General features: G+C 40.8%; 2 protein-coding genes across 3 annotated transcripts; one reads left to right on the forward strand and one right to left on the reverse strand.

Annotated features, from left to right (window-relative positions):
- The first annotated feature begins 10,936 nt into the window (after positions 1-10,936).
- On the forward strand, positions 10,937-45,058 carry hsf2 (heat shock transcription factor 2). 2 transcript variants are annotated; one of them, XM_044376543.1, is made up of 12 exons: positions 10,937-11,231; positions 11,688-11,796; positions 13,800-13,927; positions 14,484-14,608; positions 22,292-22,367; positions 22,931-22,992; positions 28,482-28,560; positions 29,299-29,432; positions 35,002-35,283; positions 38,873-38,975; positions 40,717-40,783; positions 42,284-45,058. In XM_044376543.1, exons 1-12 carry the CDS (start codon positions 11,139-11,141, stop codon positions 42,610-42,612), a joined length of 1,587 nt encoding a protein of 528 aa, XP_044232478.1. In that variant the 5' UTR covers positions 10,937-11,138; the 3' UTR covers positions 42,613-45,058. The 2 variants fall into 2 exon arrangements, with proteins under 2 accessions (XP_044232478.1, XP_044232477.1); XM_044376542.1 differs by having other exon boundaries at positions 10,940-11,231; positions 28,479-28,560.
- A 1,468-nt stretch (positions 45,059-46,526) lies between these two features.
- serinc1 (serine incorporator 1) lies at positions 46,527-60,146 on the reverse strand. The gene is made up of 10 exons (XM_044376886.1): positions 59,998-60,146; positions 57,559-57,720; positions 55,428-55,621; positions 53,151-53,230; positions 52,003-52,140; positions 51,433-51,602; positions 50,790-50,880; positions 50,169-50,310; positions 49,800-50,024; positions 46,527-47,584 (listed from the first exon to the last, which is right to left on the reverse strand). Exons 1-10 carry the CDS (start codon positions 60,034-60,036, stop codon positions 47,446-47,448), a joined length of 1,380 nt encoding a protein of 459 aa, XP_044232821.1. The 5' UTR covers positions 60,037-60,146; the 3' UTR covers positions 46,527-47,445.
- Positions 60,147-68,629: the final 8,483 nt, after the last annotated feature.

Raw genomic sequence — 68,629 nt, forward strand, 5'->3', positions numbered from 1 at the left:
CACATGATGCCTCGGTAGAAAGGAAGTCTCATGTTTCTAAAAACATATTTCCTCGTTTCCTCTCTCCTCGCTTTGTTTCCTTGTGTCTCTCCATGCATGCACAGTGGGAGGGACTAAGATGCAATGAGAGGACGCAAGTGAGGGAAACATGGATGCAATTTAAGAGACTTGGGATGTACCCACAGACTACATACACTAGGAGAGGGGAGACAATGAGACACCGGTGCAACACATTAGGGTGGGGCAGACAATAACAGCAGCAGGAAACACACAAGGGCAGGAAGTAAATTGGAAATGAGAGGGGGAGTTAGTGATTACAAAATAAGACAGGAAATGCATGAAATAATAAAGAAAACATGAAAACATGACCTAGGAAGCAGAGCAGGACATGACATAATTAAAAAAGGGGGGGGCGCAATTATTTCTGGGTTGGCAGTTATACCCACCCTTAGACAGTATAACAAGTCACTGTGTTGAGTATATCAAATCAGCACACTTAGAGCAGATTAGCTCATCCACAGTTCAACTCAAATAAATACAGTACAGTTTGGCATACAGAGAAGTATTGATAAACATGGGTATTCAGCTCCAATATACTGTATAGTAAGTTAATTTTATATTGTTCCAAATCAATATATCAAAAACTCCCTGTACACTAGGAATCAAATCTATCTATCCAACAGATATGACCCATTACTTCCCGTGAGCTGTAACACCTACACTTCCCATCAGTAGACAAAGACAACACAAACAACAGATGGATATCCAATACACACAAAACCTAAATTAAATTAAAAAAACGATGGGTCAATATAAATGTACAAATAAAACACCCCAGATCCAGAACTGCCATTCATAGCAAATCCTAAACCACAAAAATAACAGAGATAACACACAATATATGATAATTAAAGATATACACTCATAAACATACACATACATGTACATGACCCAAAAAACTAATTAGAAAGGGTTACATTAGAGTAAATTAGATCAATGCAAGTGTGACCTGCCCAACTGGCGGGTAAGGCACTGCTAACCACACCTTAACCTGGGTCCACCCAAGACCACCTACTCTATACAGGTCAACACACAGATAAGTGTAAAGAAAATTAAACAAAGATGTGGCTTCGAGTACAATTGTATCAAAAAATTTAAAAAGATAAATTTAAAAAACAGCAATGTTGTAATACAACCAAAGACCACTTTATTAATATAAAACAGGATAATAACTGCCATGCAGGTATTTAAGATTTTAAAATACCACACACCGACCGTCACATGTCATGCTGTTTCTGAGCCAATGAGAAAAAAATTGAAATTATTCCTGACTCTGAAAAGGAAAAAAAGATATGATTAACAAACCAGGCTGACTGGAACAGGAGAGCCTTTTACCACTTCTATTTCACCATGTGTTCACAGCACCGCAATCAACTAATTGACTCAGTTGAAGAAGAGCGGGGCAGAGAAGTTACACATCTTCCTGAAGAAATCTGTTTCTTCCTTCTGCAGGAGGTGAGAGTGCTGGTTGCAGCAGCGGTCTCTCTTGGATTTGGGGATGGTGTTTGGGTGAACACAGGCGAAGTCTCGTCTCGTCCGGCGAGGGGAAAGACTTCAGTGAGGGAAAAACACATGCGTGAGGTACCTACATTAGTGAGACTGACTCACAGAAGGACAAAGTTCCTCCTAGCTCAGTTCACAATGAAGGTGTGTTCTTCAGGGTGCGTTCACTTTTTAAAGGGGCGGTGATGTCATGGCTGTGTCATCATGACACTCCTCTGTGCAGGAGCGTCTCCGCCGATGAGGGACTGTTTGTTGAGACTATTTCCTGTTTAGCGCCCAGGTGCCAAATTGCAAAGCATCAGTGGAAATGGAATCTGTGAGCTGTTTTTGGTGCTGTTCCTTTATCTCAGGGGGAACAGAGGAAAAACACCTCATGGCCAGGCCTCAGGGTTTACACGTAGGCCTTCTTTGTGTGACTGCATGGTTTGAGGCCCAACATCCCCCCTTTGGTCTGAAGAGTGGGGTGCTGGCCACAATCTTCGGAGCAACCTAAGGGCCGAACAGTGCCAGTGGGTTAGAAGTAACCTGGTGGTTACACAGTCCATGTGCTCCTGAGACAGGTGGGAAGCTGGAACAGTCTGTATTTCCTGAAAACAAGAAAGAGTTGAAACAGTCCATACAGTTCACCTTTCACATTTCAGAGGCTTGTCTGGGCAGCTACTGAGGAAAAGTCTGAGGCAAAGTCTGAGGCAAAGTTCGAGGCAAAGTCTGGCTAGTTACAGAGGCAGAGTATGGGCAATGTTCTAACAAACCTATGTACATTCAGTATTAACCAACACAATCCTTTTGCTGCTCTTTGGTTATCACCACTAAACACAACACAAAGGTCATGAAAGAAAAGAAAAGGAAAAAGGAAAGGTGGTTAAGTCAATAGGCTCACTCCTGACAGAAGTTGGAGTTAGCCAGTGGAATGGCGCAGACTGGTGTGCTGAACGGGAAGGAGGGAGTCCAGTCTGGCCTGTGTGTTTTGAATGTACCTGTAAGAGATGTGTGAATCCTAGCCGTTACTGGATTTGAAGTGCAATGCCAAAACTATATGTCAGATGTGTTTGTGAAGGTTGCATAGCAGTAGTAGTAGCAGATCTAACTTACCTACTCACCTATGTTACACCTGACGTCAAAGCTGACATAATCTAAGGCATGCAAGGGTTATGGGGAAACAAAAGGCAAACTGACGTGAACATGGTACCGGAGGGAGTGGTAGTAAGTGTTAGTGCATGCTGAAGTTGTGAGTAAAGTCCACTACGCTTAACTGGAGGGGACACTACCACGGTGGCTCCACCGCCCTTCAATGTGGAAGCCGCTCCATGCCTCCAGGGAGTGGAAATAGCTGGAAAGGCCCAGTCAGGGGGAAGGTCTGGTCATCACCCCAGGGGTTTTGTGTCCCACCCCACTGGCAAGGTGGTTGCCGCCTGGGAGGTCCTGTTCTGCCAACCATCTTGACGTGAGGCATCTTGTTGCCTTTCAGCACTAGGTTGGCATCTCCTGAGGTGTGGATCCACAGGACTCCAGAGTCGTCTTCCTGCCCTCTAGCAGGGCGCATGAGGTGATGTAACTCACCTGTTCGACTTGGAGTCATCGATGTCTGAATCTTGAGTCAAGTGAAAACTTGACTTTTGTGATAGCTGGGTATGTAGAGAGCCTCTGCATTGGCACACCAGTTAAAGCATGAGGACCAGTTTCGAGAGCAGTACAACAGTTTATTATCTTATCCACAGGTTCACAAGTAATAGTTGACTGGCAGATGTTGATGAAAATGATGATGATGATGATTTGAAGGTTAAAGAGTGCATCTGATGCACAGTCAACAGGAGAAGGAAGCTAATATGCACAGCTCACCATGCTGCAGCAGACAATGGGAAAAGACTGAGCAAGGCCTGAGCCAGGCCTCTAATCAGTTCAGGTGTGGCTTGTTAGATGGTGTCCCGCCCACCTAGGTCTGGGCAGGAAGGAGGATTTTCTACAATCTGAGTTGAAGCATTCAACGTTGCTTGTGAGGGACTTGAGCTGTCGAGTGTGCAAGCGTTGGCGTCGATGTGACAGCGGACTGTCTGAAACATCTGAGGCTCCAGAGTCACTCAGGTCGCCATGGCGATAAGGATGACTTCTTCCTCTTCGTGGTAGGGATGGAGTTCTGCTGAGACAGGGGTGCGAGCTCTGCAAATTCCTCCACACAGAATCAAGATCCTTAAAAAATGTGTTGGGGGAGAGAGAAGTAGAATGGAAAATAAGATATTGATTCGAGGAAGTATGTTCAGAGACATTTTATAACAGAGACACAACCATGGAGACCAGCATCCGAAACAGACTGACTGTTAAGATCTTTCTTCACTTTAGTAAAAACTGACTTGAAATTATCTTTAACTAGGTGTGATATTGTAGGTCTGATTTGGATACCTAAGTAAGTAAAGCCATGATTTTGTAAGGAGACTGTGTTGGGACGGGCAGTAGTGCGTTTGGTTATTAGCAATAATTCATAATTATCATAGATAATTATGAATTATGAAAATAAGATATTGTTAACCTTAATCAATAATTCAGGCACCAACTGTTGGATCTGTGAGGAACACAGTTGATTATTTGCAATAATTATCAATTATCAAGGATAATTAACTAATTATGACAATAGAATTATTAATATGACTTAACAAATACGGGGCACCACCCGGAAACCGGGACCAATAACCAAACAAGGTAGTCTCATAAATATATCTGAGAGATATCAACATTCAAGGATGAACAAAGAAGGGTGAATTCGAGCTCTGACTCCTTCAATCAGCCACTTTTCACAATATTAGACACAATAATGACAGAAGAACTTCTCTTTAAAGATATAGCAGTGTTTATTAAACTTAGCAAAATTAACAAAGTTAACAAAAGCTTCATTCAATAAACGTCTATTCTAAAATCTAATCCTACCAAACAACACAAACAGCTATGTATAGGGTTGGACACATGCAGGGGAATGCATGTGTGTGTGTGTGTGTGTGTGTGTGTGTGTGTGCACGTGCGTGTGTGTGACAAGATGGCGACGGGGCCTGACGTGATGACGTCGTCGGTCTGCGACGCGGATGGGACTATGGGAGAAAGTCACGTCACGCGAGAACCGGATGGCAGAAATGTGGCGGTATCTTGGTTAGACAGAAGCAAGACGGCGCCCCCTGGTGGACGGCATCTCGCACTCACCCACTTCTGTGAAAAACACACGTGTCTGATGGTGGATAAAGAAAGACGTTATCTGACCATCAGATGCGCAAAAGATCTCGGTGCGTGTATGTGTGTGTGCGTGCGCGTGTATGTGTTAGTCAGAAGAGAGAGGGAAGAAGGAAAGAAAGCGATTGTGAGAGGAAGAGAAGTGGTTCCTTTGTCCACAGACAGTGTGTGTACGGACGGCAGTCTGTAACGCACGTTGTCTGGTTTCTGACCAACAAAGCAACTTACTTTCTCTCTCATGATGGCACAAACACAGCAGTAGTCCCGAACGGGACAAACACAAAACAGTCTAGCATGGTGAACACAACTAAACAGGCAGCAAACTTAAAATACTCCTAAGAGTAAGCAGAGAAAAATGGACTCGGCGGTCCGTCAACAGCACAACAAACAATAGCAAAAGCTAAGAGCTAAATGCTAAGCAACAGCAACTGATGCTGATAAGAACACACAATTAACACTGCCTCTGCCCAGACTCATGCCTCTTACTTGGTCGCTTCAGAAAGCAAGCAGGGTTTGTGTGTAGTCCGTCCTTATGTCCGGCTTTGTCCTGGGCTTGGATGCAGACGGTGGCCGTTCTCGCACGGTCGGCGAAGAGCACGGCAGTTGGCTCTCGGCGGCGTCGCGGAGAGAACAGCAGAGTCGACTCGGTGAAGAAGCGTTTCTTCCTTCGAGGGAATTTGAGGACGCTGGTTGCAGCAGCGGTCTCTCTCGGATCCGGGAATGTGTTCGGGTGAACACGGGCGAAGTCTCGTCTCGTCCGGTGAGGGGAGTCTTCGATGAGGGGAAAACACGTGCGTGGGGTACCCCCTTTAGTCAGCTGACTCCAAGAGGAACAGTAGTTACTCCTAGCTCAGTGACATGGGAAAGGCGTGTGCTTCAGGGCACATTCAGTTTTTAAAGGGGCGGTGATGTCATGGCTGTGTCATCAGGACGCTCCGCTGTGCAGGAGCATCTCCGCCAATGAGACTGTATGTTGACTGCTCCCTGCTGAGGTGTGAAAATCGCAAAGCATCCTTGGAAATGGAGTTTGCAATGGACTCCCGTTGTCTAAGCAGCATTTTTGGTGCTATTCCTTTGTCTCGGGTGAAACAAAGGAACAAACACCTCGTGGTCAGGCCTCACAGGTTACATGTTGGCCTTCTCTGTGTGACCTCATGGTTTGAGGCCCAACAACTGGAAGGTGAATTAGATCAAGCTTAATACTTGTCTCATATAGTGGCATAATTATTGATTTTGACAAGTTTATTTTATAACCAGAGAAGGTGCCAAATGTGTGGAAGAGATTCAGTACATGGGGTACAGAGTTAGCTATGTCTGGGAGGTACAATAAAATGTTATCTGCATAAAGAGAAATATAATGAGATGTTCCTTTAATCATGATGGGAGATATGGCATGGTTTTCCCTGCTGCCTGGGCTAATGGTTCCAATGAAAGCACAAACAGACTAGGGGAAAGTGGGCAGCACTGCCTGGTCCCTCTTGTTAAAACAAAGTCGGAAGAGCCAGGGTGACCAGTTTGGACATCTGTGGTAGGAGAGGAATAAAGCGTGTGCACCATTTTCATAAAGGAAACTCTAAAGCCAAAGTGTTGCAAAACAGCCCATAAATAAATTACAGATACTTTCTGTATCTAAAGATAAAACTGCCCAAGGATGATCATCAGAGGAAGCTTCAGTTATATGTAATAAAAGGTGTATACTGTCTGAGGCCAAACGGCTCTTACCAAAACTGGTCTGATCTGGGTGAATTAGGGAAGTGATGCAGGAATCCAACCTTCTTGAAAGTACTTTGGTAAACTTTCCTTTTTTGATAATGCTTATAGTTAGGTCTGGCCCAGGCTTGCCTTGGACCAGCCCCCAATTATGCTGTTATAGGCTTAGACTGCCAGGGGATTTCCCATGATGCACCAAGCACCTCTCTCCTCCACCCCCTCTCCATCTGTACACATTCATGTACCATTAATGCTTGTCACTAACTTGGCTTCTACCCTGGAGTTTTTGTGCTTTCTTGTCTCACAGGTTTCTATGGATTGTGATCATGGACCACCTGGTTATGCATCACAGGCTCCCATGGATCGTGGTTGCGGACTGCCTGCTTCCATGGTCATGCTTGATGCCCATGTCTGTTATTATTATTATTATTATTGTTAGTCATATTTCTATTGTTATTGCTGTTATTATTGTTATTATTGTTGTTGTTGTGCATCTCTGTGTCTCTCTCTCCCCTCTGCCCCTCTCTCTTTCTCTCTCAACCCAACCAGTCAAGGTAGATGGCTGCCCATGTAGAGTCCAGTTTTGCTCAAGCTTTCTTCCCATTAAAGGGGAGTTTTTCCTTGCCGCTGTCGCCAAGTGCTTGCTCAAGGGGGAATATTGCGTCTCTGTAAATTAAGGAGTACCATCTAGACCTGCTCTTTTTGAAAAGTGCCTTGAGATAACTTCTGTTGTGATTTGGGGTTATATAAATAAAACCGACTTGACTTAACAGGGGAAAATCATCAGAGCAGCTGTCTGTGTGAGGACATGACAGTCTGCTGTCTCCAGCACCCGTTGAATGGTCGGTGAGGGCTGGCAAACTGGAGAGAGAGAGGCCATGGCCAATTCACATATCAGAAAGCAGACAGAAAGCACGGTATAGATAAGCTTCCATTTTATTAAATTTATGAATCCACCTCGAATCCGAGACAGTGTCACAGAAACCCCCATGTTTGTTTGTGCTCCAAGTCTGTTTGTATTGTGTTTAGTGTAAGCGTAAGCTGAACAGGCAGCTGTATTGTCATATGGGTGGATAAGTTTCCACTGGGCTGCTGTGGTCCATAATTGGTTTGACAGTCATCCACAATTTCAAGTTCTCCCCCTTCCACTTTACTCAACATTGATGTGGAGGCATGCCAGGGCTGGACACGACACTCATGACAGTACTTGCCCTGATGTTTGGCCAGAGAGGACATTGCTGGTGATGTTGATGAGGTGTTGTGGCCAGATCCACATTGAAGATGGGATGGACTTAGACTGTAATTGCAAGATACTGTATTTTGTTTACAGTACAGTAACTATGTTCATGTCATTTTCAGTTAAAGTAATTGTGTCTGATACTGAGTATTGAGAAACAAATTTGTTTCCCCATTGCATTTGTGTTCATAGTCTATATTTATAGCATGCTTTGAAGATGTCAAAGACTCAATAATAGTGTTTTATACTTAGCACATCAGTGTGCAGTTGGCATGTGGAAAGAGTTATTTATTTGGAGTTTAGGGGAGAACGGGGTAAATAGAGCCAGTGGATGATTTACGTAACCATAAACAAAAGTAATCATGTGACCACAAATTAAGAAAGTATAGTTCACATTACTCAATCCATCTTAGACTCAAGCACATGGAGATAGTGGTCAGAAAAACAGAGCAAAAAAAAGACTTTTGTCATGCAAAGTGAATTCATCATGTTACTAAAGTTATCAGTCTTGTATCTTAACTTAAAAAGATAAGTTTTGTACATTATTACATGTTAATTTAAGTCAGTGTAAGCTACAAAACAAGGTCATAAACTTAGCATAACTGTGGATCTGAGCCACTGTGTGAAACAGTTTTGTCAAAATGGAGGTTGTGGAGTAAAACATGCCAGTGATGTTGGGGCAGGTTGAGTCAATGAGTCAATTTACCCCCAAAAATGATTTTCTCATATTCTAGAGACTAGAGACACTGTTCATGTTTGATCGCTGTTACAAGTGCCACAATGTTGATGAATCAATACCTAATTGTTGACTAATGTTAAGTGTAAGCTACACACAAACATGCTATACATACAGACAGGTGACAAATTAAAGGAAAAGCCAACATAAAGTGTCTTAGTAAGGTGTTGGACCACCACGTGCTGCCAGAACAGCTTCAATACACCTTGGCATTGATTCTACAAGTCTCTGGAACTCTTCTGGAGGGATGAACACCATTCTTCCAAAAGATATTTCCTCATTTGGTGTTTTGATGATGGTGGTGGAGAGCGCTGTCTAACATGTCAGTCCAAAACTTCCCATAGGTGTTCAATTGTATTGAGATCTGATGACTGTGAATGTCATAGCATATGATTCACATCATTTTCATACTCATCAAACCATTCAGTGACCCCTCCTGCCCTATGGATGGGGACGTTGTCATCCTAGAAGAGACCACTCCCATCAGGATAGAAATGTTTCATCATAGGATAAAGGTGATCACTCAAAACAACTTTGTATTGATTTGCAGTGACCCTTCCCTCTAAGGGGACAAGTGGACCCAAACCATGACAGCAAAATGCCCCCCACAGCATAACAGAGCCACCAGATCCCCTCACTGTAGGGGTCAAACATTCAGACCTGTACCAGTTTTTCCTTTAATTTGTCACTCATCTGTATACATTTTTTACACACACATTCTTTCTGTACCTAATACAAAAAGATTTGAGTTTATTCTTTACTGAAAAAATGTTTAGGTAACATGTTGAACAGGACACAAACATATGGTTTTACTTAAAAGTACAAGTTTTGCCTTTGTTAAATTGATGGCATTTATAAAGTTCAAAATTATTCTTAATCTTATAATTAATTTGTTTGATTTTGTGTAATTTAGTGTGTAATCAGTATTTAATGGTAACACTATTTACCCATAGAGCACTCAATTTTCCCCATCCCCTTGCTCATTTTACCCCTACCTTGGGGCAAATTGTGCCATAGGACTAACTTTTTTTGATGGCTCATTGTTCTAAAACCATAATAATTAGATAACTTGTTTTCATTTCCATGGGTACACAACAACTTGAGGTATATATAGTAACTATTACTTGAAACAAATACACTTTCATTTTGCAGTAAAATCATCAAATGCAAAAAGTGGCTCATGTTACCCCGTTCTCCCCTATGTGTAAATCTGTGACGCAAAAATACCATTTGCTGAAGAGTTTAGATAGTTTTGAATTAAGTGTTTGCTTTTGCAAGAGATGTAAGATATTTTGTATTTTGTGTATACGTTTTTAGTTTTTGTGTGTAGAGTTTAGACAGAGAGGGTCCTAGTTTCAGAAATTGTGTTTTAGCGATAGTAAAAAATTATCCTTATTGATAGCAGGTCCCTACCTTTTCCGGTAGAAGCTAATGTCGTGTTTTCTGCTTTGTGGTTGTGGTTTCTGTTTTGCCATTGTGTTTTGTGAGTTGTGTTTTGTTATTTGCCGTTTTGTTTTGTGAGTTGTTGGTGTGTGATTCCTATTTGTCGTTGTGATTTCCTATACCCCATTGTGTTTTTTGATTTGCCGTTGTGATTTGCACTTCACAGCCACTGTGAGTTATTGTTTGAAAACGTATGGAAGAAAGAGAGCAATAAATAAAGACTTGAAGCACAAAAGCTTTTCAGCATTCACACTAATTAATTCATGTGGATTCCTGCACATATTGGTATGAAATGAGCTGGCCAGAGAATACGCAAAAGGAGCAACAAGACACTACTATGTCATTCAAAGAAAAGTAGGACAAATGAGAGGAAGCAATAGAAAGGAGGAGGACAGTATATCAAGGATGAGGTTTGGTCACACACAGTACATTAAACATATTGAATAAGCATGCTTCGGGTAGATGTGCATTGTGGACTACAGGAAACGGTGGAGCATGTATTTTTATACTGTCCTAGATATCAAAACTAGATATTAGAGAAATGCTACAGAGGAGGTCAGATGATGTAGGGTACATGGCTATTTTCAGATCTTTAGAAAACACAGAAAATTTATAGGAGAATTTAAGGTAATAATATAGTAACCGTTCTGATCCACACTCCAATTCAGAAGGTGGCGGTAATGCATCCAAAAGTTGTTTGTCAACCGCCAATAAACAACAAAAGAAGAAATAAAATTCAACACAGTGTGACTTCAACTTCACATTCCCTATACGCAACATTCGTTCATAACGCTGTACAAGTCATTGAAAGTAGTTTTTGATGGTAAATTCTCACGTTGTCTATGGAAAACAATAGACCTGAGTCAGCCTTTTGGAACTATTCGAAACTACATGAGTCACATTACTCACTGTCGCAACTCTCTCCTCTGTACGACTCTGGTTGGAGACAAAGCAGTGAAATGGTCCTTTTTCTGTTTTCTAAGACTCATTTTGTCATTTTGGATGTTCATCTGGGACACGTACACAACTCTCTTTTTGTTTGCATGGAACTCCACGTGAGGACTCTTACGTAAACTCATTTTTGACCAATCCGATTCCCTATAATAGAAACGGAAGTTGTAAGTCATTGGCATTTTCCTCAAAGCGACAGACTTCTCTAGCTCCTCACTCAGGAGACAAAACAGAGCTATTATTGCGCATCTTCGGACAAAGTACATTTGTCGTTGAATATTCGAGATGAAACACAACTCGAACGTCCCAGCTTTCCTCACCAAGCTGTGGACACTGGTCGAGGATGCAGACACCAATGAATGTATTTGCTGGAGCCAGGTAACGTTAACGCTAAAACTATGCACACTTAGCATGGCAGTTAGAAAAGCTAACGCAAAGAACACAGCTAATTGGGTGATGAGATTAGCCTTGCGTTAATGTAGCAAGTGTAGAATCTCGCCACACCACGAAATTAAAAATGAGCAGTTATGGTTCATCAGCCATGCCTGCCAACGTTACGCCACCGACTCGTTTCAGCGTATAGGTTATAGCGATTAGCAAACAGCTAAAGCTAAACATCATTATTTCCCTTCATTTTGTACCGGTTGGCAAGCTAAACACTGACAAATCCAGCCCCTGCGTCATCTCAATATCATTTCAGTTTTGAGCACTGAGTCATTATAAAGCTGTGTGCACAGTTTTAGGGCTAGGAGTTCAATGACACACCAAAATAGATCCAGTAACGTTAGCCCTCTGAGGAGCTGTTCTGTATGTCATGGTGTTGATTGTTTCCAGGAGGGCAACAGCTTCCTGGTGTTGGATGAGCAGCGTTTTGCCAAGGAGATCCTCCCCAAGTTCTTCAAGCACAACAACATGGCCAGCTTCATCAGGCAGCTCAATATGTGTAAGACTGTATTCATTGCTTTGTGTTAGTAACTATCAGAGCACACACTTTCTGCTTTTAGCCAGTGCTTTGTAGTTGTTTTGGACTGACCCAGCATGTCTGCTGAATAGGGCTGTTTGATTCTGTCTTTGTTAGTCTGATCAGCAGTGACACAAACACAGTAAACCTATACTATCAGGATTAGTTTAAATACAAACAGGTATATAGCCTGGCAGGTGATTGTACTAGTACTGACACATCTCTACACCAAGCCAAAAAGCAGAGACAGAGATCAGTGTTCATTCAGTGGGCAGATCAAGGGGCAAATGCTATGGTATCCACAACACACTGTGTAAACATTTTATCAGCTGGTGGACAGAGTTGCTTTGTATTAAGAAGCTGGAGACAGTGGAGTGGTCCAGTGCAGAATATCTGGTTTGGGGTTAAGGTTAAGGTCATTGATTTATAAATTAATTATTTTAGTCATCTTGTTGTGACTGAATAATGACAACCATTTGAACGACTGGGCAATACTGTACTTTCCAACAGTGACATATATCACAGTATGGAAAATACATGCAAAATCACATGTAAATATACCAATGATCAAATCAATTAACTATGGCACAGTGTTGTGCATCACATAAGACCGAACTTGCATGTGATTCCAGTAAGGAATGTGCACTATGGATATGATGGTATATGTGATTTTATATCTCAACATATATCATGATATAGTTAAAGCAGCTTTAATCAATATTTTTCATAATAACGATGTATTAAATGACAGTGTGTAATGTGAGAGGTGTGGCTCTTAGCAATGAATCTACAGAGAATTATCAGTGACTCTGCACCTCCCCTTGGCTTTACGGAGCTTTATAGTGATTTTCAGCTCATTGTCTAGTTGTCTGGCTGCAAGTTAACTGTTTTGGTTCACTCTCAGTGCTCTCATAGCGTTGTTTTGGGCCCCAGCAGGCAGTTATTTTCAGAGAAAAGTCTCCAAAAAAGCCATTGTACACTACCTGCTCAGCAGCAAACAGACACAGTAGACTAGCTGGTGAACGTAGTTGAGCATTTAGCAGCTAAAGAGCCAGATATTTCCATCAGGAGTTGGTAGAGAGCAAAAACAGAGCTAAAAGACAGTGAGTTACGTTCACCAGGTGGACAGAAACATGACTCTAAATGAATGATAGTGTTACTCTGAATGTAATGATAAGTCAGTGTTGTGTTCAGTACTCAAGTGGCCAAAAAAAATCAGTTATTGCAGGTTTAAGTTCAAAAAATAATCGAGAAGCAGTTCATTGGATAAAATAAACAGGTAGGAATGTCTGGTTTTGGCTAATCCAGTGAATGAAATACCTGACAAATGAAAGTTCTTAATCAAACTGATGCAAAAATAATTTTTGAAAAATCCAATATTGCCATTTAACAGACCTGTTCAATGATACGCAACAATACCAAAAATGGCCTAACACAACCAGAAACATTAAAGTTTTAGCTATCATGGCATAAACAGTATGTCGTAATCTCTGACAACTGACTAATTAGTTAGTGTCTTATGGTACATATCATCATGTTTCCTAACTTTTCTTAATTCCACTGAAAATGGATAAACAGTCTTATTAAATTATTGCCCATCCCTAACCAATGTTGTCTACTCTGGTCATGACTGCAAAAATGACTGATTGCATTAATTTCAGTTAAGGTCTTAACACTACAGATGGGCAGTGCTTTGGACTGTACCATGTAAATAAATCTGATACGAAAGACCTGCAATTATTGTTGACACTGTGTCAGAGGTTTTGATTAATTTTTGAGACTAATTTATGGTGATACTGTGATACCAAGTAAAAGACCATAATAGAATACCAGTGTACATCATACATCACCAGCAACTCAGATCCTGACTGTTTGAAGCTGTGTCCAGAATGCATTATGATATCCTCTGAGCTTCTGATTTTCTCAGATGACACTTAGAAACATGTTTGTTGCTGTATTTAATGTGTCTGTGTGTCTATGTGCAGATGGATTCCGTAAAGTGATGCATATTGACACAGGCATTGTGAAACAGGAGAGAGACGGTCCAGTGGAGTTTCAGCACCCCTACTTCAAACATGGACAAGATGACCTGCTGGAGAACATCAAGAGGAAGGTTGAATCATCTCTCACTTAACCTGACACAAAGGCTGGGGTTAGCTATTTGGAGTGATTCTATTGCACATGGAAATTTCGTGCTGATTTAATATTTTTGATCCATTGTCTTAAGTTTTGTGATTATATAATCAGGGGTTAAAGTTCTCAAGCACCAGGCCTAATTTCAGGCATAGAGCAATTTTAAATTCATATAATACTTAATTCAGTACATAGTACACATTTCCTCCTGGACAATTTTTCAGGCTCACAAATATTTTCTTGGTTTAATCCCCTCATAATTCATAATTTAAAACGTAACCAAGACTCTCAGTGATTCCAACAGTGCTCGACAAGCATAGGTTGCTGCCTTTAGTAAAGAATGGATGACTCAAAAAACATTCCAAATGACCCCTCCATCTTGTCTCCTTTTCTGATTTGCTGGCTAATGTCACGTCTTGTGTAAAACACATTTTATTTAGATCATAGTTGTTCTGTCCTTTATGTTTCCTGCTGCTCCAGTGTCCAGTGTTGAGATAATGTAAAAACAAGATTTGATTGTAATTTCTGTCTCTCAGGTCTCTAACACTCGGCCAGAGGACAATAAGATCCGACAGGAAGACCTGACCAAGATCTTGGCAAGTGTTCAGAGTGTTCACAGCAAGCAGGAGAACATTGACGTTAGGCTGGCAACACTGAAGAGGTCAGTGTACAGCTCATCGCGGAAAGTGGACAGAACAACAACCTCAGAGATGTTCAATGTCGATAATTCAGTCACGGTTGGTTGAGGGTCTGTATTTACCAAGCTTCTCAGGATCACTCCCAGGATATGCATTGAAAGTTAACCTAGGACTAAAAACATTCCTACCCCAAAGTAGGACTTGATACACATTTATGAAGCGTCCTACACTGACTTTCATACTGACCTGTGAGTCGGTTTGATCAGGAGGAAGGTCAATAATACTGACCTGTGAGTTGGTTTGAGCGTGATGAAGGTCAATACTACTGACCTGTTAGTTGGTTTGAGCGGGAGGAAAGTCAGTAATACTGACCTGTGAGTCGGTTTGAGTGGATGGAAGGTCACTACTGACCTGTGAGAAAGTTTCAGTGGGAGGAAGGTCAATAATACTAACCTGTGAGTCGGTTTGAGTGGGAGGAAGGTCAATAATACTGATCTGAGTCGGTTTGATTAGGAGGGAGGTCAAATATACTGACCCATGAATTTTTGATTGGACAGAAGGACATTAATTTTGACCAGCAATCCATATTTGTGTAAGTGGCAGGTCATTTTCCCTCAAACAATGCAGTATTGCAGCTTTACAGTAATACTGTGGCTAGTCACAGCAGGTGTTAAGTCCTTCCTTGACAACGCTTTGGATCATACTGCAAGGACCATTAGACAGTTATGGTCTTGATTTGAATAAACACAATTAATCATAAACATAACCACCACTTGTATTTGTTGGTTTATTTAACAGGGACAGTGCACATTAAGAAACATTGCTGTATATGCGCCAGAGTTAGCCAAAAGGCTATTTTTCATCTGTAGTCTCTGGACAGATGTAACAAAGTCACCCTAAAAACAATATGAGATTGAAATTACAAAGTTATTGAGATGACTTATAAGCATGCAGAACAAATAATACAATGAAAAAAAGAATATATTAATGTTAATAAAAAACATCATTCAGGATAATGAATTAAATGAATTAAGGACAATGATAAAAAAAACAGTTAAATAACACTCAGAGACACTGAATTGATTGTTTTTACTGTTTTATGCTTGGAAATCTTGAGGAGGGTCAATCCTATACTCTAAAGTATCCTAAAGGCCGGAGACAATAGTACCATACAATATTAATCTTGTAGTCTGTCAGAATGTGGCTTTTTCCTGATACCCCACTTAACTCTGTGCCACTATGCTTGATATTTATGTGAAAGAAATACAACTTTATATCTGTCTAAATTATCAGATAAAGTAACCTTAGTCTTTTTTCCATTCTCATCTGCTCCACAAAGTATAATCTTTCATTCATAAAGTATATATTTTATCCCCATTCTGTGTAGAGTAGCTTATAAGTGAGGGTACAGGTTTGTAGTTATAAATCTTGATTTTTGGTTTGCTAAAGGGGACCTATTATGCTTTTACTTATTTTCAGTAATATATATATATATATATATATATATATATGTTACAATGTGTTTATGTTAAAAGGGCCGACGTGTTAAATAATGAGTTGAACGTATGTTGAAGTAATTCCTGTGGGCAAAAAGCACCAGCTTCAGACTGCTCTGAACGCTCAATTTACAACGTTTTTTTCTACTTTCAGCCCAAGCCATCATTGGCTCATGATTTACATGGTTATCTGCTCCATGCACAGTGTGTGAGTTCACTGCTCCACTCCGCCAACATTATGGTATTTTTCCATTGTTTTGGGGGTAGTCACGCCGAGCCATGACTCCATTACACATCACTCTAAAGTACAATAATACGGTCATCTGCAGCTCTTCATCAAACATCATCATCACACAATAAAAGTCTCCTGTTATATAGTCGTTTAAAAGCTTTAACTTTGAAGCAGTAAAGCAGGAAATGTTGGGTTTGCATCGGCAGTAACTTAACATGACTCTGACACATGCTGCCCCTGGGCAGCTTCCGGAAAGCTGGCCAATCAGAACAGAGTGGGCTCATCAGGAGGGGGGCCTCAAAGAGACAGGAATTCAAACAGACTGTTAAGAGACAGAGGCTGAACTGAGGGACTGCATAAAGGGCCAGTATAAGATAAATAAAGAGTGATTTGAACTATTAATCATGCAAAGCTACTCTAGTGGAGTCCAAAAATAAAAATTTAGAGATGGAAATGAGCATAATAGTCCTTTTTAAGCACTGTAGGTGTGGCAGCCCTTTAAAGTTATAATATGTAACTATTCTGCATTAAAACGTCTGAAAGGACTAGATCTATTTTATATATTTTGTTTAGTTGTGTACTTACATTATCCCAAATGTTTCCAAAAATTTTCAAACCTAGAGAAATACATAATCTTAATCAAGGTAAAAGTCTGTTTCATTTGGTCGCCTGTCAATGGTGTCATACCCCCTCTACCAAAGAGTGTACTCCCACACGACGGTGATCATCTTGTGTGTGTGCATTGCCATTATGGCAAACAGCCACAACGGCGTCTACCAGAGAGCATACACATTCAAGATAATACACCAGCGTTGTGGTTGTCTGCCAGAAACTCTGTCACAAATTGACTTCTATTCAGTTTTAAGTTTAAGTTTTAAGCCACACTTTTATGATAAACTTTTTAGATCTTGGTGGTTAAGTATATTTTTTAACCAGATGAAGGATTTTGTCATTGGACATCTGGATCTTATGTTATCAGAGAAACAAGCTGAGCAAACATTAGTGGCAGCTCAGCTCACACAGCCCCTCCTGGATGTCCTCTGCCCACTGAACAGCCTCGGAGAAACACAAATTTTTTTAAAAAAAAATTTTTTAAATGTGAAACTGCTTCATTCAGTGTTTTTACCGGTTGTAATCCCCATGTTTTGGAGAGGAGAACTCTGCAGATAATTCGGCTCCCGGTAAAAAACCTCCTGAATGTCTGGATCTTAAGTTGTCAAAGAAACAAGCTGAGCAATTAAAGCTGCAAGCAGCGTTGAACGGGCCCTCGCGCCTCAATGCACGTTGGGCCGCGGCACAGTCGAAGGGCTTCTGTCACAGGCATGTAGATGTCTTCAGACCCGGGCTGTTTTCAGAAAGTGCAAGAAGGAGATAAACATCACTTCCTTTGTCCACTGTTTTGCCTGCTGCTGGGGCTGCTTCGCTGAAATTTCGTAGGGGGCGCTATTCAGCCAGTTTGCATCACTGATAGAATATTGTCATGTAGACGTGTTCAGGCCAGGAGTCTTATCAAATATGTAAAGTTTGGTGCAGATTGGAGCATGTACAATAAGGTTATAGCAACTTCCTCTGTCACAGCGAAGCATGAAATCTCAATGGTGCGAGGATGAGAATGTTCTCCAGGGTGACATGTCTGTCTTGCTCACACCTGTGGCATCAAAATTATGCAAGTTTTGGGTCCATTCACTTGAATTTCAATTGGTAAATTGAAACTTTGGATGAGTTTGTGTGTAAAACAAATGAATTTCCTAATTTTCATCAAGTTTATTTTTAGAAAACAAAAGACTTTTAACCCACATGACCTAGTCAAAGTTTGATTGAAATGTGTAGTCTCAGGTGTGTAGAGACATAACTGTAATACTGTAATAAGTAACTGTAGCTGGACACAGAAAAATACTCCTATATTTCAATGGAGAGTGTGAGCAAACTGCTAGGTGCTTGGGCCCTAATAAAGGAAAAACTGCAGTACAGAGCTACAAATTTTAGTTTTGATTTTATTTTTCTGGCAGCACTTTATCACTAAACTGTCACTCTCACTCAATGAGCTCCATTCAATGCCCACACCCACCCCCACCCCCTCCTAATTTCTCTCTCTCCCTCTCAGTTGAAGAGGAGAATGTCACTCTTCTTGTGAAATATCCTCATAAATCCCATGACTTTGGCCAAATCCTACATTAAAAAGCACATTTTTTTGTAGGAAATTTCGTCGCAAATCCATTGATACAGGTTTCAAAGTGGTCAGACTTATAGTTTAGACATCAGCACCATTTGTTTGACACAAAGTCCATGCCAAGAGATTGCCTCCCCATTGGTTTACATTGTAAGGTGTGATGTGGCACTACAACTTTCAGGGCTTACAATATCTAAACCGTTTGAGTTATTACAAAGTTTTTAATAACTTTTGTTCAGCACAGTATAATAAGACATGTACTAAAGTTTGAAGTCGATACCATTAATGCCCTAGGAGGAGATAGTGTTTGATCGGGGTCCAAAATTGCCACAAAGTCATACTTTCATGGGCATATGGCGGACTTCCTGTTGGATTTAGGTCAGGGGTGTCAGCATATGATTTGTAGGTCTTGATGAGACGAATAATTTTGGTTCTGGTTTTGGTTCCATCTCTCTACGACTTTCCTGCGGGCCGTGGCAGCCATATTAGATACATAGGTGGCGCTATAGAGCACATTTTGGCACTTTGGGGGTTAATTTTTACATTTTATCAAATTTTCACCAGACCTGTTGTGCGTGCCAAATTTTGTGAGTTTTTGAGCATGTTTAGGGAGTCAAATTAAGGGTTGAAGTGGTGTAATAATAAAGAAAGAAGAAAAAAGAAACAAACACATGAAATACAATAGAGTCTTTGCCCCTTTGGGTCTCAGGCCCCAATAAAGGTATAGCAACTTCCTCTGTCATGGCGAAGCATCAAATCTCAACAGTGTGAGTATGAGAATTTTCTGCAGGGTGAGACATGTCTGCCTTGCTCACACCTGTGTCATCAAAATCATGCAAGTTTTGCACCCATTCACTTGAATTTCAATTAGTAAACTGAAAACTCTTGATGAGTTTGTGTGTGAAACAAATTAATTTCCTAATTTTCATCAAGTCTATTTTTAGAAAAGGAAAGACTTTTAACTAGGGATGCACGATATTGGATTTTTTGCCAACATCCTGTATGCCGACATTTCCAACTCATTGTGGCCGGTTGCCGATGCCAATACCGATATATGCACATATTTTTTTCCAGCTGGCTGAGGAGACTATTATGCGTGCAAGCATAGATTATACTATGATCAAGAAAGGCAATATATGAAGGAAGAACTTAGGAAGACTGGAGTTCAGTAGCTCAGCATTAAAACTTTAATGAACCTGCCAAGTTGGTGGAGCAGTAGAGTTTTCTTTGAGTTAGGATTTAATCTCTGGTCCACACTCCGGAGCAGAAGGTGGCGGTAATGCACCTAATACGCTGGTTGCCATCAGCCGGCATAAACCAAAAAGAAGTTTTTTTCCCCAAACAGAGTGGTACATCCTGGCAGCCGAAGTGTTTCCTATCTGTGCAGCTGAACACAGCAGCTCCTCACGCCGACGGTCCTGGTGTTTCCTCCGCAGGCTCCACTTCACTCAGCTGCCCGACAGACCCGCTGCTTCTTCCCACTTTAACCTGAATAACTAACCAGGGCTCAGTGCTCTGGTTGGATCCACCTCGAGAGCCGAGGCTAACTTAAGCTGGGAGGCTAGCGGAGCGTTAGCTGCAGCATGACCGGAGGGAAGCACAGCCAGCTGGCCTGCGGAGGAAGTACCAGGACTGTCAGGGTGACACAGTCCATTGAGGGGAGCACACTCAGGCGGTGGAGGGGAAGGTGACATATTGGCCTCTCATAATCGGCAGCATTTGCCGATGCCGATATTTCATTTTAGAGCTTTTATCGGCTGATACCAATGACTTGCCGATAATATCGTGCATCCCTACTTTTAACCCACATGACCTGGTCAAAGTTTGATTGAAATTTGTACTGTCAGGTGTGTAGAGACAATAAGTAACTGCAGCTGGACACAGAAAAATATTCATACATTTGAACAGAGAGTGTAAGCGAACCGCTAGGTGCTCGGGCCCTAATAAAGGAAAAACTGCAGTACAGAGCTACAAATTTTAGTTTTGATTTTATTTTTCTGTAGCACTTTATCACTGTCACTCTCACTCCATTTTTTCCCCTTCCCTTCATAGGTCATCCCCACTACTGAATTATACATATAAGACCTATAATTATTGTAAAATAAATGATAATAATAGCAAACTTCATACAAAGTTTGTTTATAATGTACTGTGTGTATATAGACCTTTCTGCTGTGTCCTACAAAAATGAGCTCCATACAACCCCCACACCCACCCCCCCCCCCATTCTCTCTCTCTCCCTCTCAGTTGGAGAGGAGAATGTCACTCTTCTTGTGAAATCTCCTCATAAATCCCATGACTTTGGCCAAATCTTCCGAAAAAATCATACTTTTTTGTAGGACATTTCGTCACAAATCCATTGATAGAGGTTTGAAAGTGGTCAGACTTATAGTTCAGATGTCAGAAGCCTCAGTTTGACACAAAGTCCATGCCCATAGATTGCCGCCTCATTGGTTTACACTGTAAGGTGTGATGTGGCAATGCTGCTTTCAGGGCTTATAAAATCTAAACCATTCGAGTTATTACAAAGTTTTTAACAACTTTTGTTCAGCACAGTGTCATAAGTCATGTACAAAAGTTTGAAGCAGATACCATTAACGCCCTCAGAGGAGAAAGCGTTTGTTCAGGGTCCAAAATTGGGACAAAGCCATACTTTGAAATTGAGATTGCGGACTTCCTGTTGGATTTAGGTCTGGGGTGTGAGTGTATGATTTGTAGGTCTTGATGAGACGAATAACCCAGTTTTGGTTCGATCTCTCTACGACATTCCTATGGGCTGTGGGGGCCATATTAGTGACACAGGTGGTGCTAGAGAGCACATTTTGGCACATTGGGGGATAATTTTTACAAGACCTGATGTGCGTGCCAAATTTGGTGAGTTTTTGAGCATGTTTAGGGGTCAAATTTAGGGTTTAATGGGCATAATAAGAAAGAATAAGAAAGAAACAAAACACAAAATATAATAGGGCCTTTGCCCTTTGGGCTCGGGTCCTAAATATTAGGTCTGTTTGTTTTGAAGAGGAGGAGACCTGCGGATAATTCAGCTCCTGGTAAAAACCTCATGAACGATGAACACTGAAGTAAACCAGGAGAAGCTGACTGCAATGATGGCAATGGTGGTTGTTTAACAATGAACACAACAACTCCCATGATGCCACGCTACTTCACCACATCATCAAACTCTGTCTTTTGTTACTGTTTTGAGAGACCCCTTTGTGGCAGAATTTACATATTGTGTGTTTAAGAGTGATTATTCGTTCTTCCTTCTCGATCAACTCCAGCCATGAATCCACCCCATGAATGCCAGATTGCCCAAATACTACTAAAGACACCTTTGGGTCACTTTCTTGGACTTGTGAGTCACTGGAAGGGCAGACAACAGCACCGTCTACTGTGCCTGGTCAGTGCCCATGCACTGGACAGGTCAAAAAATATTCCCAAGCCCTACTGCTCCACTATGTGAAATAGCTCAAATAAAAAATAATGAGATACTGACCGATCTTTCAATAAGTTCATTGTCATCAAGTGTTCCCAAAACATCTCTCCTTTTATTTCTGCCTGAATGCCATCTCCTGGAAGCTCCTAACAGGTTAGGACACCTCTGGACCTCTCCTAAATATTGACAGATATAGGAGCAATTTCCTAAATTAAGACAACTGATAAAATGCTTTTACTCTTAGTCCTAAAAGTAGCATCACTTTGAATTTTTAGCCAGTTAGGAGTGATTTCCTGCTCTGGGAAGCTTGATAAATCAGTCCCCAGTACTGCATTCCTTCAAATGTAAATTAACTTAACTCATTATGTTTAGGGAGAATGAAGCACTGTGGAGGGAGATCTCTGATCTGAGACAGAAACATGCCCACCAACAGCAACTCATCAAGAAGGTAAGGTTGGGACCATGTTGAATCCATTTAGACTATACCACTAATAATCAGAATGAGTAAAATACATTAATCAGAAAGGCTGGCTCATCTGGAATAAAATTATATTGTAGTTAAAACCTTCACTATCCATTTAGCTGATGGAATCTTTACATTTTCAGAGAATCTGCACTCTTCTTGTGCATGCTTTCCAACTTTCATCATTTACAAGCTCTTTCTACCTACTGCCATTATGTATGGTGGTATTATTTGTAAGGGATTAAAAGTAACTCCAACACATCAGTTTGTTCTGATAAAACCAGTATTTGAGTGTAAGCAGCAGTAAACCAATAGCAGTACCTAGTACTCAACGCAACTCCAGCTTCATCAAAAGTGTGGTTGGGGTGTGTGCATATTAGAAATATAACCAGGACTATTCATCTGAATTAGTGCCCATGTGAACATTTTTGTGGGATTCTTCCATTAAACCGATGACTTTTGGATGGAAAAACCACAGCCAGTTTTCTTCAGATCTTAAATCCAGTTGCATTTTCTGTTAAATCTTTGACACTTTTGTTTCTTTTCAGTTGATACATTTCATCGTCACATTGGTACAGAACAATCGCATCCTGAATTTAAAACGCAAAAGGTGAGTTGACACTGTTACATCCTTCAGCTGGGATTAGTGTGAGAGTACAAGTCCATTAAATGAATGACCCTCCAAACTCACTGGTCACCCATCATAATCGAGAAAGGCCAGGATCCTCCTAGTGGCACTGGCAGGTAGTGGCACCTGAGTGGCAGCCTTTGGTATCTCACTGGCAGGCACTGGCACCTGAATGGCAGCCCGTGGCACCTCACTGGCAGGTAATGGCACCTTAGTGGCAGCCTGTGACTTGCTGTCATCGAGGCCTTTGCCAAATATCCTGGTTACAACAATGAAAAACAAATCCACTATTTTATTATTGTCAGAGTGAAATTGTTTTAGGCAGGCTGCTGTAACTCAAGATGAGACATCTAAGCGAGGTGGCATATAGGGATAATAAAACACAAAAAAGAAGAACAAGAAGTTCCCCACATGTGTAATTGCAAAATATCATTTCATTAATTTACTGTGTTAAATAAAAGTAGTACTCCTCTTATGCAAGGAATCCCTAAACATATACAATAATAAGATGAAAGAAGTTTTTCTTATACAGTAATAATTAATTATTGTTGTTGTTATTTCTATTATTGTTATTATTACAATTATTATCTTTATACATTATATAACTGCTATAAATATAAATATATTATTTTTGTTATATTATAGTTATCTTACTACTACTACTACTAATAATAATAATAATAATAATAAGAAGAAGAAGAAGAAGAAGAAGAAGGCTAATAATAATTAATGAAAACAAGACTGCCAAGGTTTATGTGTGTCGTAATATACATTTCCTCTCCTCGATTAGGCTCTGTGATAAGATATACTTTATTGTCCCTTTGGGGAAATTGGCCTTTGACTCATAGTATCACAAAAAATATAATCAATATCAACAAAAAATGCATCCTGATCATAAACAAATAGAAGAGCACATACCTACATATATGCCCCTCACCCCAGAATACTACACGTCCTGTGCTTTTGCTTTGACTTTACTGTTAAGAATGTTGATGGATGTAGGCACCATTAAGTTTTTAAAACAAATGGGTTTACACTTGGGTACTCTATATCGTCTGCCAGAGGGTAGAAGTCTGTGACATATTTCTTAGTGGGCAGTTGCTGACATTTGATTTTAAAAAAAAGTTTGAAAATGTTAATGGGCTAATTAAATAACACAATTAATACAAGGGTTCAGTGGCTACAACAGTGAACTCACCACAACGCTTTACAAATTGACAAGATTGCAAAAAATCATAGGATAATCATATGAGTGATGATAATTAATAATTTGGACATGTCCACTTTTGTCAAAGTCAATCAGCTGGATTAACATAGTCAAAGGCCAGCATGTACAAAATATGAGGTACTGTCATTTATATGGGTGCAACTGCATAGTTTTAATATAGAAACGTGACATAATTTTCAACAACTGTAAGACAACAGAAATCCAGAAGTCATAGAAAGCCCTCTGCCGACAGAATTTAAATACCACTCTTTAATTGTGAATATAAAGAAAGTTTACAGAGAGTGACTTACTAAACTGCACTGTATGTTTCTCTTGAAATTAAGTGACAAAATGGAATTATGACATTGTATTTTTGAGGGGTTTTGGACGCTCGCAAACTCATGAAAATCAGTACACGTCAGAATTGGCGAAAATTGCAAAGTTTTGTGGTGATTGGGCTTGGGCGTGGCCAGTGGGCTCCATAGCACCCTCAAAGACAGGGCCATTTTGGAACAAATGTTCTTTGATCATGATATTCGGTGGGTTCATTGCTCTCATCATCCTTGACATAATACTTTCTTTTTTTTTTCAAAAAAAAGGGGGGGGGAGTGAGAGAGAGAGATATGCACGTGATTCAAGATGGCGCGGCTTCTGGGGGAAGTCACGGAAGACGTGTGTTAGTATGTTAGTAAAAGAGAGAGGGAAAGAGAAGGGGAAAGACCGACTCTCCATCCCGCGACCGTGAGAGGAGAGCGGTGGTTATTTTATCTACCGAGAACCCACATACGGACGGTGGTCTGTACGCGTGTTGTCTCTTCTCGGTGGAGCAGCGAAGAAACGCAGGATGGTCCACTCAGTCGGTAGACAGCAAGGTGTAGAAGTTATACGTTTCTCCGTGAAGAAACTCTTTTCCTCCTTCTGCAGGTAACCGTGATAGTGTTGTGTTGCAACAACAGTCTCTTGTGGATCCGGTAAAAGTGTTCAGGCGAATGCGGGTCAAAGTCTCGTCTCGTCCAGCGAGGGCTCCAAAGAAAAACGAGAATAAGCACACGTGTACAGTTCCTCTTCAACGGTAATCTGGCTTGATCGAAAAAACGAACCTTCCCTGTGCACAGATACACTAACAGTGAACGAGATTTGTTGCCAAACCGTGTTTAAAAAGGGAGTGATGTCACGGCTCCTTTGACATGACTCCCTGTGTTGTTGATACGTCTCTGCCAATCAGAGACGAGAGCCTGACACTTCCTGCTGGGTCGCACCTAGGTGCGAAATTGCAAGGCATCAGTGGAAATGGAGTCTGTGAGCGGATTCCTTTGTTTCCAGGGAATAAAGGCACAGAGGCGGCCTCGTGGCCAGGCCTCGGAGTTTGCATGTAGGCTTTTCTCTGTGTGACATTATGGTGGAGGCCAAACAAAAGTTTGGTGCAGACAGGAACATTTGCAAGAAAGTTAGAGCAACTTCCTCCGTCATGGCAAAGCATCAAATCTCAACGGTGTGAGGATGAGAATTTTCTGCAGGGTGAGACATGTCTGTCTTTCTCACACCTGTGTCATCAAAATTATGCAAGTTTTGGGCCCATTCACTTGAATTTTAATTAGTAAATTGAAAACTCTTGATGAGTTTGTGTGTAAAACAAATTAAATTCCTAATTTTCATTAAGTCTACTTTTAGAAAAGGAAAGACTTTTAACCCACATGACCTGGTCAAAGTTGATTGAAATGTGTACTGTCAGGTGTTTAGAGACAATACGTAACTGCAGCTGGACACAGGAAAATACTCATACATTTGAATGGGCAGTGTGAGCAAACCCACACCTCTTTGAACATTTACTTCTTCCACGTAGTTTTAGATATAAACTTCATTTGAACTGTAAATGAGTCACAAGACAATAGCTAAATCTTTTGATAACTTTTGATCACAAACTAGTCTAGATGACACACACTGATTTTGAAGTTGTTACGATGAATGAGTTCACCAAACTCCTTCCTGACTGACTTCCTGTTGGGTTTACGCCATGCGTCCTTGTGCGCCCTGGCATGATACATGTGTGTACTGATTTTCGTACATGTAGGTGTAACGTGGTGCGGGGCTGCTTTGTTGAAATATTGTAGAGGGCGCTGTCGAGCCATTCTCCCACACCTATGCCCGCCTCCTTTACAATATCACTGACTTTAAGACCTTTCATGTGTGTGCAAAGTTTTGTGAGTTTTCAAGCATGGCTAGCCCCTTAAAAACAGCTTCTTACTGTGTGGCGAACAATGAAGTATCCATTTCATAACGTCCACTTGTGGCTGTTTGTCATCTTGTTTGTTAGTTGACAGAACTTTGTTGCTGCTGGTTAACCAGTCTGATTATTAGCAACAATGACAAACAAGCTAACTCTCCTGGTTGTTTCATTAAAATTATGTTGTTAATTTAAATGAAATGTTGGGCAGCTGTGGCTCAAAAACTAGAGCGGGTCATCCACTAATCAGAAGATCTGCGGTTTGATTCCCGGCTCCTCCAGTCTGCATGTGGAAGTGTCCTTTGGCAAGATACTGAACCCTAAATTGCCTTTGATGGCTGTGCCATCAGTGTATGAATATGTGTGAATGGGTAGTTCCCTCTGATGGGCAGTTTGGGACCTTGCATGGTAATCCCTGTACCCATTCAGTGTATGAATGTGCGTGTGAATGGGTGAATGTGACACGTAGTGTAAAAGCACTGTGAGTGGTTGGAAGACTAGAAAGGCGCTATACAAGTACAGTCCAGTTACCATTTACTATTTAATTTTCTATTGTTGTTGAGAGGAGTTCACGTCAGAGCAGTGTGTCAGGCCACAGCACGTCACTGTAGTCCCACTGAGGGTCCAGCCTGGACAGCTGAGGCAGCAAGGTCCAAGGCTACGCCAGCAGTGCTTAGCTCTCCAGCCGCTCCCCAGCAGTATCCTGCCACACCGCCCAATCCAAATCCATTCTCCTGTTAGCTTAACAACAGTCCTTCAGGGCTGCTACAACAAATCAACTGTTGCATTGGCTAACAGAAGCTGCTATCTACTGCTCCATAAAAGAAGTGAAACGTAACCGCTAAATCTGAAAATAGGAAATTTGGACTATCGCTTTACCACATACAGTTGTAGAGATTTGAAGATGAAATTTGGAAACTGTCAATGGACCAACGTGATGTCAATATTGTATTCTGGTTGTTGATTGGTTAGGGAGGACGTCCTCCCCTGGAGCTTCATTTTACATATTTTGGCCAATCATAGACAAGCATGAAAAAAATTAAGTACATTAAATTGATATAAGAGATCGTGGAGGACAGCAGGAACACGTCCTCCTCTGCCCCCCACCACTACTTAGACACACTGCCCTTTCTCCTCCTGCCTGCCCTGCAGGTGTTGCTGTTGAAGCATTTTGATCAGAATTTCAACAATGGATTTTTTTTCGATGGAGACAGAAAAAATATTTATAAATGATACTTGTATCAACCAATTACTTCTACAACTTTTTAAATATTTTGATCTCTCTCTTGCCTCTCAAAAATAGAGGAGAAGCAATCTGTCACTGTACAGTCTGAACAACTAATAATTTAATCAAGAATATAATCCTAGTCTGATTAGAGCTGTGACAAAAGATTACCATCATTGATTAATCTGACACTTAATCATTTGGTCTGTAAAATGTCAGAAAACTGTCCAATATACTTACTACTAAATTTATATTTACAAATTTATACGGCTAAGTGTGTGGAGTTAGGGTAACACTAACCCCTGTGTGCGTGTGTGTGTGGCTGCTGTGCCATGTCGTGCTCTGCGCTCTGTATATTTTCCTGCCTTTTTTTTTTCTTTTGCCAATCACATGCCAAATTAAACGCAGTCAGTTTTTAATTCAGGTCTGCATATTGAAGTTTAGAGAGATTATCACCTTTTCCCAACCAGTGCCAGTACTAGAAATACTGCAGGTGTTTAAGAATGTATCTTTATTTCATGATAGGCCACATGTAAATAATAAGCTGCAGTTGATTATTTTCTATATCAATTAGTCATTTGTATGCTTTTGATTACTTGATTAAACATGTAGTCATTATAACTACCAAAATGAATGACAAATTCCCATCACCTTATCAGAGCTTAAAGGGATGCCTGAAAAGTACTTATTTTTGTTTGACCACTACTAATTTGAATTGACAGTAATATGAAAGGGATCAAGCACATCTTCATTTTTAAATCTGTAAATATTGTGTAGTGTATTTGCACTAATGTACTGTAAACTATGATCAGCAGGCCAATTCTTATGAACAGCAATGGAAAGAAGCCCAAATACATTCATCAGATCTATGATGACAAAGTGTGCGTGGAACAGGTCAGTAACAAGCACTACCTAGTAACATAAACATGGGAAGTATTACCTATAGTATACACCAGTGAATTACTGTCATCAGGTTAGGGGTGTAACGGCACGCATATCCATCACAAACCGTCAATTGCTTTCAAAATAGTTTAATAATCCACTTAGTCCAATGTGCGGAACAATATTTCTAGAGCACAAATTCTACCTGGAACGTTTTGGCAGTGCACCACTTAGATGTAGCAGGCTTGTGAATGTATGTTAGCTGGCTTAGCCAAGGTAGCTATTATTAAAATATGCTCCAACCCTGCTGGATTTGGAGCTAGTTTGAACCACTTTATATACAGATAGAGTTAGACCATAAATCGGCATAAAATAGCTGTCAGCAGGTGCAGAAAAAGAGAGGTTGTTTTCCTCTCCACTGCAGCACAACTACACTTTTTCAGTAATAGTTATGGCCAATGAGCCATTGTTGGATGTTTACATTTTTCAAAATGAAGGACCAAAATATTATTTTCTATCTTTCTTTTTTTTTTGCTGTACCGAAATTGTACCGAACCATGACCCCAAAACCGAGATACATACCAAACCGTGACTTTTGTGTGCCGTTACACCCCTACATCAGGTACTTCCTTATTTTATGTGTTAAAGTAAATATCATTGAATATACTGTATGGTGTGTTATATAGGAGAAATAGTGAGAATGGACTTCTCTGCAACCTATACTCTTGTCTGTGTGTGTGTCCTGTTAAGTCGTCTGTCAACAGTCTGAATGGTGTGAAGGGTTCCGACATATCAGATGATGTTATCATCTGTGACCTGACGGAGAATGAAGCAGAGCTGACGGCTGAGGTCACAGAGGGGTCACCCAGAGCCTATGAACAGAGGTAAGACTACTGACCTGACACTATTTACACTATCCTACTGCATTTAAAGTGCTAGTATATGTTATACATGAGAGTAAACTTTGAATAGCTGCAAGACAAATGGAAAGTGTCTGCTCTGAAATTATGCTTACCATAGTGTCTATGTTAGCGAGACAACAACCTCCTGCTCCATGTCTTCACTGCAGTGATAAACTGTACTCTCACATCGTCCATAGCAGTCTGGCACAGCTCAGATAGTCCAACCCACAAGAAACTTTCAACACACTTTCAACAAGTTGCTGAAAATGATTGGCATCCCCCTTCCATCCATTGAACTGTGTACGTAAAACAAACTGTAAAAAGCCCCAGGAAATTGATCTCAGATTCACACACTCAAAACACTGCATGCTCCTCCTGCTATGGAAGGCGTTGTAACACAATAGACACAATATTTTAAAACCAGCTTTCCGTCACTGCAACAGTAACCCCGAACACTGGCAGACAGCCAGATTCTCTGTACATTCAATATATAAATAAATAAATATAAATTACACCAAAATAATTGAGATCATATTATTGTAGTGATTGTTGAGATGCATGTTGTGTGGAGAGTGATCAATACTAAAATGATCATTCATCATGGCACTTTGAGAGGCAAGAGGTTAGATAGATAGATACATAGATAGATATTACTTTATTGAACCCCGAAGGGAAATTCAAATTGTCAAGAGCTCATCAAAATATAAAAACAAAAGAAACCCCCCAAAAAAACAAAAAAAAAACTATCCAGTCAATTCAGGAAGAATTGAACAGTCTTATTGCTGTGGGGACGAAGGATCTCCTGAATCGCTCCATTCTGCAGCACAATAAGAGGAGCCGACTGCTGCAGCTACTCCTCTGTCGCTCCAGGAGGCTATGGAGAGGGTGTCTGCTATTGTCCATTATAGCTTTCAGTTTGTTCAGTGTGCCTCTCTCCACCACACATCTTAGCGGGTCCAATCTCCTGCCCAGCACTGAGCCCGCTTTTTTGACCAGCTTGCCTAATCGCTTGGTGTTTTTGTCTGTAAGGCTGCCTCCCCAGCACACTGCAGCAAAAAAGAGTGCACTGGCCACCACCGTGTGGTAGAACATGGTCATCATTTCCACACACATCAAAGGACCTCAGTGTCCGCAGGAAGAACAAGCAGCTCTGCCCCTTCCTGTAGAGGGCGTCAGTGTTAGGGGACCAGTCCAGCTTGTCATCCACAAGGACCCCTAGATATTTGTAGGTGTGCACCACTTCAATGTCCACCCCACAGATTTTCACTGGCTCTAGAGGGGGCTTAGACCTGCGGAAATCCATAATCATTTCCTTTGTTTTTGAGGTGTTCAGTTGAAGGTGTTTTTTTCGACTCCAGTCACTGAAGGCTGTTATTAGATCCCTGTATTCGGATTCCTGTCCATTCCTGATACACGCCACAATAGCAGTGTCATCCGAGTATTTCTGGATGTGGCAGGACTGAGAATTGTATTTGAAGTCCGAGGTATATAATGTGAACAGGAATGGAGCCAGTACAGTCCCCTGTGGAGCCCCCGTGCTGCTCATTACTGTCCCAGAAACACAGTTCCCCAACCTGACAAACTGTGGCCTTTCTGTCAGGTAATCAGTGATCCAGGAAACAAAGGAGGGATTCACTCCCATCTCTCTGAGCTTGTCTTTGAGTATGATGGGTTTGATGGAGTTGAATGCACTTGAAAAATCAAAGAACATGATTCTTACATAAGTGCCTGATTCCTCCAGATGAGAGAGAGCACGGTGGAGCATGTAAAGGACAGCATCATCCACTCCAATGTGTTCTTTGTATGCAAACTACAGAGGATCAGGTTTGTCTTTGACCTCAAGCCTCAGTAGGCGTAGAAGCAGACGCTCCAGGGTCTTCATGATGTGCAACATTTTATTTTTGGTACCGGTACAATACAAGATGTTTTCCACAGACCCGGGACCCACCCCAACCGTAGACTCAGGTTGAAGATCTTCTTGAGAGATTGACACAGTTGGGCAGCACAGTCTTTAAGCAGCCTTGGACACACACCATCTGGGCCAGCTGCCTTCCCAGAGTAAGTCTCCCGAGCTCCAACTTCACCTCCATCTCTAGTAGCTGCAGCAGTCAAAATGGACACATGTATAGGAGGAGGAGAAGGAGGAACTGTGGTGGAGAAACACATATGTGGAGAAGAAGAAGGAGCCGCAGTGGAGATGCATCCATGTGGAGGAGAAGGAGCAGCAGTGGAAGTGGTTGTGGCCACAGTGTCAAATCTGTTGAAGAACTGGTTAAGGTCATTGGCTCTGTCCACATCACCCACTATTGGCTGTCTTTTCTTTTTGTTGTAGCCAGAGATGGTGTTGATTCCTATCCACAACTCCCAGATGTTGCTGTGTTGTAAATTTCTTTCAATTTTCTTTTTGTATTCCACCTTTGCCATCAGCAGTTGCCTTGGGAGAAATGTACACAAGTATTGTTATGATATGACTGAATTCTCTTGGTACATAGTATGGTCTCATACCAACTGCCAGTAATTCAATATCTGGACAGCACATCTTCTACTTGACAGTAATATGTAAGGGATTACACCATCTCTGATTCACAAATAAAGCCAGTCCTCTATGGAGCTATTTCCCTATCCTACCTATTCAAGAGCATGGCATATCAATTTGAGAGCATAATTTATTGATTTCACATTCAAATTTTGTAATTTGTCCCTCAAAACCCTGCCCTCGCACTCAAATTTTTGGGACCCGCAGTTGTTGTTCTCCCAGGCTGGTTAGCAGCTCCTCCATTCGGACTGCTGCTAGTGCAAAGCCACTGACACGGTTAGCTTAGCCTGTTAGCACCAGCTAATTACAACGGTGGGTCCCAAAAGGAAGTAAAACTACAACTGTGGGTCCTTGTAACGCTTATCACTTCAATTTTTCATATAAAAAATGAAGTTCAAGTGACCATCTCGCCTTCTCACATGGGCGTAACCATAGAAACATTTATGATGAAGGTGACATCGTTTTCTCCTCCAGCACACCAACAGGCAGGCACTGTGCCATGCGGCTACTATAATACTGTATGTAGCTACTTTCATAAAAATCACGGGTGCTGGTGTATTAATGAACGTGAAATGTTTTATTCCAAAAGTCATAAATAAAGCAAGGGAAGTACATTTTATAAAGCCCTGGAGGGCGGGAGTGGATGAACCCAGTTAAAGAGTGCCCGCCTGTACGGGACACTCTAAGAAGTAAAGCGAACAAGTTTGCAAGGGGGCAGGGATCATTTCATTGGTCAACACTAAACCTGGCCTTCTATTGGTTGGGGGATTTTGACAGGGTTGTTGCACAAAAAATCCAAGAGCAGAGGAGAAATCTGAGAGCAGAAGTTTCACGAGGGCGCAGAAGCAGCCTGAGTGCAAGGAGAAGAGCTGAAGCTTGGGAGCAGGAAATCTGTGCAAGCAACATTATATTTGAGTGCAAGCACACAATATGAGCAGAAACAGAGCAAATCTAAGTGCAAGCAGAGGCTATTTGAGTGCGAGGGCAGGGGTTTTGAGGGACAAATTACAAAATTTGAATGTGAAATCAATAAATTATCCTCTCAAATTGATATACCACGCTCTTGAATAAAGATAGGGAAAAAGCTCCATTGTCCTCCTCCTTTCTTCTTTCCACTAGCTTTAGTGTCTCTGTCCATCCGTATGAGAGTGAAGCCAGGTAGTTCCATACAGGAATCAGAGATGTTTTAATTCAACCAGGTTTCAGTAAAACACATGAGGTTGCACTCACGGTATACTTTCTGAGTCTTCACCAATATCTCCAGCTCATCACTTTTGTTGGGCAGAGAGTTGACATTTCCCATGATGACCGATGGTGGAAAGGGCTTATATCTCCATTTCCTGGCCTTCACCTTTGCACCAGCACAGCAACCACGAAAACACCTCTTTATCTCCGCTATAATAGGGTGGTATCCTCCAGATTTGCTCAATTTCAATGAAAGAAGCTCTTCTCTTGAGTAAACTCTTCTCCCCACAGAAATATCCATCAGCAATTGACTAGAAATACAACAAGAATAAAGTAAAAATTTAGTAAAAATTGAGAGCTACCAGACTTTGCTGCTGCTTGTTGAAGCGCATGTTCTAGAATTGTAGACAGAAATCCTTGACTTATATTATCACGCAGTGTGTTTACATGCATTATTTACACATTTAATGTCTATTACACCAGAGACCTATAGGTCAGCATAATGCTTCAGGGTGGAGGGAGAGACAGAGTCTAGTCCATCTGCTTTGCTGGGGTTCTGTCTCTTAAAGAGCCTGTTGAAGTCACTCTCCGAGATGGAGAGAGGTGTTGAAGGGGGGGAAGAGGCCTCAGAGCCTGTATTCAGACCAAATCAGGTGTTGCAGAGCACTGCTGCTGGGTTGCATGGAAGTATGTGAGGGTGTGGGTATGTTTATTTGTGCTGTAGAACGTAATCACTGTGAAACAATCAGAAAATAACATTTTATTGATCTGATTCACCAGCTTTCTCGCTATCTCCGCTCCCTCTCTTTATTCACTCTCTAGCTCACTTGACCACAGCTGCTCCCTCTCTCACTCACTGGTGCTCTCATCTCTCTCTCTCTCTTTTTCTCTTATCTTTTTTAAAATGAGTCAGAAAGTTGTCAGCAAAGCCTAACTTTACCTTTAACGTCATCAAATGAAGAGAAATGTCCTCCCCTCTTCCTAGTAACGTCTTTGTCCTTCCCCATGGCAAGGTTGTACAATTCTGATCAGTCTGATCGCCGGTATAACATCGGGGTGCGTTTCTCCAAAAGTTGTTCAACTTTCTTGCCGCAGGCCGCTGTGGCTCCTCTGCAGCCCCCACCGCTGCAGCCTAAACGCACTACCCCCATTCAAATGAATGGAAGGACTAGCATTTCCACCACAGAGCCTGATTTAGAGTGAATTTAGCTGGGGGCTAAATTCACACAAACTCAGTTTGTGTGAGTTCAACCCTAATAAATTGCAAACAGTGAAAATGTCTTCTAGATTTAGGTGTTAACCAATATAGGAACTCATACATGAAACAGTGATAGGTTCTATAAGGACACCTCAAAACAAATCTAGACTTACTTATTATTATAGACTATTATAGAGTCAAAATGGGGCTTAAAAGAAAGTTGAGAATCAAGCCAGAGACCCAGATATTTAAATTCCTCTACTTTCTTGAGTGGTGTGACAAATTATTTTTTAAATTCAAAGAATTAGGTCTAGTGCCAAAAACATACTGTAAGACATAAATGTGTGTCTACCTTTGAATAAGTTTGGAAAAAGACTTGAACATCTAGTTTTTCTTGTGCCGGTGCACAGAGAGGCCCCAAAACCTTCCCCCAAGTATGAGCTCTCTGGAAAAAGAAGAACGCCTGTAGGGAATAAAAGTTTTGCTTGATGCCTTGATTTGATAAATAAATAAAGTGTTTTAATTGCAAAAGCAGAATGAGGGGATTCCCTTTACTATAAACTTTGGTTAAGTGTGTATATCAGTCAGCAATATGTCTTTTGTTAATAACATGCTGTTTGAAACTCCCTCAGTGATGTAGAAATCGTGGAAGTAGAACTGGACAACTACACAGGGTTGCCAGGTGAGACAGAGGCGAGCACCACCTGCACAGACGACACCAAACTGACAGAGGCTGCTGTGTTGGCAGCAGTAGAGGAGCAGAGGAGCAGCACTTCGGACAGCAGTGAACCAAACAGCAGTGCCCTGCAGCTCAATAAACCGTCAGGCCTCAGTCTGGAAGACCCGGTCAAAATGATGGACTCCATACTGAATGAGAACGGAGCAATATCACAGAACATCAACCTGCTGGGAAAGTAAGTACATCAAGGTAGATCACAAGAAAAATGCAGTTTATGTTGGGGTCTATAAAGAATGGGCTGGTAGTGAACTACAGGAAATGGTCCTACCAGTGTTCTTGAAAATCCGTCATTTTCCATGTGTTTTATATAACATTGTTAACAGTTCATTGTACTATTGCTAAGACAAAGGGAAGAATTTTGATGCATTTTTCTGTATTGAGTTGAAAGTAAACATGGACCATTGACTTAATGTACTGTATACACATGCAAAATACTGCTCTTCATTCTGCCTAAAAACTAGAAAGAATCCTACTTTGGATATTTGACCAACGTATATTTGATATGAGTTAGAGCTAGACCAATAAATTGGCTGATATTACCTTATTGCAGATATAGGTATCAGCATGAAACTGTGGCTGTGTCCCAAATCACTCCCTATTTACTATACAGTGCACTACATTTACCCTCTGCCATTTTACAGGGTGTCTGAATTCTGAGTGTGTAGATGCTCCACACTATAGATGTGATATGTACTGTTGTGCAACTCTTGACATTGATGACACACAATGATGTTGATTCTGAAATCTTGGTTTTCTGCTTCGGACTGGGTGATTAATCAGATTTTATTTTCATTTATGATTTTGGCTGCCAAGGATTTTGAAAACAAGATAATCGAGATAAAACGATTATTGTGCCGCATTCTGTTTGGAAATAATGTTCTGTTTTTGTCTTGTGTTGTAAATCCAGTGCACAGTGTGTAGGAGTAGCGGGACAGCGCAGTGAGAGGCAGAGCAGAGGTCTTCCCCACAGCATGAATGTGTCTGAATTTAACAGTCAAATGTTCAGTGGTGAACTGACTTATTTAGTCATCTACAGGCTACTTTATTTTAGTTTCAGTTGGACTTAGGATGCTATTATTTTAGATACGTGGACGCTTCGCCCCGTATAACGATCTCTCCTTTCATCAAGCCAAGTGGCGCCGTGCATTCTCTGACTGCAGTCATTATTGTTCACATGCTTACTTGTAAAAAGCTGATTAGAAACCTGGTTATGCTTATACATGGCAGAGAAATCGGTGTTCTCCAGGGAATAAAATCTACCTTTGGAAACCAGGTTTTTCAATTACTGAAAGCAGGTTTCTTGTTTACATGACCGTTAAGAAATCAGCTTTCTGGAGAAAACCAGCTGTAACCTGGTTACTACTGGTTACATGCATCTTGACAATCACTAAATAATATTTTTATTTATTTATATATTGAATATATGTTTAGTAGTTTTCAGCAGGTTGTGGAAGTGCACTACAGCACAGTTGATCTTATTTTTATCTAAGATATTTTTATTTATTTTTATATTATTTATTTAAATATGTATTTATATATTATACATTCATTTTATTTATTTATCTATTTTTTTAATGTTTTTTATATTTAAGGTTCAAGGAAATCCACTGTTAAAAAGACACATTTTTTAAAAAGTTCAATAAATGTATGTTCTTTCCAAAATCAGTGAGTAATCATATAAAATAATTGTAATATCAGTATTGACCAAAATAATCATGATTTTTGCTATAATTGAGTGTCTTTATTACTGCTCCCTACTGAGTAAACTGTTGAGTGTCTGTGTATAGGGAGTAGTGAATGATTGATCCTGCGAGGGAAATTATTGTGTTATACCAGCATAGCCAACTATAGTCAAGAAAAACTGACAATAACATGTTACAACAAATGGCAAAAAATGAACAAATGACAATAAATTAAAAGGCAGAATTGCAGGTCTGCGTAGCAAGACACTCAAGTATTGAATAGTTACAGTATGTGCAATATATATATCAAAAACAGTAATAGTAGAGAAAAAGAGTAATAATAAGGTGCACAAGACAAAGTGGCAATGAATAATAGATATACTGTATATGATATAAGTCTGAAAAACAATATTTACAGGTGTAGTGCAGTGGTTGGTAATGCAACAGAGATGAGCTGTTCTGCAGTGTTATGGTGAAAAGTAAGAATGATGTCCTGTGTGGTTCTTTATGACAGCGGAGCTGATTGAGTCTGTTGGAAAATGAGCCCCTCTGTCTCTTTAGTGTGTCAAGGAGGGGGTGGGATGGATTGTTCATAATGGAGAGCAGTTTGTTCAGTGACTTCCTGTTCCTCACTGACTCAAATGTCTCTAGGTTTTGACAAATGATAGATCTGGCCTTGTGAATGAGTTTGTTGATCCTGCTGGCACCTCTGGCACTGATGCTACTCCCCCAGCAGACCACAGCACATTAGATGACACTCACAACCACAGACTGGTAGAAGATCTCCAGCATCTTGTTGCATACATTGTCTATACAATATCTGAGTTTCCTCAGAAAATAGAGTCTGCTCATCCCCCTCTTGTACACAGCGTCAGTCTTGGTCCTCCAGTCCAGTCCGTTGCTCAAGTGGGCACCCAGGTAGTTGTAGTGCTCCACTACTCCAACCGTCTCTCCCATGATGTTAATGAGCCTGGTCACAGTCCTCATCTTACTGTTCACTCAGTACCTGAGGTGTACTGAGTGAACAGAAATAGAGACAGGACAGTCCCCTGTGGTGCTCCTGTGTTAATGACCACATCAGACAGGGAGCTCCCCAGCTGCACAAACTGGGGCCTGTCTGACAGATAGTCAGCAATCCAGGAGACAGTAGGCGCAATGACACCCATCCTGAGCACCTTCTCACTTAGTAGAAGTGGTGGGATGGTATTACTGGCGCTGGGAAAAATTAAAAAACATGATTCTCACAGTGCCACCACTTCCATCCAGGTGAGAGTGAATGCGCTGCAGCAGGTAGATAACAGCATCATCCACACCAACATGAGGCTGGTACGCAAACTGAAGAGGGTCCAGAGCTGGTTTCACCTGGGGTTCAAGGTGGCCAGAACCAGTCTCTCAAGTGCCTTCATGACATGAATGAACAAGGGAGTGATTTCAGACACAGCCAATGTTTCCACTGCATAGTTTGTCCACAAGAGAGGACTGCCAAGTTTATTTTTACATTTCAAGATGCCCCACTCACTACATATCTTGGTCATACTTCTTTTAAGAACCACATTTAATCAATTCTGATCAAAACAATCAACATCTCACAAATGTATGTCAGTATCAGCCTCAAAAAGCCAGTATCAGTCAGGGTCTAATGACTCCATCTCAAGTTTGTCATCTACAAACAACTTGATTAAATACATCAGAAACTGAAATTCTTTTTAACTCTGAAACAAAAATAGAAGTGAGTGATAAAGCAAAACCTTAATAAAGCTGTGATACTGCCCTCATCCTCCAAAAAACCAGAATGAATATCGGGACTACCTACTGGGTCATGGACACATGAAAGCAAGATTCTGACCTATGTGTTTTTTACTTAATTTATATATTATGGTTGTTTCCACAGTGGCTGTTTTTAAAGTGCCCTCCAATGGGCAGCCACAGTCCTGATACCACCCTGCAGTGTTACTCATTCTGGAGCAATGTGCTGTTGATACATTGATGTTGAAATACTACAAGTGCAGAATAATAATAATGATAATAATAAAAATAAGAGTTGCAAGATACTAATGGAGTGTGTGTGTGTATGTGTGTCAGGATGGAGCTGATGGACTATCTGGACAGTATTGATTGCAGTCTAGAGGACTTCCAGGCCATGCTTTATGGAAAACAGTTTGGCATGGATTTTGATGCCCTAGAGGTAAAATGACATCACTTACACACTAAAGCAAAACACATTCACCTGATCAATACATCCTCAGACTGAACACAACATATCTAATTGGTTCCCGTTCAGCTTTATGGATCAGCTGACAAACACACTGTTGAGAATGTGACATCATGCTCACAAATTTCCATACCTATCAAGGTAATTTGGTTGTAGGAAGCAATGTGAAACATGAAGTTAACATAATTATGTGTCAGAATCACAGGGCAAAGAAGTTTTTCTAGAAGCATGACTGAGCACAGAGGCTCAGACAGCAGCATGTAGAGTCATCAGAGCAGAACACAGCAGACAGGTAGCATTTAGAGTGAGGGGCATGACTCAGCTGATGGTGGCTGTTGTTCCATCCGCACATGAAGATAAGTCAAAGGTAATGTGCTAACCATGCAATTCAATATAACAGCTCTGCCATAATTCCTACTTTTACGAAGCTTATATATTTTCACTTTTTGTTGATGTTGTCAGAAAGGTGATAATTCTACTTTGTTATTGAGGTCATACTCCAGTACACCACAGTCCATTTAAGCTATAATATGTAACTATTGTGCATTAAAATGTCTAAAAACAACTAGACCTATGTTATATATTTTGTTGAGTGGTGTACTTACATTATCCCAAATGTTTCCAACAATTTTCAAACTCAGAGAAATCTGTAATTTTAATCAAGGTAATGGTCCGTTTGATTTGGTCACCTGTCAATGGCGTCACACCCCTGTATCAAAGAGTATACACACACAAGATGCATGTGTCGGCATTGTGTTTGTCCGCTACAATTGCGTCTACCAAAGATCATACACATACAAGATAAAACATCGGCATTGTGGCTGTTTGCCACAATGGTGTCCACCAAAGAATATATGCATACAAGATATGTCGGCTTTGTGGTTGTTCAACAGAAACTTTTATAACTGGACTTTTATGCAGTTTTAAGCCGCGTTTTTATGATAAACGCTTTAGATCTTGGTCGTTTTTGACTATCTTTTAACCAGATGAAGGATTTTAGTAATCAGATGTCTGGATCTTAAGTTATCAGAGAAACAAGCTAGGCAAACGTTAGCAGCAGCTCGGCTAGCAGCCCCTCCTGGAAGTCCGGTGCTCGCCAAACATCTTTGGATAAATATTGATTTTTCAGGTGAAACAGCTTTATTCAGTATTTTTACCGATTTTTATTCCTGTGTATGTTTGTTTTTGGTGAATAATTTGGCTCCCGGTAGAAACCTGCTGAACTTCTTGATCTTAAGTTATCAGAGAAACAATCTGAGCAAACGTTAGCAGCAGCTCAGCTAACAGCCCCTACCGGATGTCTGGTGCCAGCCGAGCAGCGTCATAGAAACACTGATTTTTTTATTTTTTTTTTTTACGTTAAACTGCTTTATTCATTGTTTTTACCTGTTTTAATCACCGGGTCTGTTTGTTTTGGAGAGGAGGAGACCTCTGCGGCTCCCAGTAAAAACATCCGGAATGATGAACACTGGAGTAATCCTAACCCGAAGAAGCTACTTTACGATGTCATCACACTCTGTCTTTTGTTACTGTTTTGATTGAGAGACCCCTAGTGGCTAAAATGACATATTGTGCATTTAAGTTGAAAAGTTGTCCACCCATTAACATACGTGGGGGTGACAAAATATCAGGAACACAATTTAATGCCATTTCTAGGCCATTTCTTTTTCTTGGGTTTGCTTTGTATTATCACTTCCTCTCCATGTGTTTTCAGGAGAGTGTGTCCTCCAAAGAGAATACAGCACAGCTAAACAGAGGCAGGACAGAGGAAGGCAACACAGGTAAGTGGAGCCACTTACACTCCAGACTCAGCTGACCTGAAGAACTGAGCAAATGTGATTTTTGCCATCTACACTGACATATAGGACTGGGTATTGTATTTTTCAATACTGATACCTTGACTTCGATACCACTTCCTGAACGATACTTTTTTCTATACCAATTTTACAAAATCCATTGTAACAAAAAGAAAATTACATTACAGCACAAATCTTGGGTTTTATTTTTCAGCTCCATGGTATTTTTACACACTCAAAGCAGCTTCGCTTCCGTTAGGTATCAGAATATGTTTCTGATATTTCTGATATTCTGAACGACAAGGCGTTTTTTGATAGTCGATAGTAAGCAGTCGATAGCAATTCGGTCAGTGTCATAACAGTATATAAGTTTGGTACCCATCCCTACTGACGTATAAAAGTTAATTCATTAATAGGACTGTAGACAGTGTTTCAATCAGCAGTTAAATTTTATGCAAATCCAAAATAACATCAATGTGATGGCATGCTGCAATGAGTGGCAGCAGTGCCCATTCGAGGAACTGCAGTTTTGGGCACTTCTGCACTGGCTTCATTTTTCAGCCCCTGAGGTTGCTGCTTGGCACACACTCATGACTGTATTTATCACTTTTCCTGCCCCCATATCCTGAATAATTCATGTTATTAATTGTTCCTCAAACCCAGCCACGCTTAATGGAGAAATAAAGAAAAAAATCACATTTAGAAGTGTAACAACATCTGTCTGCTGTTGTCAAGTCTGCAAATGTCATCCAGTCAGCACAGTGGAAATGTGACTAAACTGGGAGGATTGGAAAGAATCGCAAGCTGTTACAAATAATGTAGATATTAGTTGCATTTGCATTCATTCTTGTGATCACAAGTTTGCTACTTTACAACTATACCCTGGCTAGAAATCCTGCATGCTGTCCACACTCTGTCCTGTGCATTAGTGTACTACCATCCAACACTATATTACATTCTCACACTTGATCCTTTCAATCATCAAACAGATGGATGACAAATTAAGTAAGTAAGGAGCTGTTCCACCACAGAACAGCTTCAGGGCTTTTTTGGTGTTTTGGGGATGGCTGTCTAAAGAAGCCTTCATACTGTGCGGCAATGATTATGTAAGTTTATTGCTCATCACACTGTTCAAGACGGCTCTGATACAATTTTGGATGCGGTCTGTGTCATACTATACAGTATCAGTTTGAGATGACTGTGAGATGAGTGTATGGTAAATTGTAAAACTACAAAGGAAACGGAAGAAAGTACAAGCAGAGACACGTCATCAGCTTGTCATCCAGCTGCAATTCTGATGTTTTGAAAATGCAACAAAGTCATACAGTTCATTTTACCTCTATTGTTTTCGTTTGTGTGTGCCATGGATGTATTATGGAGCATGCATGTGTTTCCCCCTAAACTTTCTTTTATTCAAAAATGGCACAATTTGGTCTTCAATTTCTGACTTTGTCCAGGCTGATAGTTTCTTGCATTTGTGTTCAGATAAGCAGTTGATCCAATACACCACCTGCCCACTGCTGGCCTTTCTTGATGGCTGCACCCCTCCTCCAGAGCTGGACCCAGGCAGCAGCAGCACCGGTACCTCCAATACCCATTCCCAGTCCTCCTCCAGCTCTGGTGCCTCCGTGGAGGCCGAGCCACCTGCAGAGCTGCTAGACACTGGCCTGGAGTTGAAGCAGCCAGGCCACAGCTCTCTGATCCGCCTGGAGCCTCTGACAGAGGCCGAGGCCAGCGAGGAGACCCTCTTTTACCTGTGTGAACTGAGTCCTGGTGGCCCGGAGGCCGACTCCTCCCTGCTGGACAGAATGTGAGCAGCAGACTGTAATGCTGATCCCACTGATGTTGGCTCGCCACAGACTACACCCCTCCCTCCTCCAGATAGTACTGACAGTTTAATATCCCCTCACCTCTCTGGCCTGAGGGGTGTGTTTGTTGAGTTGTCAGAACATCAGAAAGTACCAGACAGGCTGAAGAACAGCTGCAGTTCGTGCCTCATAAGACTTTTGTATTGAAGATGGCATTAACATGTGGTACTCTCATCATGTACCACTGTCATACAAATTGATTTCATTTCTTAGTAGCCTGACTTGTCTAGTGAAGACATGTAGTGATTCTGCCATTACCCTGTAAATAAAGAGGACCAAGGAAAAACAGGCAGGGGTTCAGAAAAGTACACAGATTTTCCTGCCATGTGTCTGAAGGTTTAACCTATTTGTTTTTGATGATAGGAGAACTTTTTTGATTTGAAACTGACATGAGAGGCACAAACTGTGGCTGGTGTAAGCACAGGACAGCAGGACCTAGATTCCCTCCACATAGCTTCATGTCTGAGTTGTCAGGTATAGAGACAGAAGTCTCTGCTCATCAGTAACTTCACCATCAGTAAAGCACTGCATCACATCAGTGAGGAGACATCGTCATCTGACTGCTATTAGCAGACTGAACCTTTTGTATATACTTCTGAAAATCTATTTATTGCCATTTCTGTTTCTTTTGCTACATATCTATCTTCTTCATAAAGTAACATTCCTTAAGATAGTGTTGTGCTCAGCCAGCTCATTTCTCTTTGAGTGCAGACTTTTGGAAGATAATTTAGCTACATTTATTTAATGAAGACAACATTCTTGAGAGCTGGGACAAAAGGTGTTCTCAAGAAGGGACTGTACACTATCTGGGACTGTACATTATCTGTCTTGCAAACAAGACACAGATAATCAAGTCATTTCAGTTTCCACATCAGTGTGTGGTTAGTGAAGCCTGGTCTGGCAGGGCAGAGGATGAGACAGACATTTCAAAGCAAGGTGTACAATAGATGATAGACAGTCTGAATGTGTTAGCAGGTTTTTGGATACAGATGTGACATTGGTGAGTGATCTGATGGAGCTGGCTCTGTGAGTGATGAAACATGAAAATACAACTACAGTGGCAGTGTGAAGTGAGTATGTAAAGAATGTGATCCGTGTGTGTCCACTCTGTTGTGGCAGTCCTACATTAGTATTGCTCTGCATTCATCTAGCAATAGAATAATATACTGTAACTGAACGGTCAGAGCTTGAAAGTTCCTTCTTTACCTTGGAAACCACAAAAATTAGTTTATAATCACATCTTGCAGTTGAAAGCTCTGGTCACATGACAACTGGATTTTTTTTCCCCAAAGTTCATATAATGACAACTCGGCAAACTTCTTCCCCTGTTAGTGGACATATCTTCACTTGTGTGTGTGTGTGTTGTGACACTTTGCATCAAAAGAATGGTGTGTGTGTGTGTCAATTTTTGTCATTAAACCCTGACTTGCTGAAAGTGTTCAGAAGGTGATACTGCCGTCCAACTGTGACTGTAACATGCAGAGAAGAGGGGGAACTTGGGTATCATCAGGCAACGTTCATCTTTTAGTTTGAGAGAGAGAAACCAAGAGTGAATGTTTTTCATGTGACTCATGCTGAAGCAAAATAAAAAATGAGGGAAACACAGGAAAAACACCCAAAAAGCTTCAGCCAGTGTCACTTTATCTTTTACGCAAGAGCACCAGAAATACATTCATCCTCTATAGTACATGAGGAGGATGTGACACATCATGGTGATTGTATAGAGGTTTAGGACCAGTGTTAACGATTAGTAATATAACTGGACATGCATGACAGTATTGAAATGATGAAATGCTCCAACTTGGACACAAATAATTTATTTTGGTCAGTCTGATGTTGTGATCAACTTTGTTTTTTTCCATGTAGCAAAGTTATCCTCTATTCCCAGTGTGAATCACTGCTATCAACATACTTGAACAGTTACAAGGTCTACCGTCCCAGTTGTCAATAATGAGAAGCTAAAACATTCATCACGTTTTTAAATATACACTTCCTAATTTTGTCACAGTTGTTCCTTAAATCCTCAAATCTCACAGCCCCCTGTTAAATAAGTCAACAAAGTTCACGGTTTGGAAACACCAGAGAACTGAAAAAAGAATCAAGTGTCAAATGTGTAAGCTGAATGCAGAGCCCTGATCTCACAGTGGAAAAGCTGTAAATTATTTCATTCAGTTTGTTGTTGTAGAGCTCGTGGTATTGAGTTGCCTCACTATGTTCATGTTGTGATAAATGGAAACTCCTCTCCTGTGTCTGTTCTAGAAGTGCCTGCATCCTCTCTCCTTTTCTTCTGGTAAAGCCAGAGAATGACTTCCCTGTGACCTGTCCCCATCCCAAAACTGTCATTGTTGCAAGCCTTGCAGTTACAATAAAGCATAACTAGTGTTCATTTGAAGCTTTGTTGCTTCTTAACATACCCAGGAGACTGAAACAGGAGATCAAGCCTGAAACTTGTCTGTTTACTAATAGGAAATATTCTTTATTTCCCATGAAAAGACCCAAACCAACAATGACATGACCCTAACAAGCATTGTGTATGTATCCAAAGCCTGATATATCTTATTCCTCTGTGTCATAGATCCCCTTATTTGTCTAAAAAATATTAAAAACATGTCACACATGTCAAATGAACACACACACTGTAGTTTATCTGTACATTTTTACTGCTTTCATTTTTCATGCATTCCTGTTTAATATAAGTTACATATGTAATCCAGATTCTCTGAGTGGTAAGACTATCTCTCTAGCGTTGTACATATGGAATATGTAGGGTGGAGAGATACTAGTCTCAACACCATTGAACACATCTGCTGCAGCCTTCATGAAATATGAGGCCTAATCAATGACAGATTTAAACATGTGGACAGAATCCCCAGGACACACTGCAAGATCCACTACTACAACTAAAACTACTTTCCTGAAGAAATAAGATTTTTTATGCACACAAAATTCATACTGGTTAAAGGACGGGTTCACAACTTTTCAAGTCTGTCTTAAAACAACAGTCAGGTGCCCAAATGAACATTGAATCAGGTTTTTGTTGCCATAATCATTCATCCTGTTTATACTGACCATTAGAAGATCCCTTCATAATACACTTACAATGTAAGTGGTGGGGGACAAAATCCAGTCGTCCTCCTGTGCAAAAAAAGTATTTAATAGTTTATCTGAAACAGTCCAAATGAGTCAAATCAAGTAGATATCTTTCATTGTTAGTCTTTTTAGTGCCAAAGTCCCTTGTTTTGTTACTCTACTTCCACCACAGCTCAACAGGGAAACACTGTCCGAGGAAACACAAAGAAGGAATTTGAAGCCAAAAAGACTGTAAATGTGGCAGATAAATGTGGCACTTGACATGACTAACTTAGACTGCTGAAGCGTCATATAAACTACACATCAACAGTTAAAATGCATTTTTGCACAAAATGACTGTGTGAACACGCTGTGGATTTTGGCCTCCATCACTTACACTGAAAGTTTGAAGGGGATCTTTTAATAGTCAGTATGAACAGGAGGAATAACAGTGAGGAAAACCTTTCAGTTTTGTTTTGTTGGTTTAAGACAGATTTGAAAAATGTGTAGACCCATCCTTAAAGTCATTTAATGACATGAGGTATTAAGACAGTGTTTCCCCTTACTCTCAGCTAGTGAGTGAGATGTGTCAGCAGTTGGAGATTAGTTTGATTTGGAGGCTACTTAATTTCTTAATAGAGGGACAACCCACACAGCCTTTTTTTTTTTTAATGAGCACCACCTTTTCAGCCTTGATATCTCTTTCTGTGAGTTCATACTGCTGTCTGTGAAACTACAGGCCTCAGTTAGCAAAGTTCAGCCACACAGATGCAAGACACAAAAGACATGGATTCTTTTCCCTAAATTTTATGAAATGAGTTACAATATACTTTTACATGTCAGAGGAAAAATCAAATTAGGATAAAAGCACAGGTGTGACAAACATATACGAACACTTAATAAGTCTGTGAGAAACTACATGCTAAATATACCAAATAACTTACCTAGAAGTTTCAAACAATCCATTTCATTTTTACATTTAAAGTCAAAATTCAGAGCAAATCAGAACCAACAAAAACAGGAATGCCTTTGTTGTGTATGTGCTAAGGAGTGTGCAGACTGCAGAGTGAACAAACAGTTGATAGAGCTTTAACACTTGATAGAACTAGACTAGAATACCACACACAAACACACACTTAACAGCACTGCTTGTCTGTGATGGTACTAGTTAGTGATCTCTCGTTGCCACAGCTGGAGTCCTGCTCATTCATAATTCAGTTATTTTACATGTATCAGCATTTTCATATGTAACACTACAAAGTTCAACTGTTGCTGCGCACAGATCAAAACCAACCTCATAAAAGCTTTACATAGAGCTACTGTTTATGTCACATCAAGTTTCAAAGGAAAAGCATGCAACTCTGTCTTTAGTGAAAGAAAAAGTCACTAACTGGATTATACAGGATATATTTACAATGGCAACAGCATGGAGACCATTACAATGACAGGGACATTATAGGAGATGGGACTGGGCTGCAGTCAGAGCTGGGAGACATTTCAGAGATAGAACATCTTTGTTAGCTCTCCATTCATTGCCCCTGCAGGGAGGAAGCTGCAGCAGAGCCACAGCCACCAAACTAAACAATCCTGAATGTTCCAGCCAGTCTGAGCGCAGCCCCAGGGTTAGCTACCTTCTCCTTTACTGATTTTGCTGAAACAAAACACAGGTGCAGAGCATGAATGTGTATGAGCAGCAGGACAGCATGTGTTTCAGTCAAAGTCTCTGTTGACCAGCACCAGCGGAGCCACCAGCGTCCACACGTAGAGGGCGATGCAGATCCAGCTGGAGGAGATCTTCACCCACACAGATGGCCACTTGCTGGTCATGGCCTCGTAGTTGGAATCAGGGCTGCAGAGAGAACAGACCTGACTGAAGCTGGTATTTTTAATGTTGCTGTTCTACAGAAATGAAACATTTTCTGCAATTTACCTTCATTGTGTCCTGTGCTGGAAATGTATCAAAAAACCCTATCATCCAAAAATGAAACATCACGGTGAGAGCAACTTTATATGAGTCTACATGCTCATATCTTTATATCTGGAATAATAAATCACATACAGAACATCAAAGGGAAAGTGTCGGATCAATCCGCACACAGCTAAAGATTTAGATTTAACCCTTGATGATGGCCTTGTTTAATGTTTTAAAAAAAAAGTTTAAACCAGCAAAACAGACTACATACAGACAGCTTGTTTGTAAGAATTCGCTATTAGCTAAGCTAGCGCACTGTGGTTGTGTAAAACATAGGGGCAGTGGATGGGAGACTGCGGCCAAAGCAGATTGAAATATCACTTTTCTACATGTTTATGCTTGTCGAACAGGTGCATTGATAAAGTATTGGCTTTTTTACTTGTGAAGGTTTTCTTGCACTTAAAGTAACAAGCATAGTTGTCATCAACTCAAGTAATCTTCAAGTTATCTTCACTTGACCTGTGCTCTGCGTTTGTGTGTGTGTGTGTGTGTGTGTGTGTGTGTGTGTGTGTGTGTGTGTGTGAGTGTGTGTGAGAGAGAGACACACACACACAGAGAGAGCCAAGGAAAGGCTGCAACATGATAATAAATTACACCAAAATGTTAAAAAGTACCAATAAAAGAACCGGTAACGTCAGAGTACAACAATACTACGGTCTTATATAATTCAGCCCTGGGTCCCATTTAATACCAGGTGTCAGTACCCCTCCCCACAGAAAAGTAGGTGCACATTAAATTAAATGGCCATACCTTTGATTATTTGAGAAAACAGACACATAAAATCGATGCATATACAACCGTGGGAAGCTGGAACAAGTGTTGATGTCTGGAACAACAAGCATCTCTTTACTTTGCTGTTAAATAGTATACAAAGCGGAAAGGCGGTGGCAGAATAAAATCTTTTTTTTTGTATTAGCAGTAAAAATAAACGGACCTTGACGGAATAAATAATTCACTTTTGACAGAAATACGTCTGTAGATAGAGCTCTTGCACCCATGTGTCTTTTTAAAAGGGTCAGTTTAGCCAATTTATATAAAAATAATTCTCTTCCCTCTAGCTGTGACTCTCCAGACAGTTTGGGTTCATTTGGCCATCTTTGGAGATTTCTGTCTCCACTCAAGACAATGGAGGCGAATCAAATTTAGTTTGTGAATGACAGTGACATCATTCAGTGTCCATCACAGTCTCAACGAGAGTTCATCAGCACTCTTATGTGTTCCTGTCTTGACACTCCTCCTTTCTTTCTTTCTTTATTCTCACTCCTCGGGCATCTGTCCTCAGACAGGCTCATAGTACATAAGATCAGCCTTTCTTAAAGCCGGGCAACCAATTAAAAACAAAAAACAACAACTTGTGACGGTGACAATTCTTTCTACTTTCTCCAATGTGTTCTGTAGATGATCCAAATAACAAGGACACTGCTTTGGGACAGAGATGTTAAGAATGTTAAAAGTCATTTTTAAAACATGTGAGCACCACAAATGAAATCATTCACCTCCATTGTATTGGGGTGGAGGCAGACAAATAAAACCTAAATTGTCTGCATGGATAGATCCCACTAGAGCAAGGTATGAAAATACAGTGTGTGTTAAACTTTTTGTAATTTGGGTGAATTGATCCTTTTAACTGTACATGGTCTGTTTACTCTTGTGCCGTTTTATTCTGTGCCCCCCCCCCCCCCCCACACACACACACACACACACACACACTTAAGAAAAGTGTCATCTTTTCTTAATTTCACTTTGGCTGTGCTGGGAATCTCTGAACAGAATGTCACTGTCCATGGCTGAAACATTAAAGAGCCAGTAGGTACGTCCACTCGCTCAACACAATAGTTTATTTTGACTCAATCCCACACACACAATCCTGCTGCCAGACATATTCACTAGAGTGATATGATTCACTGGAATCAATCCACTGCTGAAAATAGTCCCCTACAAGTGCACCATTTCCTCCTGTGTGCATAACATTTAAAAACTATTTGATGGGATTTGTCAACAGTAGGAAAACTATAGACCAACACCTTTAACTGAATCACTTCTTACTGTGTGGCAGTACTATGATGTATGTCCTCTGCAGCGTGAGGCTTACCTGTACCAGTTGGTGAGTGTCATCATGATGTAAAGTGAAGCCAGGAAGAGCATGAAGTGGAAGAAAGAGTAGGAGTAGGTGACACCGTCCTTCTCATTGTCCACAGCTCTGTTCGGACTGCTGCCTTCCTCAAAGCTGTCAGTCTGCGGCCCGTCCTCAATCAGAGCAGACTCGTCACTGGTCAGAGTCAGCTTGTTCACCTGGGCGTTGGATGAATTACGAATACTGATGGACCACAGAGGAAAAGAGAGACCAGAGAGGACATGTGGTGCTGTCAACTTCTGTGTCAAACAACAACTGAGAGACTAACTATTCATCTGCAGGCTGGTTATTAACTGATGATTATTAACCTGCACAGGGCTTCCTCACCTGGAATAGAGGACACACATGAGGAATAGGATCAATCCCACAATCCCCTGGGCATCCCACCACTGAACCACATGGTCCTGACCTGTAGGACTGGTGCTGTTCAGCCCGATAATACCCAGAAGGCTCGGGTTACACTTCCTGTCTGTGAGACACAAATGAGAAGGAAACATCATTAGTAGATGACTTGAGTCTGTTTGTGGAACAGAGGTGCATTCCTCATAACAACAGCATCACACATACACACACATTCATGCCTTTTAATTCTGGTCTGACTGACAGTTAACTCATTCACTAGACAGTTTGGTTATGTCATTCATGAGGGTGATATCAAAAATTGATGGACAGTATGCTGCGCTAATATGTGTTATGACTTTAATCATCTTCTCAGGGCTAGATGTATAAACAATGCACAAAAAAACATTTCCTGCTACTTATTAAAACCAGAATGTGTTACCCTAACCCTCACGCACACTTCAGACCAGAGTGCTCATGGTGTCCTAGAGTGATTTGAGGGTGGTATGATGAGGTTAGCAGATAGAACAGATGGTTAAACATCGTCTGTTTAGGTTGCAGGGAATTCAAAGAGCTTCACAGTACAAACAGCAAGGTGAAACATTTTACCAGGCTCGTTGGTCATGGCAGACCAGGTCAGGTACATGGTGTACAAGGTGACCAGGGAGGACTGCAGCAGACCAGACCTGGGCTGAGACTCCTTCACACAGACAAAAACAGGCATCAGTGGAAAAACTCTTAACAACCAGAAAGACACAGCTGATGTCTTTATCCCTCACATCTCTCTGTAATCCATCCTCCATGTTGGTACCATCAGATGTGTGTGTGTGTCAGTCTTGCTACTGCAGTGCTGCACAACATCAGTTCTTAACATGTCCTTGTATGCTGATGAGCCTCACTTTGCCAGCTCAATATGATTCTGAACCACATATGAACAAAATTAACATTCTACTTCTTCAAAGACACCACACAGATAGTAAAAAAGTGAAAATTTAAATCTGAGTGAACCCACCCTTCAAACAGCTGATCCACACACATCCCTGACCGGGGTGCAAAATTAACTTTTTTGTCCACTGGCCAAATGGCTGATGAATGTTCAAAATTTTACCAGCCACTAAATAGATTAGATAATTAGAGTGAAGCAAATCTACCAGCCACTTGCATATTTTACCAGCATTTGGCTTGTGGCGGGTGATAATTTGAAGTCCTGCCCCTGACTAAACATGAGTGTAAAAAAAGAAGTGGTGTAAACCTGGATCTGAGGCAGGATGGACATGACGGAGGCAGCGACGCAGAGCAGCATGTTGATACTGATGAAGACCTTGTTCTCAGTGCAACCATCAGAGTGGGTATAGTAAACGTAGAACAGGACCAGTGACACCAGAGACACAAGGTAGTTGACTGCGGTGACGGACAGTAGAGCTGTGAACACACAATACAAGCTCATTACTTATATAGTTGGTGACATAACAGGACAGGCTTACTGAGAAGCACAATCTAAATAGAATAAATACATTTAAACTGGCTGTTTATAGGCTATTCTTTGTTTGATTTGATCCTGCATGTGTATGTATTAATGGGAAACAACAATAAATCTTTTTAAACACTTAAGAAATACTAAGAACTTGATAATGTTTTGCTGCTGATGATTCATTTCTGCATGATGTCATATGAAACAGTAAAATAGTCAATTTTACTACTTCAAACATGTTGTCTCCATGAGAGCTGACACAGCTGATTCGCTATAAATAACACTAAGTTCTTTTAAGGTTGTCACTAATGAAATTCTCCAATTCCATCCTTATGTTTACTATCAACATACCTGCATACCAGCAGCGAGAGTTGCCCTCCTCCATCTTCTCCACCCAGGACTCGTTCCAGGAATGGGCAAAGTCAATGAGTAAAACCAGCTGGATGAGGATGAAGCAGAAGGCGCCAGCCATGCCAACATAGAACCACACTGTGGAAAACAGTGACAGAGGACATGTTACTACAATGTCACTACTACATTTAAGATGTTTTAGGAACTTTTCACCGCTCCCTAAAACTGAGATAAAATCCAGATTAAGACATCAATCTGTCCAAACTTTACAAATGTCTGTGGGGATTCTCAGTCATCCAGGTTCTGGTTTATCCAGAAGGGCTGAGTCAGCAGAGGGCAACTAGACTCTAGGTCTTCAAGAATCTAAAACAAAACCTGCCAAACATGTTCTGTGACAACTAATGGCAATCAAAAGTGTATTTATTACAGAGACATATCAATGTTCAGTAAAACTCATGTATCTTGAAATCTGGTGATGTGCGTTTTCAGATTAACTAAAGCAGAGGTCGTGTCATGGCCCCGCCAACAATATACTGATTTGTATTTTAAATGGGTCATCAGTAAGCAAGGAAACAGTCCATATCAACATCTTTCAGCATTCAGCAAAACATGAAATGTGTGTGAGGTCGATATCTGAGTGCTGCTGACAGTCTGCAACCACAAGGAAATACAGAGCAAATACAGTTTTGGTTTCTGTTAAATTTTTTATGATCACCATCTTTTGTGCACTCTTTTATTTTCTCTCTCTCATAGTCATACCAAGATGTTTAGGTCTGAGTTGGACAAATGGAGGAATAGATGCCTCTTTATGAGGTGAGAAAATACTCCTAGTCCTTAAACTGATGAAAAATTTCAGAACCCATCAGAGTTTGTCCAGATGTTCTTCAGAAAACTCAAGGCTTCTTTGTTCATTAAATGGAGATACATGGTTTTGGACGGCACTAAATAGACAACAGGATTGTGTACAAACAGAATCTTGTTCTCTTCACAATGTTCATGTTGCAGGCATTAAATCTGTGACAACGTCATATGCAGGCTAATCCCTGTTAGACCCTTAGTCTTCTACATACCGTAGGTACAGATACGCGGTATTTCTAACACACCTATCACTCGAGAGAAGAAAAACAAAAATAGAGAAGAACAGTTACCAGTAGTGAAGGGACCCTCTGAGATGAAAAATGATCCAATAGTGATCGCAGCAGCTGCAGCAAATTTGAAGAACCAAAACCTGCAAGACAGACATTACTGCTATTAAAATGTCCCCTGAAACACCCCAACAGTTCTTACTATACAATATCATTTTGACTATCAATAAATCGTTCAAGGAATTTATCAAAAAAAATACCAAACATCCTCTTACTTCGGTTTCCCCAATGAGATGTTTTCTCTATTTTGTATCATTGCAAACTGAATATTTTTGGGTTTTGTACTGTTGGACAGACTGAATAACTGTAATGGACCTTTTTCACACTGTTTCACATTTAGACTAGACTAAAAAAACGAATTGAAAAAATAATGGGCAGATTAACTTACAAGAATAAGAATAATAAGAATAAGAATAAGAATAAGAATAAGAATAAGAATAATAAGAAGAAGAATTTAATTGCAGCCCTAGATCAGATGTTAAACAGTGAAAGTGACCCTCCAATCCCACTGGATGAAAGGCAGTAACTATAGCAAACCACATAGTGCAGCAGGTGTGTTGTTGCATTGTGTGAGGACATGAGACCCATGTACAGGTCAACAGCAGGTTGGATTTGCAAATGTAAATGCTGGTGTTGCTGCTTTTTAGCTCCAATAGCCCCACCTTGTGGTCATTAATAAAACACCACCATACTACTTATTAACTGCCATATCTCTTAAATGTAATATGTCATGGTAACCAAACAAGCAAAATTTTACAGATGGGGATGCTGAACAAGTCTGTAGTATTTTCAGCAATGCTTTGCAATTTCTTTCAGCTTTCAGCATTAACATGCATTTTCCGCAGGAAATGCATTTCTAGTTATTATTATTAAGGTTCAAACTCTAAGAGGGTAGAACCCTTCTATGATTGTGCTGGTTTATTATTATTTGTTTTATTCGGCCATAACTCAAATTGCCATGAGCTGGAACAAGCTAAAACCATGAAACTTGGCACAATAACTGGAAACAATGTGCATGTGCTTCACAGGAAATATGAGCCCAATCGGTCAGAAGGTGGCGCTGTAATTAAGGCCCAAAAATAACATTTCGGAAAGGCCATGCCCCTCACACTGTAAGTCTGACTAATTTGAAATTTGACACACAAGTCCAGCTCAGTGAGCTCTACAAAAATCCTCTTGGACCATAAAAGTCTGCCATGATGGATTTTTTGCTAATTTGTATAAACTGAAAAAACACTCAAATAAATAGAGCTTTTTGAATTTTGACTCAATTTTTTTAAATTGGTCTAGTATTCAGTGAGAGTGCTTCAGCCAGCAGCCGCAAAACAGGCAATAGAACCCCATCATAGTATGTCCATTAAAATTGCTTCTTTTTGCCACTGACAAGCTCAGATTGTTACTTTAAGTGTCTGACAAGATTACGGAAAGGACCATACAGACAAATAAAGTGTATGTCTTTATCTTTTGTTTGATCCTGTGTGATTGTTATTGTGTCTAACCAAGTCTCACTCAAGGAGAAGTCTAATTCTGAAATCTTGTGAGAGTTGAGTTGTTGACGCAATCAGCCAAATAATCAGCCATGACAGAGTTGGAAAGAGGAGTCCCGGAAGGAATTTGTTGTGTTGGAGTACAGAAAGTGTAGCTTAGTGTTATCTAAAAGATAAAAACATTTTATTCTTCATTTTAGTTCTCTGTATGGTCCTGTTCATAATGTTGTCACACACTTAAAATAATCTGAGCCTATCAGTGTCAACGACAAGTGGATGTACATTATATTGACAGGGCGCTATTGCCCCATCGGATTACATAGCAGCCCATTTCACAGATGCTGGCTCTCACTCAATACTGGACCAATTTCAAAAATTGTTGTACCCATTAGTCACTTAGACAGAAAAAGATGGGAAAATAGGGTCCAGGTTGAAAAATAACAAAGTTTCCTTTAAACTAGCTGAAGTGACTTTGCTCACCTTTGTGAAGCCTGAAACCCGCTCTTGGCTGTCCACAGCCTTAATGTTGGCTGACTGAGCTGCTTCCTTCCATTGGGTGCAAAATTGCCACTTGTGGCTACATTTTTATGTGGATTTGCATAAAGGGGTTTTCAGGAAACAGTGGTTTCCAGCAGTTCCATCAGAACAGATGATTCCTATTCACTTGAATGGGAAAGTGGTCTCAGACTTTTGGACCCCCACTGTATACATGTCTATATGTATATATGTATGTATGTATGTATGTATGTATGGATATGTGGTTGTATGGATGGATGGATGGATGCTGACTCACCCATTGTGCAGTGCAGCCCGGGGATCCTGGCTGCTCTTGACTTTGATCATGAGCAGAGAGAAGAGCAGAAAGAACATGGCCATGCCAAAGCAAACACGGTACACAGCCTTGTAGCCGACTAGCACGTCACAGTTGACATGACCCTCCACGCCAGGAAAGGACGAACCCATCCCTCCTTCACAGAAACCTGGAATCTACAGGAACACACAGACAGCAGAGGGTTTCATGCTGCACCAGTATATGTTTTATCCAAAATCACAGACTTTAAATCAGAAAGCTGGCATGCAACACAGAAGAGTGTCCTACAGTCCACTGAGGGGGCTACTTTGTATAAGCTTTTCCCCATCTAATCACTTTTAGGAAGTCAGTCTCCAAACCTTCACAATTAGACAGAAAAACTAACAATTTCAACCAAAGACATGAGTTAAAGCCTTCACTCCACTGAAACCCACAGTGAGAGTCAGTGACCTATTAATGAGCCTGGAATGCTTGAATAAAACATTCTACTTCACTGATAAGAATACCGATTAAGAAATTCAACCATAAATTTATTAAATTTATTTCAACCATATATTCTTCTTTATATTTTGATCTCCCTCTCGCCTCTCAAAAAATAGAGGTTCAACCTCCTCTGCCTCTATGGACCAGCCTCCACTGGTCTGTACTGTACATTTACTGCCAGACTGACAACTTACTACTAACCTTTTCCTCTGCTCCGCTCGCATCCACCGTCACTTCTCTGCTGCTCGCTCTTTCCCACTCGCTACGCAAACATACTACACAATGCCCTATTCCTTAACAGAGTTACACTACCAATAGTTTACGACACAGAGGTTGACTCATGTACTGAACAGCGCTGCACAGAGACTCCCAAACGCTATTAATTTCCGAATGAATGGATATTTGGCGTTATTTTTGGCATTAAAAATATTTTTTTGGCCTGGCGGGAGTTCATGTGATAATTCTAGGAGAAACACTGATTCAGTTAATGTTCAGTACGTTCAGTAAACGCTCAGTAAACGTTGAGTACAGTTAGACCCAGCAGTCTCCATTTTCACAGGTAATTTGTTAGTCTGTCCCTCCCGCAGCAAGAAATAATGGATTAATCCTGGAAAGCTATTGATGTAGCACTTTTCTCCTTATGAAAGTAACAAGGCAAATATTCGACCAATGAGAATTTAGTCGGACGAGAGCATATCGCCAAACTAATCGACCAGTCGACCAGCATACTACAAACCTAATGAACATCATGCTGTCTTGAAGAAGACTTGAAACTGGCGATTGAGACCATAAACTCATTAGAGAAGTTTTTACTGAGGTAATAAATGAAGTGAGAAGTTGGGTCATTTTCTCATAGACTTCTATACAAACAGACTTCTTTTTGGAGCCAGGGGAGTCATCCCCTGCTGGCACTGGCTTCACTTTCCAGAGTGGGAGATACCCGCTTTGTAATGAGTTATTTTTGTTGTCATCATATTTCTACCATGCCCACAGAGTAAGTTAAAAAACACACATGCAACTGAATGAGTGTGTGATGGTACTTGAATTACTGTTTCCTCAATTTTCTGCAACTTCTTCACAATAACAGTAATTACTAGCAAACATATTCAGCAGAGGAAACAAAAGAATCAATAAAAACAGCTAATACAGTCACTGCACTGTTGGTTGCTAGACCTGATGACAGCACCAGTAACATCCAAGAGAAGTCACAGCAGAGTGAAACACCATCTAATCTTTCCTAAGTTATTTTATTTCTGTACTCTCACAGTTGACTCTCAGTTTTAGGCGTATTTCATTATCAATTAATCTGATGATTATTTTCTTGTTTAACTGATTAACTACTTGGTCTGTAAAATGTCAAGAAAAACCTGAAATGCTTGTTTTGTCTGATTAACAGTCCAAAACATAGGTATACAGATAACAGTGATATAAACCCAAACACTAAAAATCCTAACACAATTAAAATGGCAAAACCAACTAACATTTGGCAATTGTGTTAGAAAAAAATTTACTTAGGATAGATCAATGATAAATACAAATCAATTTTCCATCCAATATCGATCCATTTTCAGTCACTGGAGTAATGATTATTTGTTTTAGCTGTAATGTATATAGTGTGTGTAAATGTGACCTTCTTCAGCTGCTCCTCCATGCCGGGCATCAACATAATACAGGCGATGCCCACTCCCAGCAGCAGGAAGAAGGCGTAGATGAGGCGTGTCACGGTGGAGTTATTTCCACTGGGACAGCAGCGACACAGCAGGCAGGGGGCGCTGCCACACAGGCACGGGACCTGCAGACACACACACACACACACATCAGTGTTATAATTATTCTTATTATCACATAAATAAGATAGCGATAGAGCTAGATAGAGCAAAATCAAGAAAGCTAAAACTTATTTATGAAGGTTGTTAGGTAACAGAGGGCAAACCGCTATCTTCCATTTGATAGACAGGGCCAGTCGTGTGCCTATCATGTGTCAGCAGACATTCAGGTCATAGAACAACACTTAAGTTAGCTTCCAATTCGGGGATAAAGGGAAAGTTAAGGGAAACATAAATATTGACAAACAGCTGATTCTCCATTTTTTCACCACTTACACTTATGAAAAAGTGTTCTACATCGAAGCAAAAGCCTTCAACACTGTTAAAATCCACTTTTAGATTTGTAAAACCTTTATTTTGCTTATGAAATCTAAAAAAGGGCAATTCCACTGATATTTCTCTATCCAGACAGGTTAATCCACATTAGACCAGGTTCGGATTGAAATCCACTATACTTAGATTTGTCAATCTGGACTATAATATTATTATTATTATTATTATTATTATTAATAATAATAATAATAAAAAGGGACATATTATGCTTTTGCTTATTTTCAGACATATATATATTTATAATGTCAGAATGTCAGATGTTCATGTTAAAATGGTAAATGGTAAATGAACTGTACTTGTATAGCGCCTTTCTAGTCTTCCGACCACTCAAAGTGCTTTTTACACTACGACTCACCTTCACCCATTCACACACATTCATATACTGAATGGGTACAGGGGCTACCATGCAAGGTCCCAACCTGCCCATCAGAGGAAATCTAATCATTTACACACATTCACATGGCACAGCCAGGAGCAATTTGGGGTTAAGTATCTTGCTCAAGGATACATCGACATGTGGACTGGAGGAGCTGGGAATCGAACCGCCGATCTTCCGATTAGTGGACCTCCCCCCCCCCCCCCTTTTAAATACTGTCATGATCTCATGATCATTATCTTATACTGCCATCTAGTGGTTTGCACTGAAGCCTCATCCTAAACAAAATCTTAGTTGTTGAGAGGGAATCGGCTTGCAATGTTTTGCTTTCCATGTGCTTATATATATTGTAGTATAATGTAGACAATTATTACAAATGTGATGGTGTTTACTGAGGCTGTGGGTACACAAGGTGGTGATTATTGTATGCATTTTAATCCGGTCTCATTTTACAATAAAAACAGCAACTTTCTGCACTAATTACTACTTTTTAAAAGTGCTCCCAAAATTTTGTAAATGTCCCAATTTTTTTAGACAGTGGGGGCAAATGTTGCCTCCCCAAATATTTTTTTAATTTCCTAAACTGGGTGCAGGCCATCATGATTTGTAAAGGGAAGGGAAAATTATTAGGGAAGAACTTGTTAACGATTCTTCAATTATCGGGGCGTTCCTGATTCGTTCCTCACTCGTTCCTTTATAACTACGCGCAGTTTCGTGCACCGTATTATAAAATATTACCATTTACTTTATTATTTAATATACATAACATAGTTTGACGTTGCTTGAACGCTGACAGCCAGGTAACGTCCCGGACGTCGGCACGACTTTCATTTTGGAACTACTTGGAACCATGACGGGACGTCTTGATGGGACGTTCAGACAACGGTCATTCGACGTCTCCATGTTTTGTTGGACTTTGTTGTGTGTGTGTGCGCATGCGAGCGTGTGCGTGCGTAGGGTAGATTACTGTCTGCCTCGCATGTCGCAGTAAACAGCCTGCTGACTGGTGTGCTGCCAGCAGCGGACTGATACTCTGTTGACATGCTGCGGTGTTGCAACAGCTACTTAACCTTACACTGGCCTGTTTTGTTGACACCGTGCTAACAACAATTACACACATAAACCATTAAATACACTCCAAAATGCTACACCAATAATGCAGATTTAGCTAGACTATGTCATCATTCAGCAAAAATAGGACAGTTCAGCGAGACTCGACCTGTTTGTCGTTATTTAGGTTAACGTTCGCTGGTTCCCAAACAAAGGCAGCCAACAAGAAGCCATTTGGCCCTTAAGTTTGCTTGCGTTGCTGTATGAGCCAATTATTAATCAAAATTATTAACTACAACCTGTGTATTTGGATACTAAACGAACAGTAGATGTGTTTGTGTCTGCCTGCGCCGCTGTGAATCGGTCTGGCCTGCGGTTTGGTGTAACTGCGCAGTCATGACAGCAGTTATAAAGACGAAGCAGCGACAAACTGGATAAAAATTCTGTCTACTTCACTTTCGATATGAAAGCGTGTGTCACTCACCCAGCTCGCCATGGAGCACAATCCCAGAACGGCTCCCATGATGGCTGATGTTTGTTCTTTTCTTGCCTAGATCAGAGATGGCTGCGCTTCCCAGAAGATGGATGATGCTTGCGCTACCCTGGCTTCTTCTTCTCTCTCTTCTAATACGAGGTTAGGAAGTTAAGATGCCAGTACACATGTTGCTGCCCTCCACAGGACAATACTGTATATTGACAGCAGAATAGTCTCAGTCTTCACCATAGACTGTCTTAATACGTACGAAAACTGTAACTTTTTGACAATTATACGTTTAGTCTTTTTCTTTCTTTTTCAGAAGAAAAATAAATGTATCTGCTATACTGATTGGAGGTCCATGACAGATGCTATTTTCTGAATGAACAGGGATCCAAAGTTTGATGCTACCCTTCATCTACATGTGTTCCAAAAATGAAAAATATTAATATTATGCAGACACAACGGACAAAACAATTACGGTTGTTGCACTTATCACAAACCCAGTGAGTTTTGACAAAGATGCTTTATTTTTACTATCAGTAGCATTATTGTAAGCAACATTGTTTACAGCAACTTCAATGTGCTACATCCAACAGGATACAAAAAAAGAGAATGATGAAAATCCTTTGTAAATGATCTAGGCAGGAAATTATATACAGTGAAGAACCAGAACAACTACAGCTTTATCTTCAGTCCAGTCCATCGCCCTGTGGTGTTTCTGCTGACAATCAAAGCCTTCCAACACAACAGAAGAAACAGACAAGCAGTACTCCTATGATACACAACTGCTGTACTGGTCCCATTAAACAACAGTCTTACATTTATCCTGTATTGGCATGCACACTGAGCAATAAGAGCCAGTACTGGGGCCTCATTTATAAAACAGCGCATAGGATCCATCTAAGCCAAAAATGGCGTGTGCCAAAAAATAATCACATTTATAAAACTGTGCGCACACACAAATACAAGCATGTTACCCTTCATAAATCACTATCAATTTGAGAATGTGTGCAAGTGGACGAACCTCATATCCCACCCCTTTCACTCCTACAATTAACTATAAATGATTGTACATGCTGTTCCTGTGGAGAAGCAGTAACAGAGGAAAGTTTGAGAGGCGGATGGTTGCAGCAGCTGGTAATGCAGACAACAAACAATTCCCCAAATTAAATAAAGTGATCAAACATGGAAGTAGATGCCAAGAAGTGGACTGCATTGTCAGGGAATGGACTAGTGGGACATCGAAGCTCACCACTTGGTATTTGTTTAGTATCAACTTTATATCTATGAAAATCCTCAGTCATCCAGGTCATGGTTATCCAAGGAGGGTTGAATCGAGGGTTGAATCAAGGACTTACCTGAAGATTCTTGAGGATGTTTCGCCTCTCATCCAAGGGGCTTTTTCAGTCCTAACTGACAGATGGAGAGTCCCAGGTACTACAAGATACCACTTGGTTTATTAGTGCTCCTGGCTGTTGTAATGACAGTTGTAAAGGGTGGTCGAGTCATCTGAGGCCAAGTGTAAATAACAGTCAATTGAGTGGTCACATGAGGCCAAATGTGAATGGTTGTTAATTCTTCTGGGAAGGAATGAAAGGACAGTATTGTAGTTGGGGGATAAGTGGTGTGGTAGACCTCCTCCTCTGTTGAGGGTTGGTTTCTCTATAGGGATGCACAATATTATCAGCACGTCATCAGCATTTGCCGATAAAAGCTCTAAAACAAAATATCGGCATCTGCGAATTCTGCCGATTATGAGAGGCCAATATGTCGCCTTCTCCTCCGCCGCCTGACTCTGCTTCCCTCGATGGACTGTGTCATCCCAACGGTCCCGGTGCTTCCTCCGCAGGCTCCACCTCACTCAGCTGCCCGTCAGACCCGCTGCTTCTTCCCACTTAAACCTGAATATCAAACTGGGGCACGGTGCGGGGCTCATGCTGCAGCTAACGCTCCGCTAGCCTCTCAGCTAATGTTAGCCTCGGCTCTCCATGTTGATCCAACTCGTGCATCCCTATTTCTCTACTTTGATGGAGATGGCCTCCTTCACTCCTCTTTCAAACCATTTGTCCTTCCTATCCTAAACATGCACATTGCGGAGTTGGCCCATGTTAAGCCATGTGTTTGCTTGGTGGTTGTTTAGTTCTCCCAGTATACAAGTCTGTGCATTCCTAACTGCATTGGACTGAATACACTAGATTGCTTTTGTGGGAATCTAGGTGATTGGTGCACACGCATAGTCACAAGATTATAGTCACATGACCAGCAGGTAATCAGGAAATTGTAGATTTCACTGGTTTCAGTAGTGTCCCTTGACTCTGTTGCACATACCTCGTGTGGTAGACTCTCCCTCTAATGCAGGGTGATAACCAGATGTGAGCATCCTGTCCGTCACGGAGGGAACCAGGGCAAAAACTCACACTTATAACTGACGTGACCATCCACAAGCTGCTGTGGCTATAGCACTGGAAGTCCCCCTCCCTGTTCTTGCATTATTGTGCTATGGGAGTTTGTTTATCTTTGCAAGGGACCAGGCCAGCCACTGTTTTCTAATGACATTTTACCTTTTTGTTTTGTTAGTTTCTTTGATTCTCAATCCCCACTGGCTGTTTGCTCACTGGGTATTATGGCCATTATATTGGCATTTGAGGCTTGCCTTTAGTAGCATAGGCTAGGCTACATATATATATACATATATATATATATATATATACACACACACACACACACACACACACACACACATATATATATATATATACATACATATACATGCATATATATGTACATACATATATATATTTGTACTATTTTGTACAACAAAGAAGGGTATTTTCTGTACCAGGTACTACACTTTTCTTGTATTTGTGTGTGAAGTCTTTCGAGTGGACCAGTTTCTGTCTTAGTGTGTTGCTGGGGTTGAAAAACACAGGCATGCAGTGTTTGTTGAAAATCCCTCTGAGTTTCTCAGATAGTCCAGACACGTAAGGAATGACAATGTTGTTGCATTTATTGTTCTTTTCTTCACCACCCGCAGGGTTGATGTTCTTCCTGGATTTTGTGGCTGTTTTCACAAAGGTCCACTTGGGGTATCGACAAGCTTTAAATGCATCCTTTAGGTGTTTGTGCTCCTTCTCTTGGGCATGGGCACTTGTGGTACATTATCAGCTTGGTGGTGCAGGGTCCTGATAACTCCTAGCTTATGTTTCAGTGGGTGGTGAGAGTCACAGAGTAAGTATTGGTTTGTGTGTGTGGGTTTCCTGTATACTCCAATACAGTCCCGGCGTCAGAGGAAAGTAACTGGCCAGGCATTTGGTTTTGATGGGTGGGCCCCAACGACAACCCCCATCCAGGCAACATCGAGACTCAACTACTGCTCCGTCCAACCTGCACAAACATCAGCCACATTTAATTTGCATACGATAATGCATCATCACTCATCACTGTGAAACGTTTGCTAGTGGGTACAGTGCCTTGCAGTGACTAAACCTCACCCGCTGACATCTTAAGAGACATGCTGGCGACAGACACTAGCTACAATAGGTCTTAGCCTCCTGCTAGCGTGCCTGCCTCCATGTCCAAGGTCATGAGTTTGAGTCCCATGTGTGATTGTGCTTGTCTGTACAACACAGGTTACAGCTGCAGTTTAATTTTATGACTGTTGCAGCACTAAATACAAGTCATATAATCATTATAAGCTCATAGTGAAGTATACATAAGTATACATATACAGAAATAGCGTCACCAAAATGCATGCATATGCACCCTTACACACACACACACACACATCCACACACACAGTCCTTGATTACAGAGAATTGATTGATTAGAACGATAAAGTCCAGGGTTCTAACAGTGTCACTTTCCAATTACATTAAGTCAAGCATGATTCCTTTTTAATAACTTGTTTTCATCGTTAGCATTGTTAGCCCTGGCATGCTAACCTGCTCTCAGACCTGTTACGGCGTCAGACACATGGTCAAACAGTTTTGGAGCAGAGATACTAAACAAGAGGACAGATGTCTCACTTCACTCTAAATGCAGACACAACAAACAGACAAAAAAAACGTACAAAGGAGGCAAGTTTTTTTCCCCCTCCCTGTGAATTTTATTTTATTTTTTTCCCCTCAAGCCTCGTGGGCCCTTTCACGTCATTGGGTCCGGGGTTTGAGTCCTGGCAAGCTCTTGCATTAAAACAGTGTTGATGCTGATTTCTCCTGGGAGGGCCAAATTCCTGGATGGGTGAACCTGGTCCCCCAGGGCCCACACATAATGCTGGGTCTGCTCCAATATGGAACGCTCCTGTCCTCTTCAGTGTGTACAGCACAGTCCAAAAAGGCTATGCTGTCATTCCTGACGTCCTCTTGTGTGAACTTCATGTTAGTGTCCACTGAGTTAATGTGTTCTGTCTCCCTAGGTTTTAATTTTGACCTATGTGTCGTCCACATACTTAGCTACTTCTTCCATGTAGTGGCTGGCCACAATGGATCTGGTGGAAAACTAAAATTGTAGTTGATGATATATGCACGGTATTATAGGATATTAACAAAAATCTCTATTAGCACTCTGTTCTGCAATTCGTTAAAGTTATTTGATGTCATCTTGGATTTCTACAACTGACGATGATAATTTCATCAGTTAGTTGACGTGGTTGAGCCAAAAAGGAATCCAGACATTCACACTTAATATTGGGGAAAGGCTAGCCAGACTTTCTAGAATCCTGCCACCTGCCACACCCTGGCATCATCCTGGCATTTCAGCAGCTGTGCTGCTCCACAACTGATGACTGAGTGTGAGTAGCACACAGCCCTCTCCTCTGCTCTGATGGTGAGACAGCGCATTTTGCTCAATACTTCATTAATAGTCACAGATGTAATTGGTTAAAAGATTTGACTTGCCTTATATCTTTTAAAATTGAAAGGTACTTATGGAATAGTTATGGCTAACTGCAAGCACAAGTAAAACTGCTGGCCTGAATGTATATGATATATATGATAAAGTGGATCTATCATTAACATTTTATATGAAGTAAAATTAAATGTGTAAGAGGAATCATTATACAATCTGGCTTCACTTCACCACCTCATCATCTGCGCTGCCAATTTCCCGTCTCCAAAATGTTCATAGTCGTAGGTCAGAGTTTCTGTACAAGTGCGCACATTCTCCTGTCAAGTTTGTTTTTATAAATCTAAACTTTTTCATGGTAAGTGATGTACGCCTCTTTCAGGCCCCATTTTGTGCATACACAACAGTTATAAATGAGGCCCCATGGGTTCTACCCATTTATTCATTGATTTAGGTAGTGAAGGCACCTATAGACTGTGTCATCATTGCATGTCACCCTGTGCAAGATGGGTTTCCATCTGTGTCATACCAAGAGGTGGGTGTCTACCAGAGTGACTTTTGATTAAGAAAAGAGTACTACATGAGGCAAAAGAAGCATGGATAACTTTCTCCTCAACCTAAGGATCAAATTGTACAAACCTGGCTGTAGATCCTGCCTTGCAGCGTGTACCCGTCCTTGACTGTATTTTGACCAATTTTCTTTGCAGGAAGAGTTCATGCAATACAGGGCCATATAAGAATTCAAATAGAAGCCCCCATCCCCTAGAACAGTTTGACTAGACACTCTAAAAAGTCTCTATTATTTTTTAAGCAGTTGGACTTTGCATATCCTGTTAACTGTTAAAGGTATACTATGCAGGATTTGTCGGTCGGCGTTTGTAAACACACTGCATTCAAAGTTGGTCCCTCCTCCCTGGCTCAATAAGTGAGCACGAGAGAGAGAGCAGCAGTGGTCGAGCGAGCTAGAGAGTGAACAAGAGAGTGAGCAGCACTGGTGAGAAGAAAGCAGTGAATCACAGGGATGCAAACTCATCAGGGGTGAAAAAGGTGACAAAGATGCAAACCCTCTAGAGGGTCTGGGGACATGCCCCCCCCCCCCCCGGAAGAAATTTGTTTCAATATCAGCTTTAAAAAGTGGATTTACAGTCAATTTTAGCATGAGCAATTTTAGCATAGGGAAAAACTCACTCTAGAATGAATGTAATACTGCTTACTGCTACAACTGTAATATAAGGGGGATATCAGTTCAGGGCACAAAGTCAAGAGAGTGTAAAGCTAGGTTCAAAATTGTATTTAAAAAAGTGCATTGAATCCACTATACAATAAAGTTGATCAAACAAAACAAAAACACAACATGCACAACTGTCAAATCAAATGGAAAACACAGATGTTATATTTTGGTAGAGAGACACGGACACAGCCAAGTCATATTCCCCATCTACAATTTGTAAAACATGTTACAGGTTATATTACTTGACACCTGCTAAACAAATAACACAATTAACACAATATGTAAAATTATGAGATTTCAGTACCACTCCACACAAGTGTTCTCTAATGCAGCCATCAAGTTTAAATACTCTAGAAAGACGAATAGTGCTTTAAAGGAGGAAGATGCTTTTCAACAGCCTTTCTATTGCCAGTTTTCATTTTTGTCATTTCAATGCTGTTTTCAATCTATGAAATGAAACTGATACTTTCTTTTTTGCAACATTTGTCTCAGTTTTTACTCTTTCAAATAATCAAAATTCAAGATTCCTCTATTATTATCATTTTACAACCCAAGGTTGTATAACTCTACATCTATATAACTTTTCAGTACATATATTTTTATTATTAATGAATTGTCATTATACACATAAGATTAAGAGAAGACAGCATACTTGAAATTGCTATATTTTTCTGACTTATTTCATGAGTTTGCCTAATTTGAATAATTTCATGATAAAAAACTTAAAGGTTATATTACAGAAATATATTGTATGTGGGGGGGGGGGGGGGGGGGGCACTTGGGGAAACAACAGACATGACTTTTTAGCATTTATTAACCGTTACACTGGAGTCTGTATTGTACATTTGCTGCCAGACTGACAACTTAATGCTAACCTTTTCCTCTGCTCCACTCTCATCTGCTGTCACTTCTCTGCCCCTCACTCTTTCCCACTAGCTACGCAAACATACTACGCAATGTTGTATTCCTTAACTGAGTTACGCTACCAATAGTTTCCCGGGCAACGACACAGAGGATGACTCACATACCGGAACAGCTCTGCACAGAGACTCCCAAACGCTATTGATTTCCAAATGAATGGATATTTGGTGTTATTTTTGACATTAAAAATATTTTTTTGGCCTGGCAGGAGTTCTTGTTGTTATAATTACAGGAGAAACACTGATTCAGTAAACATTCGGTACGTTTAGTAAACGCTCAGTAAACGTTGAGTACAGTTAGACCTAGCAGTCTCCATTAGGTTGGGCGAGTTCAAAGTTCTGAAAACAATGGGGGTGTTTTGAATACATCCCCGTTTTCACAGGTAATTTGTTAGGCTGCCCCTCCCATCGCAGGAAATAATGGATTAATCCTAGAAGGCTGTTGATGTAGCATTTTTCTCCTTATGAAAGTAACATGGGAATTATTCGCCCAATGAGAATTTGGTCGGATGAGAACATATCGACCAACTAATTGACCAGTCGACTGCAGCCCTAATAAACAGTTCAACTGATTAAAAATGTATTAACCAGAAATGCAGAAGATGAGGAACATGTGATGTAACTGTCAGAAAATGTTCTGCAGATTTACTGTAGTACGCAGTTGTGCCATTTCTTACTGATTTGAGTTACAGGTGTGTTTAGTGACCACCCATAAGGGCTGCACAAACTGTAAAAGAAACACACCTCCCTGCCTTCCAAGGAAGATAAAAGTCACAGTGTGCCCCGATCTGCTTACTGTGGCAGTCGTGTTGATGAACTCTGAAGCATTAAGTTGTGAAAACTCCACAATTATTGTCTGGTGGCTGTACAGTTTAGTTATCTGAAGCTCATGCTAATAATAAACTAACATCTTGAACAGAAGCAGCTGCTTGGTTAATGCAGGCTGAGAGCTGAGTGTCAGACAGCAGGACTCTAATTATGCATGCTTCCAACAAAATCCACACAAAAGTGATGAACTGTAATAGTGACACTCCCCTGCTCTGAGTATAAATGCATTTTAGTGGTGGCAGTAAATGGACAATTTAAAGTTGGAGTGACAGTATGTGTGCGTCTCTTCAGATGAGCAGATGTTTCCAGCAGCTGGACTAATGTTAGAGTGATCAGCATACATCACTACATCATGTAGATCAGGTCTGCACTCACTGACTGAACATTCTACAACAATAATACGAATCTTACCGTTGTTATCCCGTCATGTGGAATTCCGATGTTTGATCTGTCACCCGGAACTATGAACTACAGTTGAGAAATGCTCTGTGTTTAGATATATTGCGCTGGTCTGTGTCACATGCATGCACGCTGTAAACAATCCCACTGGCTACTGAATGAAACAATTTGTTACATGTGTTGAGAATGTGTTGATGCAGCTCTCACTGACTTTTTTTTATGCCATCGAAGTCCACAAATGAGATATAGAATGAACGGGAAGTTATCCCTCTCTCTCAACAACCCCCACACCCCCACCCCCTAACATTAAAAAACATATTGGATCTACACGAATAACACAAATGACCTATTTTGGATTCAAAACGGGGAATTTTGCCAAAAGGTGACAAGTTTGCACCCCTGGAATCAGATAAATAAA

The sequence above is a fragment of the Thunnus albacares genome, chromosome 16 (genome assembly GCF_914725855.1).
Source record: "Thunnus albacares chromosome 16, fThuAlb1.1, whole genome shotgun sequence".
Taxonomy (NCBI): Eukaryota; Metazoa; Chordata; class Actinopteri; order Scombriformes; family Scombridae; genus Thunnus; species Thunnus albacares.

Bases quoted from the DNA above. Each gene is read 5' to 3' on its own strand.
- hsf2 (XM_044376542.1), top strand. From the start codon at position 11,139: ATGAAACACAACTCGAACGTCCCAGCTTTCCTCACCAAGCTGTGGACA. The intron at 13,928-14,483 runs GTTGAATCATCT...TCTGTCTCTCAG, and splicing joins TGGAGAACATCAAGAGGAAG to GTCTCTAACACTCGGCCAGA. The intron at 35,284-38,872 runs GTAAGTACATCA...TATGTGTGTCAG, and splicing joins AACATCAACCTGCTGGGAAA to GATGGAGCTGATGGACTATC.
- serinc1 (XM_044376886.1), bottom strand. From the start codon at position 60,036: ATGGGAGCCGTTCTGGGATTGTGCTCCATGGCGAGCTGG. The intron at 52,141-53,150 runs GTAACTGTTCTT...TGTTTTCCACAG, and splicing joins AGAGGGTCCCTTCACTACTG to TGTGGTTCTATGTTGGCATG. The intron at 51,603-52,002 runs GTATGTTGATAG...GTGTGTTCACAG, and splicing joins CTCTCGCTGCTGGTATGCAG to CTCTACTGTCCGTCACCGCA.